The sequence below is a fragment of the Calypte anna genome, chromosome 2 (genome assembly GCF_003957555.1).
Source record: "Calypte anna isolate BGI_N300 chromosome 2, bCalAnn1_v1.p, whole genome shotgun sequence".
In the NCBI taxonomy this organism is placed as follows: domain Eukaryota; kingdom Metazoa; phylum Chordata; class Aves; order Apodiformes; family Trochilidae; genus Calypte; species Calypte anna.
The window spans coordinates 116,509,122-116,560,537 of NC_044245.1; the positions used below are offsets into that span (position 1 = coordinate 116,509,122).

General features: G+C 45.1%; 1 protein-coding gene and 18 non-coding genes across 19 annotated transcripts; 3 read left to right on the plus strand and 16 right to left on the minus strand.

Moving 5' to 3' along the window:
* Window positions 1-2,461: 2,461 nt before the first annotated feature.
* Window positions 2,462-28,960, plus strand: DNAJC5B (DnaJ heat shock protein family (Hsp40) member C5 beta). Its single transcript, XM_008492197.1, has 4 exons — window positions 2,462-2,568; window positions 18,847-19,060; window positions 22,970-23,144; window positions 28,866-28,960. The coding sequence occupies exons 1-4, from the start codon at window positions 2,462-2,464 to the stop codon at window positions 28,958-28,960; spliced, it is 591 nt and encodes a 196-aa protein (XP_008490419.1).
* On the minus strand, window positions 5,212-5,300 carry TRNAY-GUA. The gene is given in 2 exon segments: window positions 5,212-5,247; window positions 5,264-5,300. It is a non-coding gene; the product is annotated as a tRNA-Tyr (tRNA).
* Window positions 6,391-6,479, minus strand: TRNAY-GUA. Its single transcript is given in 2 exon segments — window positions 6,391-6,426; window positions 6,443-6,479. It is a non-coding gene; the product is annotated as a tRNA-Tyr (tRNA).
* On the minus strand, window positions 7,742-7,814 carry TRNAA-AGC. Its single transcript has one exon. It is a non-coding gene; the product is annotated as a tRNA-Ala (tRNA).
* Window positions 8,127-8,215, minus strand: TRNAY-GUA. The gene is given in 2 exon segments: window positions 8,127-8,162; window positions 8,179-8,215. It is a non-coding gene; the product is annotated as a tRNA-Tyr (tRNA).
* On the minus strand, window positions 8,984-9,056 carry TRNAA-AGC. The gene has a single exon. It is a non-coding gene; the product is annotated as a tRNA-Ala (tRNA).
* On the minus strand, window positions 9,383-9,471 carry TRNAY-GUA. Its single transcript is given in 2 exon segments — window positions 9,383-9,418; window positions 9,435-9,471. It is a non-coding gene; the product is annotated as a tRNA-Tyr (tRNA).
* On the minus strand, window positions 10,808-10,880 carry TRNAA-AGC. Its single transcript has one exon. It is a non-coding gene; the product is annotated as a tRNA-Ala (tRNA).
* TRNAY-GUA lies at window positions 11,180-11,268 on the minus strand. The gene is given in 2 exon segments: window positions 11,180-11,215; window positions 11,232-11,268. It is a non-coding gene; the product is annotated as a tRNA-Tyr (tRNA).
* Window positions 11,660-11,732, minus strand: TRNAA-AGC. Its single transcript has one exon. It is a non-coding gene; the product is annotated as a tRNA-Ala (tRNA).
* TRNAY-GUA lies at window positions 12,032-12,120 on the minus strand. The gene is given in 2 exon segments: window positions 12,032-12,067; window positions 12,084-12,120. It is a non-coding gene; the product is annotated as a tRNA-Tyr (tRNA).
* On the minus strand, window positions 13,385-13,457 carry TRNAA-AGC. The gene has a single exon. It is a non-coding gene; the product is annotated as a tRNA-Ala (tRNA).
* TRNAY-GUA lies at window positions 13,769-13,857 on the minus strand. The gene is given in 2 exon segments: window positions 13,769-13,804; window positions 13,821-13,857. It is a non-coding gene; the product is annotated as a tRNA-Tyr (tRNA).
* A 5,069-nt stretch (window positions 28,961-34,029) lies between the features above and the next one.
* Window positions 34,030-34,120, minus strand: TRNAY-GUA. Its single transcript is given in 2 exon segments — window positions 34,030-34,065; window positions 34,084-34,120. It is a non-coding gene; the product is annotated as a tRNA-Tyr (tRNA).
* A 198-nt stretch (window positions 34,121-34,318) lies between these two features.
* On the minus strand, window positions 34,319-34,391 carry TRNAR-ACG. The gene has a single exon. It is a non-coding gene; the product is annotated as a tRNA-Arg (tRNA).
* Window positions 34,392-34,559: 168 nt separating this feature from the next.
* Window positions 34,560-34,650, plus strand: TRNAY-GUA. The gene is given in 2 exon segments: window positions 34,560-34,596; window positions 34,615-34,650. It is a non-coding gene; the product is annotated as a tRNA-Tyr (tRNA).
* Window positions 34,651-36,022: 1,372 nt separating this feature from the next.
* TRNAR-ACG lies at window positions 36,023-36,095 on the minus strand. Its single transcript has one exon. It is a non-coding gene; the product is annotated as a tRNA-Arg (tRNA).
* A 166-nt stretch (window positions 36,096-36,261) lies between these two features.
* Window positions 36,262-36,352, plus strand: TRNAY-GUA. The gene is given in 2 exon segments: window positions 36,262-36,298; window positions 36,317-36,352. It is a non-coding gene; the product is annotated as a tRNA-Tyr (tRNA).
* A 4,158-nt stretch (window positions 36,353-40,510) lies between these two features.
* TRNAR-ACG lies at window positions 40,511-40,583 on the minus strand. The gene has a single exon. It is a non-coding gene; the product is annotated as a tRNA-Arg (tRNA).
* Window positions 40,584-51,416: the final 10,833 nt, after the last annotated feature.

Here is a 51,416-nt window from a genome sequence, read left to right on the forward strand (position 1 = left end):
TTAATCTTCTCTGGAAGAGACTATAAAGTAAAGCTAAGTCATGGCTGGTCTTGAAGAAGTGAACTGTAGAGCAAGACTGTTGTATCTTTGAACAAATTTAACACATTTGTGGGGGAAAAAAAAGACAAACACAAGACACAATCAAGAGTAAAGCAGAAGAGCAACTAACTAAATACACAGTTGTCCCATTTTTTTCGGTGTCATTAACTCTCAGGTGCATCAGCCTGTAGGCTCATGAATGTTTCATCCATTCTTCTGTAGGTCTTCCTGAGAGAGTACCAATTGGATACTGAACAAACAAACAAAAAGTAATCAGACTCCACTGACCTGTTTAACCTTGATTGTGAAGGCTGAAAAGCAGCAGCTGCTTTCTGTGGAACAGGGCTTCTGGTGGCACTTCCTTCTTTCATTCTGGATTATACTGGAATAAAGACATCAAGATACTGAACTGATAATGTTGTGAGTCACATGCCAGACTGTGTGCCATCACTTTTTGAAACAGGTATGTTATTTGAGTCATCTTGCCTTGTTTTTTAGTGCAAAGCCAAATGAATTACAGATATGGCAGAAAAAAAGGGATATTGATACAACCTCTGCATAAGATAGCTTATCCTGGATAGTATAAAATTTGCACAGAAAAAGCTGAAGTGCCAAGCTGTTGTGCTTTTAGCATTTTATTGGACTGCTTTAAAGAAGTGAGAAATAACTAAGTAGCTAGATAGACCTTCAAGGTGATTAATCATAAAAAGCCTGAATAGGCTTGTGAGTTAAAATTTCCATAGCTGACTGGGTCATTAAAATTATTTTATGAGAAAGTAGAAAGTGCATGATTTTTTAGTTTTTCAAAATAAAATCTATCATAATTTACTTTATTCTTCAGGGCTGCATGTAGCTAATCAGGATTATGTAGTGGATTTTTGAAATAATGCTGAATATCACATGTTTGCCCACCATTATTTTGTGCATTAACAGCTTCATGTGCCTTGCATGGTTCCTGTATGATCAGGATAGATCCCAGGATTATGTCAGATATGCTCTGGGCATACCGTTACTAACAAGTAGTACTGTAACTTCTACAGGTGGTAAAGTATTATCTATAGACCAGCATAAAATTTAATTCTTAATTGTTAATTTAAAAACATAAGTTCAGTCCATTTATTTGATGGTTTGTGTATGACACTTAAAAGAAAGGTATTTTTTCAGCAGATCCCAGGATCCTAACTTGTATGTTAGCTTATTAGAAAAAGAAAGCATCTAAGTAAATATGAATAAATATAGATCTCCAAGTAAATCAGATACCATATGCCAGAATTACTTGGTTTATTATATACCTGTGTGTACTTACATGGTATTTGATTTTGGTTTTGGTACTGAACAAAGCTGAAGGGCTTAGAAGTGTTGCGTGGCTGGTTCTGAACAAAAATGTGGCCTAGTAAATAATATATAATGGCAAGATAGTGTTTCTACCTCAGCAACGAGAAGGGTGAAATAGCAGAGTGAGTAGTCTTCCCTGACAAAACAGGTTCTCAGAAATTTTTCTTAAGGCTGGGGTACAGAGGCACAGCTCACTTTCAGGGTTTTTTCTTCATCACATCTCAGCCTTTGGAGAAGGTTGAAACATGCAAAGAAATAAAGAGGTTGTGGTGAGAATTTTGTTGTGGCAAGTCTACCATCAAAGAGCTGCAGTTTTCTCTTATGAATGATAGGTATCTGTACCTGGTGTTTTAAATTATGGTTTATATGAGTTTCTTCATGCCATTGCCTAACATTAGCTAGGTCTGGTTTAAAAGTGTTTGGTTCTTCCAGTCCAGAAGTGTGATCTATGAGCTGTAAGGAGGCAGTAGAACCACTCAGTGGAGAATCACTTGTTTGTCTGTTCTGCCTCTGTGTATAAAGAAGGAATGAGTGATAGGTCTAAAGGGGACTAAACCTGTCAGCTGGTGCTTAGCCTTAATTTGCACTAAACAGTAAGGGCACCTTGTGAGATTTATCACAAGCTCATGAATTCAGCTCAAAAGTCTTATTATCTCAAATAAAAGAGCACCCTGATTGATGTCAATATTTCCCACGCATAAGTTTGCCATAAATGGTTACTTTATAACAACGAGGTCAAATCTTGTATCTAGTCTCCTTCCCTAGGTTCTGCTTCAATTCACCTGTCCTCAGGCACAGGAATCATAGAAAGGGCCTTTAACATGAACACTGATCCCTACCACAAGAACTTCTGGGTTTTGGGCTATTTTGCTTTTCCATTTCTCAAATAATTGTAAAATATCTAAAGGGATGGAGAATATTTTACATACAATTTTATTCTAATTTCACTTTAATGTAATTTTGGCCTTTTACTACTGGATTAAAATCTATTATAATGATCAGTAAGAAACAGTGTCCATACACACTTACAGACTCTGCTAATTTAAATTCTGTTCTACATTAGCAGCTTTGGCAGTGTGCTGCTAACATGGCTGAACAAAGGCAACGTGCTTTGTCAACATCAGGGGAAGCATTATATGAAATTCTTGCCCTAGAGAAGGGAGCAACACATGATGAAATTAAGAAGTCCTACAGGTATGTAAAATGTGCTTTGCAACATGTCTAAAAATGCTTGTGTGTTTCTGGCATGATTATGATGGTAAAACCTCTTGAGTTACCTGCACTATGGATACTCACAGTTAAACCTGGTTTTTATCCACCGTGAGCCTGAAAAGAATCAGAGATGGTGCAATCTGAATCCATTTTTTTCATCCCACAAGCAATCTGAATGCTTAATCTAAAATGGCTTAAAATAGCTGAATGAGGAGGGGTGGGACTGTTAGGATAAAACAATGCAGAGTACTCTTGCAAAGTGCAGTCTTTGAATACTGCACCCAGTTCTTGTGTTAACCTTTCCTGAACTATGTTGAAAAGTAAAGCCAGTGCCATAGCAGAGATTGAAGAACTAAAGTTAGACACATAAGGACTTTAACCAGTTTGTCTTTCATCAAGAAGCAACTGATAGATTGTCTGATTAGTGGAAAAATGCTAAGTGGTTCTTCACTTCACTCTATGAAGTCAGGCATGAGCAAAACCAGTGCTTGGGATCTAAAAGCAATTTGAGCTAAAAGAGAGGTGCATAATTTTAACAGTGAGCATAGCCAAGCACTGACTGTGCCATACTGGCACAAGAATTGTAGGTTCTCTATTGAAAAAGAAGGCTCTAAGATTAAAGTTTTACTCAAACACGTTATTAAAAAAATGGTGACAAGTGTTTTATTGTTGAAATGTAACAAGACCTTGAAGACTGGAAGATTTTATGAGTCATTTTGCTCTTAAATCTGTTCTGCTGCTATTAAAAAGAGAAAGAACTTTAAATGTCATGAATGAGATAGATGTTCTTGACATCAGACTATGCCAGACATGTACTTGCAGGTTTAATAAATACAGTAAAACTTTTATTGCAGCAGTTTTATGGGTGTTGTTGGTTGCACTGTGTTACCAGTCAAACTCTGACACAACCTGCTTTTCCTATCAAATGCAAGGATATATTTGAACTGAAAAAGAGGTTATGAAGTAGATCTACTTAAATTATTATTTAGTTTTAATTTTGCTGGGACTCTCTCCTCTGTGTTTTTGAACAAATTGCACCTCTACCTTTTCTTTTCCTAAAGGCATAAATGCTATGGAGCTGGGAGAAATAGTGAATGTTCAAACTCTTCACACAATGGAAGGAAGACTACTGGTATCTCATGATTCCTTTGTCTTGCACAACTATACCACTGGGGGAATAAACTTACTACAGTGCCAGATCCACTCATGACTTGCACCTTCTGCATCCCTGTAGTACAGCATGGCTGCAGAAACCACCTTCTGTATCAAACCTCATGTTTTCCTGTTGTTTTTACATTTAAATTTATGGAAAGGAGGACTTCTTTAATGCTCAAAGGAGAGAGCTGTCACGGAAGAATGTAGAATTGAATTAACTATATTTATTGCTGAACATGAAGAAGTATGATTTACACAGTGATCTATGGTAAAACTGACAGTGGTGCTTTATCCATCTTTATTAGTAATTAGAGCAAAAAAAAGGCTGCTTCAAACTAAAGTGGAAATGTCAGAGGGATTCACTTTTAATGGGCTAGTTGTAAATATTTGCAAGATAAAATGATGAGTCAGTCTCGTAGATTTGCTTTAATTAACTTTTAATTTATGCTAATCCAAAAATCTGCTACTCAACTGGTATTCTTTAGTACAAGGCATAAAACCAGCAATACCTGATTCCGAGTTTCCTGCTATTATTAATTAAATCACTATTAATCATACTACCGCAACCCAGAGCAAAATTTACTTTTTAATAAACATGACATAGGTGCATCTCCAAGCTTTTATTTGGAGTTTAGCACAGTTTAATTTGCCAAGGAGTAAAGCTAACACTTATAATTGGCAGAATTTCAAAAGAGATCTGTTTCTGTTTAATATTATGAAAAAAAAATCTTTAGAAACTTTTTTGGCATAATAATTAAACTGCATTTAAACTTATACATTCCAGTGAGACAGTAAGTTAGGATGGAGAGATACCATATTACTTATGCTTTCTTCAGAAGTTTGAAAACACAGAGATTAACAGACAACTTACAAAAAACCCAAGTACATGGACAAATCTGTGAGTGAGTACATATTGCTTACTTAGAATTTTATAACACAAAATGTGTGCAGATGTGTGCAGTACACAGAATATCCTTGAATATGTGACAAAAAAAAAATCTCAACAGAAATCAATCATTCCCCACCTATGTTTTTGCCGCAAAGTAAAATAAAAGACCTTGTGTCCTGGAAAGGGGAATCAAGAGCCTTGGAAAATACACACATTGATCCTGCTGCACCTCACATGCAATGCAAGTGCTCTACCACTTAAGCTAATTTCCCATGCCATGGCCTCTCTCAGACATCCTCTTCTAAACTCTCAACTACCATTTACATCGTTACTACTCAAAAGCCACTACTCAAAACCACTCAGTCACTTTCTTGACGTAGGTGAGCATGACCACCCTAGTGCTCAAGACCACCATCCTCTACCCATAGAGGTCCAAAAACTGCCTGACCTGGTTGTCCTTTACGCCACAGACAGAATTTCAAGACTGGGCAGCTCCTGAAGGGAAGGCTCCTGTGCTGAAAGGGCTGAAAGGGCTGAAAGGCAGAGGTGCCATGGTGTTTGGGCCAGAGCCAAAAGGACACTCCTTCGAGCCGGAGTTGAACCAGCGACCTAAGGATGGCCGTGCCAGGGAGCCTACAGTCCTCCGCTCTACCAGCTGAGCTATCGAAGGAACAAAGGGACATCCCCAGGACCTCACCCATCACTCACTCACCCAACACCTGCCCGTGCACAGCTCATTGTGCACAGCTCTGCCCAAACAGCCTCTGAAAAATGCTCTCAGTTCCAGCATCTCACCACTTTACTTATCCCTTTGGCCCATCAGATCCTGAAAACATACAACCACAGAAACTCCACAAGATCCTTGGACAATGTTTTCTACCAAGAAACTCTCCTCAGGTCTAAAAAATCTTACCCCTAACCTACAGCAAGATATCCATATCCAACATCACTACACTGTCTTTTGCCCTCTAGTCAGGCACCAAACCAAAGGCTAGCATTGCCTCAGCCCTGTTACATCGTCCAAAGTGCTGGAAGGTCATGTGTGAGTCTTCTGAGCTTCCCTTTCTCCTGGCTGAAAGTGCCCAGTGTCCTCAGCACATCCTCACTAAGAAATCCCTCTTATTCCATGAATTTCCTTGTTGGTTCTCTATTGCACATTCTCCATTTCATTGATGTCATCCCAGTTCAGGGCAGTTCTACACTGGACACAATACTTGAGGTAATATCTGATTTCTGTTAAGCAAAGAGGGAGAAAATAAGGTTCCTTGTTAAATAGAGGGTGCTGATCTTGTTTTACCCTGGGATGGTGTCCTACACTTTATTGCACAGTGAGATCCCATGGGGCAAAGGGCCTTGTGTCCGGGCAAGCGGAATGAAAAGCATTGGAGAATGCGGGCATCGATCCCGCTGCCTCTCGCATGCTAAGCGAGCGCTCTAACACTTGAGCTAATTCCCCTTGCATGGCCTCTCCTGGAGGGTCTCTGCCCTCCCAAAGCCTGGGCATCTCTTACCCTCAAAATCTCAACCACACTCACTCACTCACTCTCCTGATGCAGGTGACCCGTGACAATCCCAGTGCTCATGACCAACACCATCCCCTGCACTGGGTTCACCAAAAAAGCTTGATCTCATGAATTTTCCCACCACAGGCAGGATTTCAAGTCTGGGCAGCTTTTGAAAGGGAGGCTCCTGTGCTGAAAGGGCTGACAGGGCTGAAAGGCAGAGGTGCCATGGTGTTTGGGCCAGAGCCAAAAGGACACTCCTTCGAGCCGGAGTTGAACCAGCGACCTAAGGATGGCCGTGCCAGAGAGCCTACAGTCCTCCGCTCTACCAGCTGAGCTATCGAAGGAACCAAGGGACACCTGCACCTCCTGCCTTCATTATTCACTCACCCAACCATTCCACTCTCACACCACTCCCTCATCCCTGCAGGACTCCCCTCCGTAGGAAGAAGGAAAGACTGGAAACACTTGAGTTTGACTCACATTGTCCACAACCTCTCTGGAACACAACACCTCACCAGGGCACACCCACCTATGGTGGCATTTAACAAGCAAGTCATGAAATTAGGAGATACTGTAATCACGGACAGGAAGAGACAAAGGAGGGGGGTAATAGAAAGCCTCTGTCTTCATATCAACATCTGTATCAGGGATCGCTGTAGATGGATCTTGTCCTTGTCTGTGTTGAGCTAGGGAACAAGACTTCTACTGTATCGATCATGGAGAGAGTGAAGCTCCAGAACTAAACATGGGCAGAGATCTGGGACTCATGCATGGAGCAGGAGGTCCCACGTAAGGCTGGCCAGGAGACATTCAGACATATTAGGGCATTAACAGCCTCGACAAGACCAAAGAGTAGCCATGCAAGGAAGGCTGTATTCCTCCACTTCATTAATGGAAAAGCAGGGCCCTCTCCCTGCTCTGCCTCCATCACAGAGATGCCAAAGAAATCAGCTTGGACGAGTCCTCCGTGCATCTCTATTCAAACCTTCTCCAAGCAGACTGTGTGGGGTTAACACCAGCTATCTCAAAGCTTCAGCTACTCATCACATCATACTACAAGCAAGGAGGTGCACAGCCACACGGGGAACCATTCCTCTCTTGTTTGGCTGTCCTGAGAGAAGAAAAATTGGACCTGTCCTGCTTCAGGTGTGGCCTATAGTGTCTCAGTCCTATGCCGGTGTCCATAGTAAAAAGCAAAACTGCTGAATCAATAACCTCCTGAGAGGCAATATGATAATTTGCTAGTTATCACCCCCAAACCTGTCTTTTCTTGTGTCTGGAGATGTCACATTTTTTTGCCTTTCCTAACAGAAAAAACCAAACCTTATCCAGATTCTTCAGGTGGCTTTATTCTGAAATCATTGCACTTGTGCAAATTCTGTCTTGTAGACAGAGTGACAAAATTTGTTTCTCTGAAGGCCATCTATCGAGTTCTGTAGAAAGCTGGAGGATTCTTGTCCTCAGTGCAGAGACCATGCTGCTCTTGTTGTATCAGCCTATGTTGTCATGTACTGCGAAAGCCAGATGACCCCAAGATCCCATGGTCCCCAGAGGACATGGTCCCAAGTGACAAGTGCTGTCTCCAGGCAAGGGGAATGAAAAGCATTGGAGAATGCGGGCATCGATCCCGCTGCCTCTCGCATGCTAAGCGAGCGCTCTACCACTTGAGCTAATTCCCCTTGCATGGCCTCTGCTGGAGGGCCTCTGCCCTCCCAAAGCCTGGGCTTCTCTTGGCCTCAAAATCTCAAATCCAGTCACTCACTCACTCACTCACTCTCCTGATGCAGGTGACCCGTGACAATCCCAGTGCTCATGACCAACACCATCCCCTGCACTGGGTTCACCAAAAAAGCTTGATCTCATGAATTTTCCCACCACAGGCAGGATTTCAAGTCTGGACAGCTCCCGAAGGGGAGGCTCCTGTGCTGAAAGGGCTGAAAGGGCTGAAAGGCAGAGGTGCCATGGTGTTTGGGCCAGAGCCAAAAGGACACTCCTTCGAGCCGGAGTTGAACCAGCGACCTAAGGATGGCCGTGTCAGGGAGCCTACAGTCCTCCGCTCTACCAGCTGAGCTATCGAAGGAACCAAGGGACATACCCAGGACCTCACCCATCACTCACTCACCCAAGACCTGCCCGTGCACAGCTCATTGTGCACAGCTCTGCCCAAACAGCCTCTGACAAATGCTCTCAGTTCCAGCATCTCACCACCTTCCTCAACGCTGTCGCCCATCAGATCCTGAAAACATACAACCACAGAAACTCCACAAGCTTCTTGGACACTGTTTGCTACCAAGACACTCTCCTCAGGTCTAAAAAATCTTACCCCTAACCTACAGCAAGATATCCATATCCAATATCACTACGCTGTCTTTTGCCCTCTAGTCAGGCACCAAACCAAAGGCTAGCATTGCCTCAGCCCTGTAACATCGTCCAAACTGCTGGAAGGTCATGTGTGACCTTCTCTTTCTCCTGGCTGAATGTGCCCAGTGTCCTCAGCACATCCTCACTAAGAAATCCCTCTTATTCCATGAGTTTCCTTGTTGGTTCTCCATTGCACTTTCTCCATTTCATTGATGTCATCCCAGTGCAGGGCAGTTCTACATTGAACACAATACTTGAGGTAACATTTGATGTCTGTTATGCAAAGAGGGAGAAAATAAGGTTCCTTGTTAAATAGAGGGTGCTGGTCTTGTTTTACCCTGGGATACTGTCTTTGTTGCACAGTGAGATCTCATGGAAACCAGAAAATAGGGCCTGAAGGAAAGGTTGACATGAAGATCCCATGGTTTCCAGAGGACATGGTCCCAAGTGACAAATGCTGTGTCTAGGCAAATGGAATGAAAAGCATTGGAGAATGCGGGCATCGATCCCGCTGCCTCTCACATGCTAAGCGAGCGCTCTACCACTTGAGCTAATTCCCCTTGCATGGCCTCTGCTGAAGGGCCTCTGCCCTCCCAAAGCCTGGGCTTCTCTTGGCCTCAAAATCTCAACCACACTCACTCAACGACTCACTCTCCTGATGCAGGTGACCCGTGACAACCCCAGTGCTCATGAACACCACCATCCCCCTCCTTGGGTTCACCCACACTGCCTGAATTCATGAATTTTCCCACCACAGGCAGGATTTCAAGTCTGGGCAGCTCCCGAAGGGGAGGCTCCTGTGCCGAAAGGGCTGAAAGGTCTGAAAGGGCTGAAAGGACTGAAAGGCAGAGGTGCCATGGTGTTTGGGCCAGAGCCAAAAGGACACTCCTTCGAGCCGGAGTTGAACCAGCGACCTAAGGATGGCCGTGCCAGAGAGCCTACAGTCCTCCGCTCTACCAGCTGAGCTATCGAAGGAACCAAGGGACACCTGCACCTCCTGCCTTCATTATTCACTCACCCAACCATTCCACTCTCACACCACTCCCTCATCCCTGCAGGACTCCCCTCCGTAGGAAGAAGGAAAGATTTCTGTTCAACGTATCTTGTCCACAACCTCTTGGGAACACAACATCTCACCAGGGCACACCCAGCTATGGTGGAATTTTACAAGTGAGTGTCCCAAAGAGACAACAATATCACCATGGTCAGGAAGGGACAATGAATGGTACACCAGAAAGTTTATGCATAAGCCAGGCAGACAATCACAGCTAATGTGCATCAGGAAGCTCTAGAACAACAAGCCAGCAACTGGGACAGGACATAATATCTGTCTCCATGTCAATGTCTGCATCAAGGGTCACTGTAGCTGGACCTTGTCCTTAGATTTGTTGAGGTAGAGACCAAGAGTTCTAATGTATAGCTTATAAAGAGAGTGAAGGCCCAGAACTAATCATAAGCAGAGATCCTGGACTCATGTGTGGATGTGAAGGTCCCACATGGGGCTCATCAGAGACATTCAGACTTATTAGGGCATTCAGAGCCTACACAAGACCAAAGAGTGGCCATGCTATGGAGTCAGTAATCCTCCACTCCGCCACCAGAGCTATTAATGGAACAGCAGGGCCCTCTCCCTGCTCTGCCTCCATCACACAATTGCCAAGATCTCTGCTCAAACCTCCTCCAAGCAGACTGAGCTGGGTGATAGCATCAGCTATCTCAGGGCTTCAGCCACTCAGCTCATGCCATCCTCCAAGCATGAAGTCTCCACAGCAACATGAGGCAACATTCCTCTCCTTCCTGTCTCTCATGAGAGGAGAAAAATTGGACCTCTTCTTCTCCAGTTGTGACCTATAGTTTCTCATTCCTATGGTAATCACCATGGTAAAAGATCAAACTGCTGAATCAATAATCTCCTGACAGACAGTGTGATAAATTGCTACATATCACGCTCAAAGCTCTATCTTCTCATGTCTCTGGACAAGGTCACATTTCATGGCCTCACTTAGCGGAGTAAATGCACCTGCTACATGTAATCCTGATGGCATTATTCTAAACTCACTGCATTTAGTCAATTTCTGTCTTCCACACAGAGTTCCAATATTGGGCATCTTATTCTAGACACTGTTGACCATATTCTGAACAAAGTTGGAGGAAGACTTCCTCTGATGCAGAGCCCAAGACGTCCTTGGTGCAGCAATGGATGCTGCCTTTTTCTGTGCAACCCTGGTTCATGGCAGGCTCCCCTCTGCCATCAGAAGACACAAGGGCCTTGCAGGAGGTGTAGTGTCCAGGCAAGGGGAATGAAAAGCATTGGAGAATGCGGGCATCGATCCCACTGCCTCTCGCATGCTAAGCGAGCGCTCTACCACTTGAGCTAATTCCCCTTGCATGGCCTCTGCTGGAGGGTCTCTGCCCTCCCAAAGCCTGGGCTTCTCTTGGCCTCAAAATCTCAAATCCAGTCACTCACTCACTCACTCTCCTGATGCAGGTGACCCTTGACAACCCCAGTGCTCATGACCACCATCATCCCCTTCCCTGGGTTCACCCAAACTGCCTGAACTCATGAATTTTCCCACCACAGGCAGGATTTCAAGTCTGGGCAGCTTTTGAAAGGGAGGCTCCTGTGCTGAAAGGGCTGAAAGGCAGAGGTGCCATGGTGTTTGGGCCAGAGCCAAAAGGACACTCCTTCGAGCCGGAGTTGAACCAGCGACCTAAGGATGGCCGTGCCAGAGAGCCTACAGTCCTCCGCTCTACCAGCTGAGCTATCGAAGGAACCAAGGGACACCTGCACCTCCTGCCTTCATTATTCACTCACCCAATCATTCCACTCTCACACCACTCCCTCATCCCTCATTTCCTTTCCTGACAGAACAAATGAACCTTATCCACATTCTTCAGGTGGCTTTATTCTGAAATCATTGCACTTGTTCAAATTCTGTCTTCTAGACAGAGTGCCAAAATTTGTTTCTCTGAAGGCCATCTATCAAGTTCTGTAGAAAGATGGAGGATTATTGTCCTCAGTGCAGAGTCCATGCTGCTCTTATTGTATCAGCCTTTGTTGTCGTGTTCTGCAAAGGTCAGATGACCCCAAGATCCCATGGTTACCAGAGGACATGGTCCCAAGTGACAAGTGCTGTGTCCAGGCAAAGGGAATGAAAAGCATTGGAGAATGCGGGCATCGATCCCGCTGCCTCTCGCATGCTAAGCGAGCGCTCTACCACTTGAGCTAATTCCCCTTGCATGGCCTCTGCTGGAGGGCCTCTGCCCTCCCAAAGCCTGGGCTTCTCTTACCCTCAAAATCTCAAATCCTGTCACTCACTGACTCACTCTCCTGATGCAGGTGACCCGTGAAAATCCCAGTGCTCATGACCAACACCATCCCCTGCACTGGGTTCACCAAAAAAGCTTGATCTCATGAATTTTCCCACCACAGGCAGACTTTCAAGTATGAGCAGCTTTTGAAAGGGAGGCTCCTGTGCTGAAAGGGCTGAAATGCAGAGGTGCCATGGTGTTTGGGCCAGAGCCAAAAGGACACTCCTTCGAGCCGGAGTTGAACCAGCGACCTAAGGATGGCAGTTCCAGGGAGCCTACAGTCCTCCGCTCTACCAGCTGAGCTATCGAAGGAACCAAGGGACACCTGCACCTCCTGCCTTCATTATTCACTCACCCAACCATTCCACTCTCACACCACTCCCTCATCCCTGCAGGACTCCCCTCCGTAGGAAGAAGGAAAGACTGGAAACACTTGAGTTTGACTCACATTGTCCACAACCTCTCTGGAACACAACACCTCACCAGGGCACACCCACCTATGGTGGCATTTTACAAGCAAGTCATGAAATTAGGAGATACTGTAATCACGGACAGGAAGAGACAAAGGATGGGGGTAATAGAAAACCTCTGTCTTCATATCAACATCTGTATCAGGGATCGCTGTAGATGGATCTTGTCCTTGTCTGTGTTGAGCTAGGGAACAAGACTTCTACTGTATCGATCATGGAGAGAGTGAAGCTCCAGAACTAAACATGGGCAGAGATCTGGGACTCATGCATGGAGCAGGAGGTCCCACGTAAGGCTGGCCAGGAGACATGCAGACATATTAGGGCATTAACAGCCTCGACAAGACCAAAGAGTAGCCATGCAAGGAAGGCTGTATTCCTCCACTTCATTAATGGAAAAGCAGGGCCCCCTCCCTGCTCTGCCTCCATCACAGAGATGCCAAAGAAATCAGCTTGGACGAGTCCTCCGTGCATCTCTATTCAAACCTTCTCCAAGCAGACTGTGTGGGGTTAACACCAGCTATCTCAAAGCTTCGCCTAATCATCACATGTCATCCTCCAAGCACAGAGGTGCACAGCCATACGGGGAACCATTCCTCTCTTATTTGGCTGTCCTGAGAGAAGAAAAACTGGACCTGTCCTGCTTCAGATGTGGCCTATAGTGTCTCAGTCCTATGCCAGTGTCCATAGTAAAAAGCAAAACTGCTGAATCAATAACGTTCTGAGAGGCAATATGATAATTTGCTAGTTATCACCCCCAAACATGTCTTTTCTTGTGTCTGGAGATGTCACATTTTTTTGCCTTTCCTAACAGAAAAAAACAAACCTTATCCAGATTCTTCAGGTGGCTTTATTCTGAAATCATTGCACTTGTGCAAATTCTGTCTTGTAGACAGAGTGACAAAATTTGTTTCTCTGAAGGCCATCTATCGAGTTCTGTAGAAAGCTGGAGGATTCTTGTCCCCAGTGCAGAGTCCATGCTGCTCTTATTGTATCAGCCTATGTTGTCATGTACTGCGAAAGCCAGATGACCCCCAGATCCCATGGTCCCCAGAGGACATGGTCCCAAGTGACAAGTGCTGTTTCCAGGCAAGGGGAATGAAAAGCATTGGAGAATGCGGGCATCGATCCCGCTGCCTCTCGCATGCTAAGCGAGCGCTCTACCACTTGAGCTAATTCCCCTTGCATGGCCTCTGCTGGAGGGCCTCTGCCCTCCCAAAGCCTGGGCTTCTCTTGGCCTCAAAATCTCAAATCCACTCACTGATTCACTCACTCATTCTCCTGACGCAGGTGACCCTTGACAATCCCAGTGCTCATGCCACCATCATCCCCTGCACTGGGTTCACGCACACTGCCTGAACTCATGAATTTTCCCACCACAGGCAGGATTTCAAGTCTGGGCAGCTCCCGAAGGGGAGGCTCCTGTGCTGAAAGGGCTGAAAGGGCTGAAAGGCAGAGGTGCCATGGTGTTTGGGCCAGAGCCAAAAGGACACTCCTTCGAGCCGGAGTTGAACCAGCGACCTAAGGATGGCAGTTCCAGGGAGCCTACAGTCCTCCGCTCTACCAGCTGAGCTATCGAAGGAACCAAGGGACACCTGCACCTCCTGCCTTCATTATTCACTCACCCAACCATTCCACTCTCACACCACTCCCTCATCCCTGCAGGACTCCCCTCCGTAGGAAGAAGGAAAGACTGGAAACACTTGAGTTTGACTCACATTGTCCACAACCTCTCTGGAACACAACACCTCACCAGGGCACACCCACCTATGGTGGCATTTTACAAGCAAGTCATGAAATTAGGAGATACTGTAATCACGGACAGGAAGAGACAAAGGATGGGGGTAATAGAAAACCTCTGTCTTCATATCAACATCTGTATCAGGGATCGCTGTAGATGGATCTTGTCCTTGTCTGTGTTGAGCTAGGGAACAAGACTTCTACTGTATCGATCATGGAGAGAGTGAAGCTCCAGAACTAAACATGGGCAGAGATCTGGGACTCATGCATGGAGCAGGAGGTCCCACGTAAGGCTGGCCAAGACACATTCAGACATATTAGGGCATTAACAGCCTAGACAAGACCAAAGAGTAGCCATGCAAGGAAGGCTGTATTCCTCCACTTCATTAATGGAAAAGCAGGGCCCTCTCCCTGCTCTGCCTCCATCACAGAGATGCCAAAGAAATCAGCTTGGACGAGTCCTCCGTGCATCTCTACTCAAGCCCTCTCCAAGCAGACTGTGCTTGGGGTTAACACCAGCTATCTCAAAGCTTCAGCTACTTATCACATGTCATCCTCCAAGCAAGGAGGTGCACAGCCACACAGGGAACCACTCCTCTCTTATTTGGCTGTCCTGAGAGAAGAAAAACCGGACCTGTCCTGCTTCAGATGTGGCCTATAGTGTCTCAGTCCTATGCCAGTGTCCACACTAAAAAGCAAAACTGCTGAATCAATAACCTCCTGAGAGGCAATATGATAATTCGCTAGTTATCACCCCCAAACCTGTCTTTTCTTGTGTCTGGAGATGGTCACATTTTTTTGCCTTTCTTGACAGAAAAAACCAAACCTTATCCAGATTCTTCAGGTGGCTTTATTCTGAAATCATTGCACTTGTGCAAATTCTGTCTTCTAGACAGAGTGCCAAAATTAGTTTCTCTGAAGGCCATCTATCGAATTCTGTAGAAAGCTGGAGGATTCTTGTCCTCAGTGCAGAGTCCATGCTGCTCTTGTTGTATCAGCCTATGTTGTCATGTTCTGCAAAGGCCAGATGACCCCAGGATCCCATGGTCCCCAGAGGACATGGTCCCAAGTGACAAGTGCTGTTTCCAGGCAAGGGGAATGAAAAGCATTGGAGAATGCGGGCATCGATACCGCTGCCTCTCACATGCTAACCGAGCGCTCTACCACTTGAGCTAATTCCCCTTGCATGGCCTCTGCTGGAGGGCCTCTGCCCTCCCAAAGCCTGGACTTCTCTTGGCCTCAAAATCTCAAATCCAGTCACTCACTCACTCTCCTGATGCAGATGACCCGTGACAATCCCAGTGCTCATGACCAACACCATCCCCTGCACTGGGTTCACCAAAAAAGCTTGATCTCATGAATTTTCCCACGACAGGCAGGATTTCAAGTCTGGGCAGCTCCCGAAGGGCAGGCTCCTGTGCTGAAAGGGCTGAAAGGGCTGAAAGGCAGAGGTGCCATGGTGTTTGGGCCAGAGCCAAAAGGACACTCCTTCGAGCCGGAGTTGAACCAGCGACCTAAGGATGGCCGTGCTAGGGAGCCATCAGAAGACACAAGGGCCTTGCAGGAGGTGTAGTGTCCAGGCAAGGGGAATGAAAAGCATTGGAGAATGCGGGCATCAATCCCGCTGCCTCTCGCATGCTAAGCGAGCGCTCTACCACTTGAGCTAATTCCCCTTGCATGGCCTCTGCTGGAAGTCCCCTTCCTTTCCATGCATCCTGCTGCTTGTCTGACCTCCAACAGATCTGAGCTGCATCTCTGTATTTGCCTGCCTCTGTTCCCTTTTGTGCTGTGCCTTGCCCTCACCCTTACATTTACATGGTCTGCCTGTACTCTCACATGCTTGGAGCTTGTGCTGCCCTCCTCAGTGTGAACTTTCCCTCTTTAGACACAAAGGTGCCATAGGGTCTTGGTGATAGCCAGAAGGGTGCACCCTCAAGCTGGAGTTGAGCCAGAGACTTTTGGATGCTCATGCAATGGAGCCTGAAGTCCTCCACCCTGCTATCTACTTTTGAGCTATCAAAGGAATCACGAGATTTTGTCTTCCACCTTTGGTACTCCATGGCAGAGCTATAACTCAGCCCATGCAGCTTAGTTTGTAGCCTCCAAAATGTTTCTCACTGCAATAAGAGGAACCTTCCTTATACCAACTGCTGCAGCATGGTCTAGCCTCTCAGTCTAATTCTCCCATTTGCAGAGGTGCTGAGATTATTTCTCTGACATCATTTCTGTGAGTACCCCATCCTTCTTGAGGGATGGCTATTTCTCAGATTGTGGTCACTTTTCTCCTCCAAACATGTCTCAGTGCTGTCTGATGTGAAGGGCTGCAGTAGTCAGTTGTCCCAAGGTGATGAAGTAGAAGGCTATCCATCATGAGAAAAACCTGAGTGGATATAAATCCATGTGTTTGATGAGGAAAGTATCCAAGAAACTCATGGATCCATTTCAGTCTCTGTTTTTTGGTTTGTTTGTTTTTTTTTTTTTCTTCTTCTTTTTCTTTACTCACAAGGAATTACAATTCTCACTTTTCCAGGAACACAGAGGGAAGCTCCTACAACAGCTGGTAGTTTTGTCACATAATTCTTGTGCTAAGTTTTACTTTTTCTTGGTTTGGGCCTAATGGAGTCCTTTTTCTGTCTCATATGAATTGCGTTACCAGTACATAGATCTCTTTTCCATTACTAAATCATCTCTGGTAAGAATATGTCACCTTCATATGCAGGGAGTTGTTTCATCAATATGCTATTTTTAGTGAGGATAATTTTCCCACTATCAAAAGAAGAACATGTATCATCTTTTGTTAACTGTGCTATTTGAAGATAATTCTGGTAGCATTCTAAAGCCATACTAAGTAAAGTCAGTGTGCAAGTGATGTTTTTCACTTTTTTGAAACTGTGTATTTTTTCAGATTCTTATCTTTTACAATTGTTGGGGATGTGGAGAGGAAGGAATATGTCTTTAGGTGTGTGGAAAAAGAAAGAAAAGCTGGAGGTTGCCCATCCAATGCCTTCCAGCATTCAAGGGTTTTGAAAGTAATACCTCACTTTTTTTTTTTTTTTTTTAATTCTACTTGCAAGGGTTTGTTTTCAGATAAGAAAAGGGATAGATTGCATAAGCACCTAAATACTTGGATGGCACATCATGTCATTAGTCATGCAAGATTTAGCTTGTTTATCCAGTTCTCGCAATTCATCTTTTATTATTTTTAAGGTGCCACATGTTACATATAACTGAAAAAACACGTTTAATATCACAGGCACAGTATATTTAATATGACTGAACATGAATTCCTTCATGCCATTAGAGACATACTTAAGGAGCTATTTCTCTCCCATAAGATTAATTGGGTTCACTGTACAGAACAGAAGAGATTGTTGGCAGAGGCTGTTCCCAAACTTGTATCAGTCTTAATACTGTCAAAATATCTGCAAGGCAGGATCTGGCACTAGAAGCACAGCAGCACAGCTATATCTTAATGGGGGAGAAACCTGTACTGGCACTTCAGTGGAAAGTCAATCAAGAGTCGACTCTGAGGCAAGACCGTACTCTGAGGATAAGAGGTAGAAATTTGGGCACACTGTCTTCATACCACAAGTAATATTTTTGGAATAACAGTCACGACTAACTCCTGAAACATTCAGAGAGAGTATTTACAAAAGGCAACTCAACTTAGCTTGACAGGTGAGAATCACGGGTTTTAAAACATTGGTAAATCACTTTTGATGCCACTAGAGGTCAGCACTAGTCATTAAATAACGTCCTGGAAAAATCTTAAAAATCTTATTGCCAGTTCTTCACAGGGAGTAGAGATTTTTTTTAAAGATACTATGTATGCTTGTTCCTTTTTTCTGTTTTGGTTTGGGTCTTTTGTTTTGTTTTGTTTGTTGTTTTTTATTGTTTGCTTGGTTTTGGTTTTGGTTTGGTTTGGTTTTTCTTTTTTCAGGTACATGTGAACTCACACTATCAGTGCTCAAAAATGGTTGGAAGCAAACCTTTTCTTCTCCAAGATGTGCTTCTCTGGCACTGTCCATGAGCAAACAGATCCCCACTGTTCCTGTCAAGCTGTACCTGTCTTTGGATGCTGTAGGGCTGCATAAAGTCAGGGGGGAAAAGGCAGCACTGAGCTCTGTCCCAGAAAAAGCCTCCCACCAGCACAAACAGCTCAAAAGAGTTGACAGTCACCTTCCTCTGCTTTAAAGACTGTCACAAAAGTTGGACAGTGGGGAACTGGGCCTAAAGGCAGGCACTAGAAACTGGGGCTAACTCACTGTGCTTTTCCACCTTGTGCTTCAGAAAGATGCTGCCTTTCTTTTGCAGCCCCAAACTGTGCTTTCCATCATCACTGCCTGGGCTTCTGCAAACACAAACATTCTTTACAAAATTTTAATGCAACTACTATTGATAGGCACTTGAACTGGGAACTTCCCTTGCTATAAAGAAGGTGATGGGGTAAACCTACCTCATCATGACTTTAAGCAGCCTTTAAAAAAATCATTATATTAGTTGAAACCTGCTGAATTATGCAAATTAGTGGGAAATCATAATGCAACTAATTGGAGTGACTTACTACCATGCTGCAACCTGTGCTTTCAGAATGTATCACTGTCTCCTTTACCATTGCAGCTGACTAGCTACAATACACAAAGACCATGCTCAGTGGAACAGGAACACCTCTTTTACCAAACGTTTTTTACCATAAAAAGAAAAAAAAAAAAGTTTGGACACATTGTTCGTTATCTCTCTGCTAAAATATTTTGTCATGTTTTGTTAGTGTCTGTATCCATGCACATACATAGATGATTTGTTTCCTTTTGTATTTTTTCCTGTGTTTAAGGAAACTGGCACTGAAGTATCATCCTGACAAGAATCCAGACAATCCAGAGGCTGCAGAAAAGTTTAAAGAGATCAACAATGCTCATGCAACACTGACCGATCTGTCCAAGAGAAACATATATGACAAGTATGGATCATTAGGGCTCTATGTGGCAGAACAGTTTGGTGAGGAAAATGTTAACACCTACTTTATGCTCTCAAGCTGGTGGGCAAAGGTAAGCTGCTGTTTTCTGTTGAAAATCAAATGTTAGAATGCACACAAGCAATTACATACAGAGAGAACATGGTCTTATGGTCTACGGACAGGCTTAACAAATAGTAGGAACTGAATCTAAATTGCTATTAAAAGCTTAATTGAACAACAAATTCATCTTTCCATATAATTAACAGTGGCAGAATGTAACATCAGCTCAGAATAGTGGTAATATATAATGTTTTCTTGTTCTTTTTAATTTGGTAGATAGTTAACTAGAGTGCATGTTTTGTAACACTTTCAGACATTAATTAGATTTGAGTCTGATGCTCCAGGTTAATTTTGACTTTCTTTTCAGTAATGACTAAATAAAATGACTCATTGTTCAAAAAGGAGAAGTCCTACTTATGTGACAACCAGTTAATAGGTTATTACAGTTCAAATTTAGCCATGTTCTTTGCTATATATAACACACAGCCTAAGTAAGCAATCCCAATACATAATGCTCTGTGATTATGGAGCCACGTATGTGACCTGGTGAGGGGGTGAGAGAAAAGCAGTGGAAGAAAAGGTGAGAAGGGTGGAATGAAGGAATAGAGTAGGAAAGGAAGAGAATGATACATCAGAAGCTGGCATATGGCTCAAAGAAAATCACATCATGGGCTGTTCTAATCTGCAAGGAGTTGTGTTCACGTGTTCACTGGTGTCCTCTGATGTTTGCACAGGTCAGGTTCAAGCATTTCAACAAATGTTGAAATATTACAGAAATGTAACAAACCAACAGAAATGTGCAGAATCCATGCCAGCCCCACCTATTCCCAGCAACAGAAGCACAGGAAAGCACAGGCTATGCTGAAATACGTATGAAATTTTTTTGTACTGTGTGAAGCAATCACAGCCTTGATCTGAGAGCCATGGAACATGGATTCTTGTGTTCAGCATGGATCAGGCCTGTGCTTCACTGCCCCACAGTCCTCTTCCAAACTGCAAAGACACTTGGTCAGTTTGTGGATCTGAGAGGCCATAATTTGCCCACTGAATCAGGATGAGATGGGAAGCTGCTCAAATGCAGAAGAGTGAATGACACTAATGAATGCACAAAGGCACAGTTGCACCCTCAGAAGCAGCAGGCTGGAGGCTGCCTGCCAGCAGCTTCTGCAGCTGACCCCTGCTGCAGGTTGGACTCCCCACCACAGCCACGGTCTTATCCTGCTGGGTCATTCCCTCTTTTCTGTGCTGTCCACCCTCTCCTTTGGCCTCTTCACCACAGTGAAGACGATGCCAGAGTGCACTGCTGAGAGAGCAGCAGTACAGACTCCTCTAACAGTCATGCTAAACAAAGTTTTCTTCACTGATGGTTTTTTTTTTAGCTTTTATTTCCTCTTCTGCTTTAACGGAGGTTTTATGAAGTATAGAATCCTTTGTTAGAAAATCAGGAACAGGAATAACTGTAATGGCTTTGACTCATGAGAGAGCACTGGAGAGCACAGAGAGAAGCTAGGAAGTCCCTAACAGTCAGAGGAGGAATGTGTGGATTGTTTCAAGGAAGCTGTATCCTGGAAGCAAGATGAGATATGTGGAATAACCCTGCAAAAATCACTGTTTCTTGGGTTTTAAGAATTCTGTGAAAAAAAATCTGTATATGCATATAGGCTCATTTGATGATTGTCACAGATGATCTCTCTCTAACCCTCCCGCAGCCCAAAATCTTGCCATCTCACAAGCATAAACAGTCCACTAAGTGTTTTTTTGCAAACTGAACTCACTGTTCCTCATCTCTTTTTCATTCAAAGTGCTGGGTCAGGTTCAGATTTTTATATTTGCCATCATAATACTATTTGAGTCTGAGGCATCAAGTGTGGGTGACCTCTGGACCCCTAATTTCCTCCATTCTGGTAGAAGATAGTAGGGATCACAGTTTTCACTCATTATCTTCCTCTCCAACTATGAACATTCCTGGTAAATCCTCTTCTCTATCATACTCACATTTAGAAAATCTGACAATTGTGAAGAGATGTATCATTAGAAGTAAGGAAACTCAAATGAAAGGGGAAACACAAAGTGAAAATTACTTTCTTTCAGAGTGCCAGACTTAGCAGGCACATTAAACTGGGAACATACTGACATGGGCAATGGGAACTTCAGCTGCTTCTCCACTGGCAGGCATAGGCATTGTACAATTAACTGTTTTAGCAAAAAGAAATTCCCCCCCTACCATGAAGACAATTTATTGATCACATTCATAAGGAGATTCTTGATTTACTATGATAATATTAATGTTTCAAAGAAACTTGAAGCATTTAAGGTATTGGTTTTTAATCCTATCCATTGCTGTGATTTATTCTCCAATTAGGCATAAATGATAAACAGTCAGAAAACTTATTTTAGGGGTTACAGCATTTAGAACAACTTTGGGTGTCCATTGGAAGGAAAACATTTTTTAAAAAAAAGTCAGAGGTCTTCTTCTCATTCAAAACCACCTTTTCCACTTTTGGTGCATGCCTGTATTAGTGAGGCATGTAAACAGCCTTACTATCTTCAAAGATGCTCTGGTTGACTTTCACTAACATTGTCTGAGACATGCATACGTAACTGGCTGTTAATTACATAGCTTCTTTGTTGAAGTTTGACAACATCCTGATGTTTGTGCTTGCTTTCTTCCTCAGGGGCATGTTTTCTTAATGAATATAACAAATAGTTAAGGGCATTATATAACCCTAATGCAAAACCCTAGCTGTACCTTTGACTTAACTTATATACAGCTGGTGGCCACAAAGCTGTGCTGGCTTTACATACACATTCCACGTATCAGTCTTGATTCCCCTTTCCTCCTACAGCACTATGTCTGTGACAACATGAGGAGGTTTCTCCCCTGCCACAAACATCTCTGTGCAGGCTCAGGATCCATCCTGAGTCAGGAGCCAGACTGCTGTCACAAACCCATGGAGCACAGGGTGGTAATGCCAGCTTAAGGGCTCCCCTTCTGCTGCCCCCCATCCTGCAACATGGCACACAGCTCCAAACTCAAGCTGTGGAGATGTGCTGTGAACCCAAGCAGCAACCTGGTCTGGAGGAAGAATAAAATCCTGTAAATTAAAGGGTTTTTTTGCTATTGAATGTGGGTGAGATCTCTGGCCTCAGCCCCAGGCAGTTCTGCTGGCCCTGCTGAAGCCCCTGTGCTTTCAGCCACAAGGACAGGAGTGAGCAGAAGGCAATGCAGGTGGGAACTTCTTGCAGCCTGAGTCCCCAGAGCAAGAAACCACAATGCAAGAAGACTAATTTAGGAATTATCACCTGTATACTCCTGCACAGACTGATGGGGAGAGAAACCCCCAATGGGCAATTCAAGTCCTCCAGGGGCTGAATCACCTTCTGGAAGGGCTTTTAACTTCCTGTTGACTATGTGGAGAGCCCATGGGAGCTACAGTCCTAATCTGGATGCTTTAGTTCAGTGTCTAAATTCCCTGTGGGGGATGCATCTGAATCTTTGCTTCTTTTACTCTCGGCTTTGTTATCAAGAAGAACCTGTAGTAAATAAGTGTTTGCAAAAACAGTCTTGGACAAATGAGTCATTTTTAAGATGGAAATGAGTCATTTTAGGGTGAGTGGAGTTTTGCATACTGCCTGGAAGTTTTTTTCTGAGGGCCATCAGCTGAAGACAGACTTTCAAAAGTTGAGCGTGCAGGGACCTGTTGGCTGGTGTCTCCTTTGTGGACATGGTCTTGAATGGGAAGGAGAAGCCTATGGGTCAGGAGGACTTTGGAAGATTTGCCCCTTATTTAGACACTTGGCCAGCAGCTGGACACCTCTGTTTGCCAGGCACTTGGAAACCTGAGTTTCTTCCACAATCTGCCTTGACCTGTTAGAGGTTACCACAAGTTTGAGGAAGGTCATTACTCATGGGCTTTTCTTCCCTCTGTGTTTAACCCAGGGTCTGTTTGCAGTCTGTGGCCTCCTGACAGGCTGCTACCTCTGCTGCTGCTTCTGCTGCTGCTTCAACTGCTGCTGTGGGAAGTGTAAACCCAAAGCACCTGAAGGGGAAGAGCAAGAGTTTTGTGTGTCTCCAGAGGATTTGGAAGAGCAAATTAGGAACGACATGGAAAGAGGTGTGTATTATAGGGGCTTACTGTGTGGCAAAGCTGTTGAAAATAATCTTTAAAGCCTGTAGGCCAGATGTTCTGCTCATGATGCTGAGGCTGCTTCCAGACATCAGTGGAGACATGCCAGTTCACTCCAGCTAACACCATGACCTGACGAACTTCCCAACTTGAGTGTTAATGAAAAACTGAGCTTATGGCATTAACAATTAAATATCCCCTATATCTTTTATGAAACACCTGAACACTGAAAGTGTCAGGGCTGATCTTCAGAGACAATGTTGACCTTTTTGCCCCCATGCCCACATTTCTTCATATTCTATGTCCTGTACTTATACTTTAGACTCTGCTTGGACTGGTGCTTCCCACATCTGATCTGCCTGAATAAGCTGTCATTCAGGTTTTATTCAGGTCATTAAGAGTGATGGGCCAACTGTGCCCATTGAAGGAAAGGCTTCAAGAAAAGATGCAAAGTTTCCAAGAGTAAGGTTACCCAGTAACCTAAGAGACTTTGCATGGGAGCTGCCATGGTCCTGTCCCTCTCCTGTCCAGCTCCCATGGTGCTCACTCACTTCTGCACTGACAGTAAAAGTAGCACTGTCTCACCAGGAACTGGGTCTTGGATAAGATCCATGTGAAACCTGTAGAAAAAGTGTGTAGTTCCCTGCCTGTGGAAGACCCAGAAGTGCTTCACGGTGGGACAGGCTAAGTGCAAATGCCAGCTCAAAGATGGGGCAAGAGCATCCAGCTGGGCAGGGGGCAACACCTCCTTCATAGCAGATCACCTTCTTGTTTCACCTTTGTTGCATCACCCAGCTGCATGCTCAGGTTTTGGCTATACCAGTGGATGATGTTGGTGATTTCCTCATTTGGCACTAGTGTAGGTTATGTATTTTGAACAGAGAGACCTGCACTAATCTGCTGAAGTGGGGCAGAGTTTTGCCTTGAACTTCAGGGGAAGCAGAAATATCTCAGCCTGGTTAGATATGGACACTTGAGGGACAAGCTGAGAGTGGCAATGATTCTTGCTCAACCAATAAGAGGCCAAGGTATCAGGGCAAGACCTATGCCACTTTTCATTTGCAAATTTATGTAAATTACGGTTAGGATTGTGCTTTTTTTATAGGGAAGGACCTAAGCAGTCAGCTCACTCTTTTTCTCTTTCCATTGTTATGGAAGGTCTTACACTGCTACATTCTTATGTTTATTATCCTTAAATTAGCACTGCCAGATTGCAAATGTCATATTCTCTTAGCAGAAAGAATTTTTTTTCTCTCTCATTTTTCACACAAATTTACCCTCCCATAAATATGTAACAAAGCACTTGTAGTAGTTGAAACAAACGTTATTTATATAACTGATTGCTAAAGTATGGTGGTGTTTTTAAATTGGCTTTGCCTAGAGGCATATCAAGGTAAATACAGTCAGTTTAAAAACTGATTATACTTGATCAGTCTCTGCAAAGACAAAAATGGATCTTGATATTTAAGTGCATATGACACCAAAGCCGAATTCCAAATATGCAGATGGATCTTAGAAGGATACAAATTTTTGAATTCTCCCTTTTTTGTACTTTGGCAGGTATTTTACCTCTTCTCAAAACCCAGCACAAAATTCCTCAGTGGCAGGAAAAAGAGTTTCTCTCTCCTTCTAACATAGGTGGTATTTATCAGTATTCAGTAATTTAAAGTCACCTTTCCTCCCACCAATTCTCACTGAGATATCAGTTTTGAAAAATAATTTTAAACATTTAGCAAATTACCAGTCTGGAAAATTAACAGAATGTGGAATTATATCTTTTAAGTATTTTGAAGACAGTATTAAGTACATAGGTAAGGCCTGGAGAAAACTAGATATTTCTACCTTTCCTGCCCTTGTTTTCAGTCTTGCTACATTTTTCTACCTATCAAAACCACCTTGCCTTGCCAGAGTTGAATTCTCTGTATTTTAAAATTAAGTGAGAGGAGAGCAGCATGTCAGGAGTAGAAGTAAAAGCTTCATGATAGAGGATAACATGAGCATCATTTCTGCAGCTGAAGGGAAAATAGACATTGTATTTATAAAAATTAATGACAAACAGTTCAAATCCCAAATGTCAGGGATGTTGGCCAAAAAGATGCAACAAACTTAGAACAGCAAAGATTTGGCTGTTCCACCAGACATTTTCAAATGTTGGGCCATAGAAATTAGTAGTTCTGGTTTTCTTTATGTAATTAACAGAAATGCTCCGGTAGTAATTCAGAAGCACACTGTAATCAGTCCTGCAGCAGATTTCATTTTGGAAGAGGAAAACCTACTAGGATCCAAATTCTTTGCATGCCCTCCAACCACAGACGGAGCTTTCTACCTGGTAATTAATTTCTTAGCTTCCTACTTGGTAATTAATTTCTTTGCTTCCTGCTGCCTCCAGCATCTATATTATTGCTAGGCAGAACTTTTTTGCTAAAGTCAAAACACAGATTCTCAAGCTAAGGCCATACTTCAATTTATTCTAATAGTTTGTGGCCAGTCATAGCTCTTCTGAGGAATGCAACATCAATAAAAGATCAGCATTCCTGAGACTGAAAAACTCTGAGAGCAAATCTCCCCCAGTTGTTGCTGCACTCAGTTGGAGCTGCTTGAAGCCAGATGTACTGCACAGAAGAGGCAATCTGCATGTTGTGAGAGTCAAGACTTAAACTTCATCTTTTGAGCTGGCACAACAGTAGCAATTTTCAGAGTCCCTCACATTTCTTTGAAGCAAAATTAAGGAGTTACACAGCTTATTTCATTCCTCAAATTAACATAACATAAATCATACTAATTAATGAAAAAAAGAAATGTGAGGGGGAAAGCTCAGTGATCCATTTCCTAAAATATAAAAGCCAAGCGAGTTTTCAATGAAATCAACACAATCATGCCACAGGCTTCAATGCTGCTAAAATTGCATACTCTTCCATAAGGATGTTTTATTCAAATATATTTGAATAGAATGTTCCGTTAGTTGAGTATCTCCTGTGAGCCATTTGTTTTACAGCATGAAATTTAATGGAGAGCAGGACCATCAGAGCTAAAGGATTGGAATTTCGGGATTTGCAAGCCCTGGCCTGCACTTTGGCTACAGAAAGTTGGGGTTATTCAGCTTAGAGAAGAGAAAGCTCCAAGGTGACCTTATAGCAACCTTGCAAAATCTGAAGGGGGCCCACAAGAAAGCTGGGGTAGAGCTTTTTTACAAAGGTGTATAGTAAGAGGACAAGGGGAAATGATTTAAAACTTGAAGAGGGGAGATTTAGGTTAGACATTAGGAAGAAATTCTCTAATTTGAGGGTGGTGAGACACTGGCACAGGTTACCCAAGGAAGTTGTGGCTGCCCCCTTCCTGGAAGTGTTCAAGACCAGGTTGGATGGGGCCTTGGGCAACCTGGTCTGGTGGGAGGTGTCCCTACCCATGCAGGGGGTTGGAAATAGATGATTTTTAAGGTCACATACAAACCTAGACATTTGTATTATTACATTTCAAACATGACATTTTTAGGGTTCCAGATCAAACATGATGGTAAAAAAAACGAAGTAGGGAAATCTCTGTTTTGCCATACTGTTACAGGTGGCCTGCAGAAATACACTGACAAGAGGGAAGTATCATTCACTCATCTGCAGCACAGATATATGCAACAGTTCATCACTTTCACTCACACACGAGGCATGTTGCCAAATTTTGCTTCCACTGAAATCAGTGGCAAAGCTTTTGTTGACTTTTGTGGTCCCAGAGAAGGTGCCATTGGAATCTGGGTTGCCTTGCTACTTCAGGCTATAATGGTTCACTCAAGCAGTTGGCCAGGTTTGTTCTCCTCTCCTGTTGGGTTATCAGCATAAGAACAAAGCAAGGCATCTCTGGACCAACTTTCATTTTACAAAAAATGAAAGCTGGGAGAAAAAAAAAAAAAAGAAAAAAAGAAAAAAGAACTTGAATAACAAACTACTTTCCCAGCTCAGAAGCAAAAAGTTTTTAGCACTACATTGTCTCCTCCACACTCCATATGATACCAATGTAGGCGAACAGTGAGCAAGAGCTATCTATAGAAAGCAGTTTAAGCTGTGAATTCTCCTGCACCCCCATTCTGCAGCTCTCCATTAGCAATCTATATTTGTACAGTTTATTTTACCATGGGTCCCTGTTCTGATAAAAAAAAAAAATCATAAAACTTAGAAGGGTGCAGGCAAACAAAATACTTGGGGGAGGTGTCAGCTCAGAACTGCCTGCAGGTCAGCAGGAAGCAGTGTGACAGATCTGAAGTGGGTCCTATTCTCTTGTTGCACATCTGGGTATCACACCAAAACGAGCAACAAGCTCATGCCCTGCACCAGCCACCTTCCTTAAAATGAACAACTTGGAGGCAGCAGAGGGTGGAGGGGAGGGCTGCTCAGAGATCTAGAAAATACATTGCAACTCAAAAATGGTTTGGAACTGCCAAACTAATCTGAGCCCGAGCATTAATTACTCATATATTTTTACAAGTTATGAAACATATCTGTCTTTGACCTTGTGTCTAAATACAGAATTGCCCATACAGAGAAGCTGCTTGCTGTTTAATCATTCTTGCCTTTCACCTTGACAGAGTCAAAGTTGTTCTACCCCCACTGAGGGGAAGCCGTATGGCATGCAATTAGATTCCTGCTCTGGGTAAAGTTACTCCTGTACATTGCATCTTCTGCCCATGATTCATCCCATCAACTGTCATGTAAACAGGAGGAAATGTCAGATGAGGTTTTTTCTGAACATTCGGTCATTTGGCAACAAAGAGTCATCATTTGTATTCAGTTACTGTATCAAGATATAGATAGTCCAAAAATTTTCATATGAAAACACTTTGCTGAGATCACTGAACCTTTAAAAGTCAATCTCCGAGGCTTGAATCTCCTCCTCCCTCTCCCCAAAATTGGTGGGTTGGAAAACAGCCCAGGAGAAGGGCAGCCAAACCTTGTTCATTATCAGAGGGAACACAACAGCCATCAGGGAACTTTGTAATGACTTCACTTTCCTCCACTTTTACAACAAATACATTTTTAACAAATATACCACACATAAGTGCACGGAATGAAAAAGTACAAAGCAGTAAGGTTTTTATAGTGAAAATATGAGATTTTGGCAGTTCCAAACTCATTAAAGCAGTTATTCTCAAAAGCCTATTGTGTATATATATTACATAAGACTTCAAAATGCACTTTACCATCTTTATTTAACTAGCTGGCTTTCAGGATATATATTATTTCTTCCCTCTCAAGTCAATTACTTCTCATGCATTTTTTTCCCTTTTAACTGTCTCTTTGCTATTAACTTTGCCTTCTTCAAGACTCGTTGTTGGCCCATTCTTGCAAACACTGTCAAGTTTAGTGCTTGCTGACTCACAAGAGCACCCATTATATCAAGACAATTGCAGGAAAAGCATTTGCAGTAGGAACAAGCAAGGACCCTGATCTTGCAATCTTTGCAAAACACCAGGTACAGCTAATGTCCAGTTTAATAGCAATAGCCATAGTCACTCAGAAATCTGCTATTACAGGGGGACAAGGAGGAAGGATTTGTAGACTTGGTGTGGGCACTGCTGCCTCTTCAGTATGCACACAGCTGTCATGGAAGCCAAGATGAAGCTCTAGCCAGAACAGCAGATGAAACGTGGTGCTAACAAGAAATAGGACTTTGGGAGCAAATGAAGGATCCTTAAAGTATTTTTTGTCTTCCTCCCCAATTTAGATGGAGAAACTCCCATCTTGCTTCAGCCGACTAACGCAAGTGAGAAGACGCAGCTGATAGGGGACAGCCACCGGAGCTACCACACCGACTCCTAGGGCAGGCAAACACCACGTGCTGCTGCCTTCCACTCGGTGTCACAGCAAGAAAAAACCCATGACAAGCTGTGCAGCCTGAATTTGTAGTTGTCCTCAAGCTAACCCAGAGTAACCTGAGAGTAATATTCTATCAAGGCAGAATCTCCCTCTAGGCCACTTAACGTAGGTTGGTATCTACACTCTGCAAGGAGATATCTTTGGATGGCACAGAGCTCTGCCACACTGATCTCTCACAGCTTCAAACTGCTAGGCTTGGCATGGTGTTTTCTCCTGGGAATACTCCCTTTGGTATGATTATTCTTCTCCCTGCCATCAGCTGCAATTCCACCTCTCAGACACAGTCCCAAGTCCTTCTCCAGACAAACTGACTCTGTCACCTCCTGCCCCTGGAGCACTCATTCCAGTGAGGGAGCCCTGGAAATGCTGTTTAGGAGACCTCAGAGGGAGAGTCAGGCAGAATCCTTTCAAGTGACAAAAGGCTCTTTGGAAAGCAGCTAGCAGCTTGCAGGAGCCCAGACCCAACAATTATAAACCTGAGACAGGACAAAGTGCTCAGGGATCATTCTGCTGTAATTGTAACTCTGTTACAATACAGATGACTCCAAATCCAGGACAATCTGCTCATCCAGCACCAGAAACGCATACAGGCTCCATGTCCTCCCCTGCACAAGCTGCAAAACAGGGAGGCAGTGGGCAAACACCCTACGGAGAGTGGCTGCCTGGGCTGCCCCAGAGGCTCTATCCTCTTCCCCTGTAGACAGTGGCAGTCCCATGGCAAAGCTCCCCAGTTCCAGTCTGGATGGGCCTTCTGCCCATCCTGGGAGGCCCCAGCTTCTCCAGCTGCAGCTGCAATGTGCTGGAAATTGGTCCCCAGCCAACAGCTTTCTGCTGGCTTGCTCATTCCACTGTGGCCCTGGCTGCCAGCCCCACTGCCCCGCTGGCACTGGGCTAGGAGCCACGGTGCCAACACTGGCACTGGGGCTGAGGGAGCAGCAAGGACTTGGCAGGGCAGAGAAGCAGCAAAGAGTGATTGTCCTCACAGCTCAGCTCATCGGGTCGAGCCTGGGTCCTCCCCTCTGCCTCAGGCACAAGGGCTTTAAGAGCACATGGCACTATCTTAAACAAAGAGCTAGAGATGAGGTGTACAGGTGTCCCGCTGCCCAAACCAGTGGAAATACAGGTGGTGTGGATAAAACAAGAATAAAGAAGTAACAGTTCTGATTTGTAAGAGCTAAAGAAATACCTCTGAGGTCTTAAACTTAGCACTATAGTAGCTTTAGCCTTAGACACATGCATTTTTATTTACTGATCATGTTACATCAGTCATTATCAGTTCTGTTCATTTGCTATTTTTGCTTCTCTAATCACAATGCTGCAGTCCAAAGGGGGATGTAACATACCACTAAATTACATCAACCAGTGAATTCATAGCTAGTCAAAGGTTTTATTCCTTTCCTTAAAACAGGATTCTGTGGTTGTGAAACATTATTGTCTTCTTTCTACTCTCACCTTTCATATCAAATGTCATTCAGTGGGAACTAAATGTAAGAGAAAATGACATGCTTTGTAGCACTAGCTACAGATCCAAAGTAAAGAAATACTTCTTCCAAAGTTCCCATAGCATGGGATATTTTAAAAGCCATTAATTCTGATTCAGGTTATTTATCTGTTCTCCAGGTGCAGGCACTGGGGCTGGGTAACACACTCATGTTGCCCTTACAAATATCCCTGATTTCTCACACCACTGGGGCTGTGTCCATCCATCCTGGTGGTCCCAGGAGAAAGGGCCTGGTGACACCGTACTCCCTCTGAGGAGGCATGACCCTGGAAGGCACGTTCCTAGCAGACACCAGCACCCATTTGCCCAGTGGGACACCAGCACCCACTTGCCCAGTTCACACACACACACACACACACACACACACACATCTTTTGGCTTCCCTCTCTATCCCCCTTTGCAGTGTTTGCTCTGGTGTAAGACATTATCATCAAATGAAGGAATGGGGAGGGGATGTGACAAATCTGCAGGCTAAGTGATTTCTTAAGTTTTGCTGTCTGGCAGAGAAATCCACTGTGAAAGTGTGCACATCCTATGTAGTGACCGTCTCCAGCAGAGATGGAAAAGGTATTAGGAGAGAAGTCTGGTGCAAAGCTACACATTTAACATGGAATCCTTTCCCACATAAAATTCCTCCCCCTGCTCTCATGAAAGTCACTGGAAATTGCACCTTTGATTTCAACAACAGCTGCAGATCACAGAATTGTAGAGCCATAGAATTGTTTTTCTTGGAAAAGACCTTCCAACCATGAACCTAACACTGCCAAGTCCCTTGCTAAACTATGTCCCTGAGCACCTCATCTACATGTCTTTTAAATACCTCCAGGCATCAGGCTTAAAGACAGGGAGGGAAAAGTAACTCCCAGATTAGCTGGGGAATTTTTTTCACATGTAACCCCTTCAATATCTTTCCAAATCTCACCCTATGGGCCAGAGACAAGGTTTACTGAAAACAAGGAAATTATCTCCATGGGCTTGAGATGTACCACACATTAGGTGGTTCTTATTCACTCTTTCTAATTGAGAGATTTTTCTTGGGAAACATTTATGACTTGATCTCACAGCATGATGCAAAGATGGACAAGCTGCTGCATGTTTGCAAAGCCCCTTTATGGACATGAGGTTCTGTATGGAAGACCCACATCATGTTACCTCAGTCAGCCAAAAACCTCAGAACTAACCAGTGAAGGAGCCTCTAAGTGGGCTCTCCAGAATTCACAGTTTAAGAATCTAAGTGTTTAAACCCATGATTTAATTTCAAAGAAGAAACTTAGCTTTCAGAGTACAAAGCATTTGTGTCTCTCAGTGCTGCCACAACCAGTTATTTTAAGGACATGTGGAGACAGGATGAATAAAGATTTCAGGACTTAGCTCTTCAACATGATTTAATTAATTTGTTTACTTTTCAGAAAAGTTCCTAACCTGAACATACCTATGCTTACCTGACCTGTTTCCGTGTAAAGTTCAGTTGCACAGACATTGATCTTCTCAAAATTTACAGATTCTCAAATTTTTGTTCTGTTTTGCTGCATTTTTTTACATACTAAGTACTATACCTTCAAATCTACTTCACCATCAACCACTCTAATAAAGGCCGTATGTATGTCTGTATGAGTTGTAGCACTCCCTTTACTTCCCCATGCTATAAACAATTTCATTCCCATAACAGCTAAAGAAGGTGTTGAGACAGCTGTCCAAAATTATGGCTTTGCACTCCAGCAAGTGGCAACTTGGGGCTTCCCCAAAGGGGAACTTGGTCCTGGATCGAAGCAAATGCACCTACCTATGCAAAGCAGCCAGAGCTACAGCCACACACTTGCACACTTTTATATAATGCAGAATACTTGTCTGCCTAGGGAAATATTAGCAGTGGGATGAAGCAATATGACACAGCAGTTTTGCTGGCATCAGTTTCTCGAGGGAAAAATATACCCCAGCAAAGGGTGAGTGCAGAGGATAAAGCTGTCATCCTGCTGAGGACAATAGCAGAGATCCCACCAACCTCCTTGGGGCCAGCATCTCACTCAGGAGTCTTGCATTTGTGCAAGAGGCAGTGCAGACTGCAAGGTAATCTGGCCTGGCAACCTGGGCCTGCCATGAGACAGGAATTTCTCACTAGGATGGTATCCATCCAGTCTCTGTTAACACAGAAGCCCAAACAATTGAAAAGTGGACCAGGGGCAGCAGTTTTGGCTAGATGTATTCTCAAAGAGCTGTCATTTTGCATGGTTAGGTGTTAACTCATACCCAGATTTACTTAAAATAGAAGAAGCATTGTAGAAGATTCAGGCCTAGCATCAACACAACCACTTATTTAGGTGGCTTGTCCACTTCCCCCCCACCCCCCGCAATCTTGTATTAAAAAAAATTATATACCACTCCGCTTATAAAAACCCAATAAATTTATGTCATTTAATTGCTTACCTTCCTTCATAATGAATACTCAAGGTATGGGCATAATCTCAGTCAAAAGGAATTATATTTCTTCATCTTTTTAGAATAAAGTTATTACAGAAAAATGATGAAGCATGCAAAGCTGAACATAGTTAAAATTACTGATTTTTTCTATGTTCCAATTTACTAGGAAATAAAACATTAATTGTGCGGGGAGAAGACCGCAAATGAAATAAATCTCTTTCCTTTATTAGTTAAAGTCAGCTAAATCTTCACATCCACCATCTCCTTTCACTTTGAGAGGGATAAACAAGTACAGAATTTCATACAACTCTGTTCTTTGTGCCAATGTCATGCATCCCAGGACTGGGAAGGTGATGGTGTGAGACAACTGCCTGGCCAATAATCTCAGAAAGATGCTGGAAAAGACAGTTTCCCACAAGCATCAGCTGGCTGGATTTGAAAATGTATTCATAGAATCATAGAATCACAGAATCATGGAATTGGCTGGGTTGGAAGGGACCTCTGAGATCATTGAGTCCAACCCTTGATCCACCACCCCTGCGGTTACCAGACCATGGCACTGAGTGCCACATCCAGTCTCTTTTTAAATATCTCCAGTGACGGAGAATCCACTACTTCCCTGAGCAGCCCATTCCACGTCTTACTATGGCAGAATGCAAGTGTACAGATACTTCCTTATTCTGGAAAAATAACATCTAGACATTGCGGGGAGAGGAGACAAGGTTTTGAAAAAAAACACCAAACTCTCAGAATTTCAACATCTTAATTAACTGCAATGAGACGTAGGGATCTCAACAGGTATCCTCCTGCACTAACTTGCTTTGTGAGGGTTTGTGGTTAGTTGGGAGTAAGGAAAACGCACGTCTCGCTTACTTTCAAAAACTACCAAGGTGTCGGCGGCCAGGCAGCAGGCGCTGTGTCCTCTGCTCCAGCAGTGACAGATCCTGCGGGAAGACAGCGAGTCTCTGCAGAAGCGGCTCGGATTGCAACGCAGCTGGGTCGCGCTGAAAACAAAACCAAAAACGTGTCAGCAACCGGTGAGAAACACTTCGCACGGAAGGGTGAGGTGGGAGAAAAAAAAAAAGCAAGCCTCTCCTTCGAGCCGGAATCGAACCAGCGACCTAAGGATTACCGCAAAGCTGCGCCTCTACAGTCCTCCGCTCTACCAGCTGAGCTATCGAAGGGAGCTGCTTGGCAGCACTCCCTCTCACTCTAAGAAGGCAGCAAGGCTGCCAAGGCAGCTGAGTGCTTCACCCGGCCCCAGGATGGGCGCGGGGCGGGACAAGGGCGTGCGACAGCGGGGGAAAGGCAGAGGCCAGGCCAGTTCGGTTCGGTTTTTTTACCTCTCCGTGGCGGAGGAGAGAAAACGCGGCACTAAAAAGCGAGCCAGGCAGGAGTCGAACCTACAATCTTCTGATCCGTAGTCAGACGCGTTATCCATTGCGCCACTGGCCCCGCACGCGACCATCCCGCCAGCCGCCGCCCACTCGGCCAACCCCTCACCCCCGGCGGACCCGCGCCGCGCATGCGCAGCTTCCCTGCGGGCTGTGTCCTGCACAGTGCGCATGCTCACAGCTCGCTGCGGCAGGTGGGGCGGGCGCCGGGCGGGCCGCAGACCGGGTCCCTTCGATAGCTCAGCTGGTAGAGCGGAGGACTGTAGAGGCACTGCCCCGCGGGAATCCTTAGGTCGCTGGTTCGATTCCGGCTCGAAGGAGACGTTCGCTTTTATGCACCCCCCATTGGAAATTGCCCTTTTGGCCCTTCGCCGAGGACGGAACCGCTCCCGTCCCTCTGTCTCCCTCCCGTTCCATCCCTTCGGGAACCACAACCCCGGGGCGGGCGTTTGCGCAGGGCCAGGGCACGGTGTGCCTGCAGCGCCCCCCTGCCGGCGGGGCGGGACGCAGTATGGCGGGGTGAAGGAGGCGGGGCAGCGCCTTGGGGAACGGGGAAGCGAGGAAGGGCTGGTGCCTGGGTCAGTATCCCAAACCTGTCGATTTCATACCTTTCTGGCACGGAGCTGTTTTTCCAGCCGTTGCACACTCGCGTGTGGATGGGGTTTTCACTTGAGCTCATGGTCTAACACCACTTACCCCTCCCGGAACACGCTTGTGTTGTTGTGTCTCCAAAGCAACGCTGGCAGTGGTAGGGAGGGTAAAGCAACATCCGAGCTGGAACTTTTCAATCCACCTAAACACGCATCTCTTCAGCTGCAGTGATTGTGCCAACAAGTTAACTGAACTAATCCAACAATAAATTACATGGAAAAAAGTCCTTTAGGCCCGAGGAGAGGAGCAATGTGGTCATCACTGGCCTGACACAGTTAGTCTTATGAATGACATCACAAAAGACCACTGTGACGTCTCTGAAGAAAGCTAAGCAACACAGCTGTGGTGAAGGCTCCTATCTTCATGGCAATTGTCCATTAACCTTGACAAGTGAGAGCTCACCTCTACTGTGCAGTGAATAAAAAAACCTGCACATAACTTTTTTGGGGGAAAAATAATCAGTGTATCTAAAGGGTAAGCAGTGTGTGAGGAGCAGCTCACAGTCAGGAGAGGTGAGGAAGGCATCCCCAGTGAGTGGATTTGAGACGGCTCCACAGTTTTGAAGTCGCCACAACCTGTGGATTCAGTGCAAGCTTAGTATGAAAAGTGGTTTGTGACTACACAGCAGAGTCAGCTCATTAGTGCTGCTCTCATGTGGAGCATCCTCGGTGCTGCTGTCCGTGCATGGCGCTGGCGGTCACAACACAAGGGTGTCCAGACAGGCAAGAGGTGGCACAAGGAAACGTCCTCCCTCTGCCTCATGCGAAGTCCTGAAAACCCTATTTTCCCCTTTTTATGCTCACGATCATGTAACAGTTATCAGGAGTCACGTCTAGAAGACTTTCTGGAGAACGCATAAACATGAAGGGTGACTTTAAAACGAGACGAGGGCACCATACTCGACAAATTTCTGCCAGCGTGATGGTGTCTCGCCGCCCACCCCATGACGCCCGCTGGGGAGACGCAGAGCGCAGCACGGTTGGGTCGAGAGAGAAAACGAAGCGGCGACGAGAGGCGGATCAAGGGGCTAAAAAATGCGACCGAGCCAGGCAGGAGTCGAACCTACAATCTTCTGATCCGTAGTCAGACGCGTTATCCATTGCGCCACTGGCCCCGCACATTCAGTCTCAGGGAGCCACCTCCCCCTCAGGGAGTCCCTTTACTTTGGCGGGCACACGATGCGCATGCGCGGATCGCCCCCCGACAGCTCCCCTCGCAATGCGCATGCTCAAACCCGTTGCCGCCATCTTGGACAGCCGTGGGGCGACGGCGATTGGGTCCCTTCGATAGCTCAGCTGGTAGAGCGGAGGACTGTAGTGGCGCTGCCCGGCGGTTATCCTTAGGTCGCTGGTTCGATTCCGGCTCGAAGGAGACGTTCGCTTTTGCAGTCTCCCCTCACGGGAAATTTCTTTTTTGGGGCTTCGGCGCCCGCCTCTCACCTTCTCTCCTCCTCTCTCCCGGCGCACTCCCCCCGGTGGGTGTGCGCCGAAGGTTGACGGCGTTTCGCTGCCGACACTTGGGTGCCCGCTGGCAGCCCGGAGAGGGGCAGAGAGGGGGTTATGGAGGCCCTGATGCCCAGGTAGAAGCTTCTGCTCTTTTTGGGGAAAAATAAATACTGTGGAAAAGGTGACAGTCCTGCAGTAGGCTTTGAAATCCATGTTGCAGCCCTGCTTTTGGAATAGCTTGGTTATTTTTATACTGGGTGTTACCCTATGCGAGGCCAAAAAATATTAGATGCTTTTTGCTCAGTCTTTTCTAGTTTTATTAGGTCTTCTTTTTCCAGACTGATCTGATTCTCTGGACAGGCTCTCCTCATTTTGTCTTGTGTTTTACATGATGCCAGATAATCCTTGCTGATTTTGCTTTATATGATGCTAGATAATCCTTAGGGATGAGGGCTGTAAGCATCCTGGCTGGTGGAAGTAGATCCAAGCGTTCTATGGTATCTTGACTTGAGGTGATGGGCATGCTGTTTGGTCCTGACTTTTGGTTGTGCCATAAAGGGGTACACAGGGTGATCAAGAAGCCCTGGGAGAAGGCATAGAAGTCCTTTAAACAGAAATTACATTGCCTTAGAATCATAGGATTTTCAGGGTTCTATGGGACCTTTAAGATAATTCAGTTCCAACCACCCTTCCATGGGCAGGGACACCTCCCACCAGATCAGGTTGCTCAGAGCCCTGTCCAGCCTGGTCTGAAAAACTTCCAGGGATGTGGCTTCCACCACCTCTCTGGGCAACCTGTTCCAGTGTCTCACCACCCTCATGGTGAAGAACTTACATCCTAACTTCCAAACTAAATCTACCTTCCTCTAGTTTGAATCCATTCCCCCTGGTCCTATCATTCCCTGACATCCTAAAAAGTCCCTCACCAGCTTTCTTGTAGGCCCCTTCAGATACTGGAAGGCTGCAATAAGGTCTCCTTGGAGCCTTCTCCTCTCCAGACTGAATAACCCCAACTCTCTCAGTCTGTCTTCATAGGAGAGGTGCTCCAGCCCTATGATCAACCTCGTGGCCCTTCTCTGGACACACTCCAGCACATCCATACATCCATGTCCCTCCTGTAAAAGGGGCTCCAGAACTGGATGCAGGACTCCAGGTGGGGTCTCACGAGAGCAGAGCAGAGGGGGAGAATCACTTCCCTGACCTGCTGGCCATGCTTCTCTTGATACAGCCAAGGATGTGGTCAGCTTTCTGGGCTGCAAGTGTACACTGGCAGATCATGCTGAGCTTCTCATCCAGCAGCCCTCCCAAGTCCTTTTCCTCAGGGCTGCTCTCAAGCCACTCACTGCCCAGCCTGTATCAGTGCTTGAGATTGCCTTGACCCACATGGAGGACCTTGCACTTGCTCTTGTTGAACTTCATGAGGTTGGCATGGGCCCACCTCTCCAGCCTGTCAAAGTCCCCCTGGATGGCATCCCTTCCCTCCAGGCTTGCTTAGGATGTAATAAGTAACAGGGCGAGCATTCATACTCTGGTTTGGGGGTTTTTTTCCCTATTTGCTCTTCTGTTTTTTTTCCAACTTCTCCTTTTCCCTTCACATCTTCATTTTCATCACAGGTGCTACGTGGTTTTCAGAAAAACACTCTTGGCAGTGACTCCTGGCTTGGAGTGAGTAAATGTGTCTGAAAGCAGCCAAGTCTGTCTGTGTAGCAGGGGGGAAATGGAAGTTTTCTCCTTCAAAAGAATCTAGAATGAATTTTCTCTATGTGAGTGGTTTTCTGTCTGGGGTAGATTCCAGATATGAGAGCAAGGAAAACCCACTATCTGTGGGAATACAGCACAAACAAAATTATCAAAAGGGAAACAGATTCATGAAGCTCAGCAGGAGTCAGACCTGAAAGCTTCTGCTCTGTAGTTCCATGCTTCATGCATTATGTTCCTGACCCCAGCTACCTCTCTGTTAATTAGTTAATTTCTCTGCATGCATGTAGATACACACCTTCACCAGTGACCTTTTCTCCTTCTCCTTCCAGCATGATGCAATGCATCCCTCTCATGAATTTCTTGTGTCAAGAGAAATCCAGTCATGCCTGGAAGGGAACAGGGGCACCCCAGTGAGGAAACACATCCATTTCCTTAGGTGTCCACTGCCCGTACTTGTTTGCACATACCAGCAATCATATCTGAATCCACAGTCCAAAGCTCATCCCTGTGCCTCACCTTGGTGTGGAGTAGGGCATAGAATCCATTTATGATCCAAAGATGAAAAGTTGGGCAAAAGATGCCCAACCCTGTCAGTGTTTAAGAGGTGCTTGGACAATACCCTTAACAGCACACTTCAAGCTCAGGTCAGCCCCAGAGTAGTCAGGCAGTTGGACAGATCATCCCTTTAGATCCCTTCGAACTGAACTATTCCATTCTGTTTTATCCCTCTGGAGGAGAGACTATCTCCTTTCCCCCTTCATCTCCAAGAATTTTTTCTCTCCCACCCACCCAGAAATTACTGATATACATGCATTTCTGTGTCACAGTGTGTTACCCATAAGTGAAAAGAAGGAAGGATAAAAAAAAAAAAAAAGGATAAAACTACATCAGAATGAAAGCTAGGAAAGAAAGAAAAGAAAGAAAAAAGGCAAAAAGAAAGAGGAAAAGGGAAAGAGAAAAAGGCAAAGAAAAGGGAAGGGAAAGGAAAGGAAAAGAAAGGAAAGGAAAGGAAAAAGGAAAGGAAAGGAAAGGAAAAAGGAAAGAAAAGGAGAGGAAAGGAGAAAGGAATGAAAGGTAAAAGGAAAGAAAAAGGAAAGGGAAGGAGAAAGGAAAGGATCAAAACGAAATTTAGTTACCAGTCTCAGGACCTGCTATATAGCAACTTCTATATAATAGCCACTCTTCCTTTTGAACTGTGGCAGTGTTACATTAATGTAATTGCTTGGCTCAGCTTTCCACTGTTCTGGGACATGCTTAGGTATTTAAATGTACCAAATGCTTTTTACAACAATAAGCCTACTCAGTGCTTGGATGATAGTGTAAGTCACTAAAACACTTAATTTAGGAGCAAAATATTGGTGACTGGTCACCTTTGAGTGCTTATTTCTGCATCTGGTCTCCTGCAAGGGCAACTAAGCTGTGTGTATGTATCATATTCAATCATTTGAATCACTTAATAACTAAAGATGCCAGAGTTAATAAAAAACCTGCTCATAAGAGTTTTCACTCTGCTACACTGGGTCACTAAAGTGAGGTGGGCAGGCAAACAGATGGATCAGTGGTTGTTAAGTGGCCAGATGGATACAGGGGGAGGACGTACGCTCCAACAAAAAGAGTTTTTCAGCTCCTGCATTTTAAGAAAAGGTTTGTTTGCATTTCAAGCAAAAGCTGTCTTTTCTGGAGAAATGGGAAATGGAGTAAATCTCAGGGGAGCTGAGAGAATCAGGCTAAAAATTTTCTGACTGCCTGGAGGATTTCAAAGGAGATGGTGAAAGTGTTCCCACATGACAAAGTGCTTGCTGATGGATGCAGTTTGAAGTATGTGACATGTGCACAGACAAGATGTCTTGGTGATCACATAGGTGGGAAACCACTGGAAATGAGAGAGCATATTTCCTGATTTTAGTATTATTAGTATATTAGTATTAGTATGTAGTCTGTATATAGTATCACTAGTATTATTTCTTGACTTAGGTATCCTTGCCAGTCTTAAATAATGTAAGCACATCTAATTGTACCCACTCTTCACCTGGCTTGAGTTAAGCAGGATTTCAGTCACCAGTCCTATCCAGTTATCACTCAGCTAACAGCAGCTCTCTCAACTAAAGTCCTGGGTACCTAGACATGGTTTCTATCTCTTCAGCACCTTCCCCAGAGCAGCCAAACCTGCCCTGTTTCAGCAGAAGCCAGATGACTGAGCACTCACTGGGACCAGCCAAGTCAGAGCAGAAAACTGGAAGAAACTAAGAATAAACTCAGGTGGTGGAGGTTTACAGAGGAGTTGGGAAAGACCTATGGAATTAGCATATTTTTTTTTTTTTAGAAAAGAAAGAAATAAATATTTTGGAAGTGGAGTGGACTCAGATAAAGTAAAATTTACTTGCGAGCCAGGCAGGAGTCGAACCTACAATCTTCTGATCCGTAGTCAGACGCGTTATCCATTGCGCCACTGGCCCCATGTTAATAGGCTTTTTTTCATGTAATTTCTGCTATTGAGACCACGTGGGAGGGGGGAATTTTAAAGGTCATCTGGTTTAACCACCCCGCAGTGAACAGGGATACCTTTAACTATGTAGGGTTGCCCAAAGCCTTATCAAGTCCAACCATGAAAGTCTCCACAGACAGGGCCTCCACCGCCTCAGTGGGCAACCTGTTCCAGTATCTCACCACACTCATAATAAAGAATTTCTTAATGTCTAATCTAAATCTACACTGCTCTAGTTTAAGACCATTGCTTCTTGTCCTATTGCTACACAGCCTGTAGAGTCCCTTTCCAGCTTTCCTGTAGGCCCCTTCACACACCACAAGGCAGCTATAAGGTCTTCCCAGAGCCTTCTCCTCTCCAAACTGAACAACCTCTCTCAGCCTGTCTTCCCAGGACGGGTGTTGTAGCCCTCACATCATTCTTGTGGCCCTCCTCTGGACCAGCTCCAATAGGTCCGTGTGCTTCTTGTGTTGAGGGCTCCAGAGCTGGGGACAGTACTCAAGGTGAAGTCTCACCAGAGCAGAGTAGAGGGGCAGAATCACCTCTCTTGATTTGCTGGGCGTGTGTCTTTTGGTGCCGTCTGGGATGCAACTGGCCCTCCGGGTTGCAAACATGTATTGTGGAAGAATGGAACAGGTTGCTCAGAGGGGTAGTTGAGGCCTCATCCCTGAAGATATTCAAGGTGAGGCTTGACAAGGCTCTGAGCAACCACATCTAGTTGAGATGTCCCTGGTTACTGCAGGGATGTTGGACTAGATGACCTTTAGAGGTCCCCTCAAACCCTAATTATGATTCTATGATTCCATGATTGTTGGTTCATGTCCAGCTTTTCATCCACCAGCATCCCCAGGTCCCTTTCCACAGGGCTGGTCTCTATCACACCATCCCACAGCCTGTATTGATAATGAAGATTGCCCCTACCCAGGTGCAGTACCATGTGCTTGGCCTTGTTGAACCTCATGAGGGTCACATGGGTCCAGTTCTCCAGCTTGTCCAGGTCCTTCTGAATGATATCTCGTCCCTCTGGCATGTTGACTGCACTAGCCACTTGGTGTCAACTCCAAACTTGCTGAGGGTGCACTCCATCCCACTGTCTGTACCACTGATGAAAATACTGAACAGCACTGTGCCAAGTACAGACCCCTAAGGGACACCATTTGTCACCCATTTCCAGCTGGACATTGAGCCATTGACCACTACCCTCTGGATGTGACCATCCAGCCAATTCCTTATCCACCAAATAGTCCACCCATCAAATCCATATTTTTCCAACTCAGAGAGAAGGATGTTGTGGGGAACCATGTCAAAGACCTTGCAAAAGTCCAGATGCTTATTATGTGCAGGGGTTGGAACTGGACTGGAGTGATTTACACAGGGATCAGGGAGAAAGGACAAAGGAACACCCTTCCCTTGAGTCACAAGCTTTAAAGTGGATCCCCTTGCTTTCTAAACTTCACCTCAGAGAGGAGTCTGGATCTCTGCCATCTGGAGATCTGGAGATCTCTGGAGATCTGGAGGAGAGTGCAGCTGGATCAACTCCTCATCCCAGACTTGATCCATGGTTTATGGCTGAGAAGTTTAGGTGTAGTGATTTCGGTGTAGCACTGTAGCATGTAATGATGGGTCTGGTGTGGTTTGGAATATCAGCAGTCTGAGATTGATTTGCACTATTATAACCAATAACAAAATTAGATTATATGATTTCCCAGCAACACTTAATTAATAGCAGCTCTTTATTAATCAATAATCCACAACTGGTTATAATCAAACACAGTGATTCAGCCAAAGATTTAACAAAACTTTCTAAATTGCTTACACAGAGAGAAGTATAGATGGTAACTTATGTTGTTAATAAATATTGACACCTAAAGATCTTCAAACTGCATGAAAAGAAGTTGTAGCAGAATACCCTTCCAACTGGCCCCCACGAGACTGAATTATAGTAAAATACCCACTGTAATTCAATCTTTTTTTTCAGCAAAATGAAAAGTAGTGAACCATCACTCCTTTTCCTTCAGATAAGTGTACTTCTTTTGTGATGAATGAGGTAGCAGTCTGCTACAATCCCAGAGATCTCCAAAGGGGCTCATTTCGGGGTTGATATTTATAGGATCACAAGATTAATGACTTTGGTCAGTATTTTTCCATTGTGCCCCCAGTTTGTGCCAGGTGATATCTGGCAACTTACAGGGTGGGCTGAGCAGCCTGGGTCTCAAGCACTTTTCCCAGATGGCAGCTCCAGGTGCTGTTAGGGAGTGCCTGATCACCCCAAATCACTGAATTCAACTCACTGCTCCAGCAGGCAAGGTTGGAAAGGGACAAATTGTCTCAGCCCACCACATTTGCTATTGAAACACCAGCACCAAGCCCCTGTAACAAAAGCAAGAACAATGTTGGCTGGTGCTGCTGTCGTAGTGCATCCCAATGGTGGGGATCTGCATAACCACACCTGGGCCTCAAGAGTTGGGCCTCTGATGCTGCTCCCATCCCTAATCTTTGCTGTGCTCTTGTTCTCGAGGAGGGGAAACTGAAATTCTCCAGCAGTGGGTGGAGGTGGTGCAGCAGAGATTCCCTTTTTCCACTGGCATCTGGGTCCAAGCTCCGTATCTGATGTTGCTCCACTTTGCAACTACAAGCTGGGAACAAGTCACATCGTGTCACCTACTGCAGTATCTATGCCAACAGAAAAACATCGTAATATCATCCATTTCCCAAATGCTGAGAGTTGTGTCATGCCCCTTTGCTCATAAACTCTGTTTCCCCAAACCACAGCAAGCAGCCCCCAGGGCCAGCAGAGCCTGTTTGCTCCCATGCTGTTTGGAGGAGGAATCCCAGCTGCTGGGAGGAGGAGGTGGGATCGCTCAAGCTTCCACGATGCTGTAGCTGAAGAGCCTTGTCTCTCCACCCTACACTTGGTCTTGCCCCCACAGAATAACCCAGAGCAGACAGACAAGGCCTGCAGGGATGGGACAGGCTGTGTCCTGGGGGCAGAGCTGATCCATTCAGGGGGATAAGGGAGCTCTGAAGCCACCAAGAGGGCAAGAGCACCTTGTCTTCACAATAACCCCCCCTCCACTGTCACACTGGTATGTTTCCCATTAAGATGTGCCTGACTCATGTCTGCATGTTGGTTCCTGCTACAGCCTCTGAATTACTCTTGGTCTGTACCCCATATTTTCTTCCTGCAGCTCGGGTTTCAGAGGCAGAAAAATGCTCTTTAGACCACCAAGATGGGCTTTGCCTTTGAGTGCACACGAAGCATTAAATTGGTGCTTTAGGAAGGAGAAGAGTGTCCCAGTGGCTGTGGTCTTGGTCATTTGGAATGCTCTGCAAAGGCCACAACATCCCAGAATTTGTTTTCTAGTTTTTCCTTGTCAATTAGATGCAAAGTAAGTTTTGCTTTTCCAGGGAGAACCAGGGAACAACGCACAGATTTAGAACATTTTGGATTCAGTCTCCGGACTTCTTGGTGATGCTTGCTGCCTGCTTTTCCGAGCCCTTTGCTGACCTTAGAGCAGCCAAACGTATTGGCCCGTCACTGATAATAACCTGGCCGCCAGTGAGCTGCTGGGTTCCTTCTGGTGATAGCCTTTGATTGCTGTTTGATTTCTGACCTGACACTTGCCCATTTAGGCTTTCATGAACAGGTCTGTACCAGAGAAAGCCTGACTACTGCAAACAAACTGCTTATTTAACCCTAGCTTCATTATCTAAACAAACAAACAAAAAAAGGTAGCCAGCACTGAGCATTAGGGAGCATTAAAAAAAAAACAAAACAATGAGAGAAAGAAAAACAAATAATCTTCTTTCCATTCCATAAAATCAGGATGGGATTCACATAATCTGCTGCCAGGGAAAATGCCAGGAGCTGCTGGAGACAGGCATTAACCACCAAAGCCTTACCTGAACAGGCATTGCTACTGTATTGCCCTCAGCAGCAGTGAATTGGCCAGACAATTGTGATGAGTGATGGGGTTTGGCTTGACTTACTTGTGAGCAGTCCTTCAATTTATGGACCATCTTGTGGGGTACTGAAGGTGTTATTTTCTGGAAAACAAAGACATTGAGGGTGAAGTTTGAAAGTTTAGCAGCATCTTGCTCCGAAGTAATGAGATGTCACTTCTCCTCCCCACTTCTCCGCTGTGCTCAGCTATGAAATTTGCCTTGTCTATGGTTTGGTAGTCTGTGGACACTTTCAGCACCTTGATAACCCAGCAAAGAAGTGGGTAATTTTCTAAACACTTGGTGAGGTGAATGAGCTCCACTGGTGCAACAGAGGGGACTGAGCCTTGCAGCCATGGCAAGCACAAGGAAGCTGAGAGGCACAAGATGCTCCACCTTGCTGGCCAGAGCAGCTCAGCTACCTGCAGTGGCTTGTCAAACTGCAGCCCAAAAGAGGAGGGTCATGCTGAGACAATGAACCAGAAGACATGGAGAGGGAGAAAGGTATGAGAAGAGGAGAAGGTTTCCAGTAGGTGAGAGGTAAAGCTATTGTTTGCCTTCACAAGCACCTTGCTTTCAGTCTCTTATTTCCATCCTCTCATCATTTTCATTTACTCTGGTTTTTGCAGGTGCTAGTAAGGTGGGCAGTGAAGATGAGCCCAAATTCTTCCTGGTTGCCTCAGGCCAGTGCAGAGAGTGAAGGACAGAGAGGAGCAGCTCCTTCATAAGAAGAGACTTGCAAATAGCTCCTCATTCACAGACTGTATTTTTGGTTTTTCCCATTAATTAGTCTTGAAAAACCACAAAGTGAATTAGAGGGGTGAGTGTATCCAAATAGCTGGTGGGTGTATAACAACAAGACTACTGTAATTGCAAACAGGTGTTTGCAGGGGTGGAAATAGTGCCTTTTGCTAGTTGGGCAGCTTGGACTTGCACCTATCCCTGCATCTGTCAGCCAGACAGATGATCCACTGCGTGCTGGGCCAGGCAGTATAGAGGGCTCCCATGTGTTTGCTCAGAGATCCCAGGGATGTAACCCCTGCTGCTATGGTGGGACAAAGCACAGTGTTAGAAAAGGGTAGTTTCTCAGGTTTCCATGCACTTCTAACAGAACTGCACTAAGCAAACACAGCAACTCTGTTTTCACTACACTGCATGCAAGAACAGCTGTGTTGTGGTGCCCTGCAATTTGGAAAGCAGGTCCCAGAGAGGAAGGCCCTGCTCTAACTCAGGACAAGGCTGAAGTCAAGAATAATAGTTTGAGGGGAAACCTTGGCTGACCAGGGAATCATCCTCGTGCCCAGACAAAGCTGGAACCAGATCTGGGAAATCAGGGTAGTGGCCCCAGGCACTCAGGGGGTGATGAATAGGAGCTGGAAACAAGAGGAGCTGATGCAAAGGCATGGGCAGGTAGGGAAGGATGGTTACACCTCATAGTATGCCAAGCCTACCTTTGGTGGGTGGCTGCTCCTAACTTCTTTTGATAGCTCTCCTGGCAGTGATGCAGGCTACAAATATATGTAGCTTTTTGCTAGCAGTAAATTGCTGGTTCAGTTTGGGCTGGTGAGGGGTTCTCCCTCTTTCTCCTAGCTCAAAACATGGTGCAGGACCATAAATCTTGGTTGCTCCCATCCCTAAAAGATACTTCTTCCCTCCTGGTTATTCTGGATCCAGTGAGGCCCTGCAGCTTAGGGAGGGTATTCAGTAATGTTTTGGATATTATGGAGAACAAGCTGGCAACCCAGTGTAAGGTGCCCCAAGCTTTACGTGTAGATTTACCACATCCTTTGGAAAGGAGCAAGTCATTAGTATCCAATTACAGTGAAATCATACTTAATTCAAGACAGGTTAAGACAAAAAGCAAATAAAAACATTCACTTACAGCTGCCAAGATAGATAAAATTATAAAAGAAGTAGGTGGAGAAATGAGAGAAAACCAGACTTCATTTACTGGCTTTGAAGATTAAATCAGCAAGGCCATTCCCTCATATCCAGGCATTTTGCCACAGGCTTTCCTGACACAGTGAGGAGCAGAGAGCCTATCTTCCCCCACACCTTAAACCTCAGGCTGTGTTGACCAAGAAGTATTTCCTCATGGGGAAACAAAGCACCTCTCATGTCTAATTTCCCCCTAAGCTCCCAAATTCTTCTTTACCAGGGAGGTCCACCACTTCAGCACAGAGTTCCTTCTATTTCTTCCCTGTCCAGGAGTTGTGCTGGCCCTTTCTCTTGGCAAAAATAAGAACAATTTAATTCCTCTAGCATTACCTGGCTAGTTAACAATACCTTGGCTCAAGTGCTAAGCTGGAGTGCTGTCATGGGAAAGGCACTGACTTGAATGCCACCATTTTCTTTTGTTCTTTTTTTTAAAAAAAAAGAAAACAAAAAAACACACCTTTTTATTCTTCTATGATGTAAACTTCTCTTCTTTATCCTGCCTTGCCATTCTTATTCTGTGGGTATAAGGCAATGTATGTGCCCTTAGTCAGCCTTGGTTTGGAGGGGATATTTTGGTTCAAGATGGTGCTGGGATCAGGGATGAGGGGAGCATTTTCTGCTCACCATAGCAAGGGCTGCTCTTTGGTTTCAAGGTCTTTTAAGGAGAGGGTGAGACAGTCCACTGCCCTCATGGTAGATGATAAAGGAGCTGAAAGATGATGTGGGAAGGATGGAAAACAGGCTGTTGTGGTGCCAACAAAGTGGAAGAGAAGGTGAGGTAATTGTGATGGGCTTGGGAAATCACTTTCGAAGGACTTGTTCAATGCAGAAGACATCCTGGCACTTACCACTGTGCATGCATGCAATCTCCTTTCTTATCCTGTTATTGTGTCTTTTCCCCTTTGCATCATGTTTGCCTCTGCAAACTTTCTCCTTCCAGTTTTATGGGGTGGCCTGGCATTGGGTAACACACAGAGATACCCATTTGCCTGCTGTCAGCACAGTTTCCTCCCTAAACTGGTAGGAAATGGCCCAGGTGCCTTCCTGGACCCCTGCACAACTCCTGCAGCACATGGATCAGGAGTGAGAACCACACCAGTCTGAAACCAGAGAGCAGAGACTCTGTCCCCACTGCCTCTCATACACTGGAGATGCTTCCCTGGGGAATGCTCACCAGCTGTAAAATGAGGGCAAGGATGAAAATGGGATCACCAAAATGGAAAAAGGTGGAGCTTCCTCACCTGCATGTTGGCCCCTTCAGATACTTTATTTCTGGTTTTGCAACCTGGTGCAACCTGTGAGTCAACGTAAAGAGCATTTCACATGGGAACACATTAAAAAGTCACCAGAGGAAGGATGGGAAAGTTGTCATCTTCTTCATGCCTGCCTGGCTGATTCCTGGCTTGATAAAGAGACATTTGTACTACTCTGGAAATGAACGATGGCTGACTTCAGTTTATGGGACTGAGCAACCAGTCTGGACACATTTCAGTTTAAAGACTGCAAAGAGCCCAAGAAATTTTCTATGAGACCTGACATATCAGGAGCACCCTAATGAATGCAACCTGAGCCATGATGTGCTGAGGAAGTTTTTAAGGAAACACTGTACCCTCTCAGGGTGATCACCTACACACCATCTGGTGACAGGTGAGAGGTCATGCTGATTTAGATGGCTAAGGGTAGGAGTCTTCTGGGCTTTTTTAAGTATTCCATAAATAAAATCTAGTTTGGATACATATCTATGGATTTGTCATGAATAAAATATTTTCTGTGAATTTTTTGCTTCATCTCTCCTGCACTGAGTGGGATTCCAGTGGCATTACATTCTGAAGGTTACAGTGAACTGTTACCCTGTGGCCCCTAATTCATGCCAGCCTCCTGGCAAGTTCTCCAGAGTGTTAAAGCACAGCAATAGCCATGCCTACCCTGTTTTGGCTGTGGGAGGGATGTCTCTGGTGAGTACCTCTGGTGGAGGCCAGGGATGGCAGAAGCATTCTTTGCTGTTTGGTGCAGAACAGAAGATTGTCTTCAGGCTTGACTCATGGTGTCTGTCAGACAAGAAGCCTTGTGATAAGCAAGATCCTTCCTCACCACCCCAAAACTCCCTTTTCTTTAAGCTGACGTTGGAACCAGTGAGTAAGGATTACTAAGAAATCACCTTAGGCCTCTACCCTGAGAGCTAAGCTATCAAAGGATGAGAGATGTGGTCCTGAAAGTGACTCCTGGAAGGATACCACAGCAGCCCCAGTCAGGGCAGCATGATGGCAAGTGGCAGACACATCACTCTGGGCTATGGGGATCCAAGACGTAAAAGGCACCATGAATACAAATTCCTGCACAAAGCAATGCTGCTGCAAAGCTACCTGATCATAAGGTGCTTCATAGCAATATAGAAGTAGCACCAAGGTTAGATAACTAGTAGCACTAGGTAGATAACTATTTGCAGCCTACTTGCACATAAATTTATTATCACCCCTCTCATGTTTGCATTAAGGTCTTTGGGATTATCAGCAGGAGCAGATGCATGCTGTGTATTGCTCCAACTTGTCACCTCCCGAGCTTTCCCTGAAATAAAGATTCCCTGCACACCTGCAATGGGGCATAGATGAGGGAGATCCAAAAAATAATGACACAAGTGACAGAAGGAGGCAAAACTTGCAACAAGCAGATCCACCAGAGAATTGAGTTTTTTGCACCACCTCTTTTTTCTTGCAGACCCCATGCAGTCAACTATGTGCAGTAAAAATCTGAGTGCTGTGATAACAGAAATGCACAGCAACTCTTGCCCTGATCCTCTGCTCTGTTTTGCCACCACATCCCAGCCCTCCCTGCACCCTGCACATGCCTCTCATCTCCGGCCACCTTGACTTCAGTGGTAGGACAAGAGAAGTCTGGTGTCACTGGCTCATGGCAGCACGCCTTCCTTCCCTCCCTTCCACACAGTGCTGGAGCAGCCTCCCTCCCTTCTGATGGCTGCAGTCACCAAGATTCACCCACTGGTCTGGGCACAGGTTGTGCTTGGCTGGGTGACATGGAGGCAGGGAAGAATCCCAGGGAATCTGGGAAGAAAGTACCAAATGTTTTGTTTTCTCCCCAGATCATGGTATCAGATCCCTATGATGCAGATTACTACTCATTCATGTTGCCCAGCCCTGACTGCAGGGGGTAGAACTTCATGGTGAGAGATGTGCATCCTCAGGCAGAGCAGTCAAAACGCAAATTCTACTGCAAAGCTGCCCCTTCAGTGGGAAGGGCAAAGCTTTTGAAGTGGCACTTGAATCCTGATTTGTTCTGTGGCCAAAGAACTTGCTGTCTGTACAAAGGACTTGCCCTTTCTTTCATCGCATCCCCTAAACTCAGCCAGAATAAGAAAGGCTGAGTCCTGGGAAACAACCTGATGGGAGAGGGAGACCCAGCACTGTGCATGGGGACATGGGCAGGCATGCTAGGGATGCTTTTTGAAGTTATATTTCAAAAATACTGACAGTCTGCTGCTTACTACAATGAGCACAATGTCACAGAGGATGGTATCCATAATCATAGCTTAAAGTGTGTTCATTCAACTCCTGCCTGGCTCTAGGGTGCTTCCAGCTGTTGTTCTTGCCAAAATCCACATCTCTCTCTCATGCATTGTGCTCCCCTAAGCTTGTATCAATCTTATGTGAGGGAGTGCAGGGAAGAACTTGACTGGAAAATGTCCAAAAGGCAATATTGCTCTCCTAATCTGACTTTCATAAGAAAAAAGTCACTGGCACTCAGAAATGAATAGTCATGCTGGTTTTGCTGTACATCTAAAGACCATTTATAGGGCAAAAAAAGACATGAAAGGAAAACAGAAGTCTGAAAAACAGCAGAGGATAAATACGTAAAGGACACAGCTCCAACCACTGCCACTTAAGCACATGCTCAACCACATTAGGTAATGCCTTGCTGTCTGAAAACCTTTCTGCCTCCACACCCAATATTTTTGTTTAACTATAGTACATTAAGTTTCAGCCCTTAATCTTCCAGCACTGAATCTCTATTCTGTCCTGGAGGAATGACCCCCAAGGTGGAGGGTAACATAACCTAGACCAACTTAGGGAGCTGGGACTGAGTCTCAGCACATCTCTGACACAGTTAAAAGTCACGAGCTGAATATGACCTTAAACCAGTCTCTCCTTTGAACTACAGACCTCAGCATTGTCTTGGGGAACAAAACTACCTGCACTCCTCTGCTCTGCCAGCAGAGCCACAAAGGGAACAAACTGAAATAGCTTAAAGAGTGGCTTCTGTCCAGGGAACCGAGGCTGGGGAGAAACTTGACACTGTGGCAGGGCTGTATCTCTGCGAAGTGATGAGCTGACACCAGCTGGGAAGCCTGAGCTGGATCTGTGCTGCAAATCACAAATCACTTCTCTCTTGAATATTACTGTCCTAATGACCAAGCTGGGGTTATGTCAGAGGGGGTTAAAGGGAGCATTATGGGCTTTTAAGGCCAGAGCAGAAATAATCTCTGTTCCCTGATCGAAATTCCTGCTGTTAAAACTATACAATTGCCTTTTTCTTAAATTCTGGTATGCTCAAGAGGCCCCCTTAGCACCGCCACTGCTGTGCCACCTGTGTCCAGCTCTGCTGTCACTCCTCTGCTGCTAAGCCAGCTCTGAATACCTGTGTTATTCCATAAAATGCAGGAACTCGGGGAGGATCTGTCATTGCTTCCTCTCTGATGGCAGGACAGCTGCTCAGTGATGGTTTTCAAACCATCCCATGGGATGCTGTGATTGCAAAGCTGAGGTGAAAGGATCAGGGCTGTGCTTGAAAAGTGGGAACTGTACTGAAACAGTAAAGAACTTGGTCACTTACTCTCCAAGAGAAAGCAGGATTCTCCCACTTTGCTAACTGGTTTTGTTTTATTTATATCACTTCTTCTTGATTTCTCATT

What these genes read in the sequence shown, in the direction of transcription:
- DNAJC5B (XM_008492197.1), top strand. Translation starts at nt 2,462, where the DNA reads ATGGCTGAACAAAGGCAACGTGCTTTGTCAACATCAGGGGAAGCATTA. An exon ending in GAAATTAAGAAGTCCTACAG is followed by an intron (nt 2,569 to 18,846) that starts GTATGTAAAATG and finishes CCTGTGTTTAAG; the next exon opens with GAAACTGGCACTGAAGTATC. An exon ending in TAGGAACGACATGGAAAGAG is followed by an intron (nt 23,145 to 28,865) that starts GTGTGTATTATA and finishes TCCCCAATTTAG; the next exon opens with ATGGAGAAACTCCCATCTTG.